The sequence below is a fragment of the Fundulus heteroclitus genome, chromosome 14 (genome assembly GCF_011125445.2).
Source record: "Fundulus heteroclitus isolate FHET01 chromosome 14, MU-UCD_Fhet_4.1, whole genome shotgun sequence".
Lineage (NCBI taxonomy): Eukaryota > Metazoa > Chordata > Actinopteri > Cyprinodontiformes > Fundulidae > Fundulus > Fundulus heteroclitus.
In genome coordinates, this window is record NC_046374.1 from 34,649,733 (window position 1) to 34,720,883 (window position 71,151).

Consider the following 71,151-nt stretch of genomic DNA (forward strand, 5'->3'; position numbering starts at 1 on the left):
CAAAATGTTATCTGTGTTCGGCTGAAATATTGGGTCTTCTGGTACATTACACTAAGGGTTGATCACCACTAAATATCAGAACCTAGAATTGTCCCTGTTTAACACATATGCAAAAGCAGAGAAGAATGAGGGTTAGACACTTTCTCGTAATGAGTCAGTCTGAAAATATGTTTTCTCATGCCATGAAACAAAGTGATTCCAGTTAATCCACATATTTTTAGGTTGGGTGTGACTTACATCTATTTAGAGTGAGAGTTGTCTGATTCAGTCATTGCCATTGTTCCTGAGAGGTAAGATGGCACAGAGAGGAGCTCAGTTAGACAGCGAATCCATCTCCTGTTCCATCTGTTTGGATCTCCTGAAGGATCCGGTGACTATTCCCTGTGGACACAGCTACTGTATGGACTGCATCAAAGAGTACTGGGATAGAGAGGATCAGAGGAGAAGCCACGGCTGCCCTCAGTGCAGGAAAGAGTTCATACCGAGGCCTGTCCTGGAGAAAAACATCACATTAACTGATTTAGTGGAGGATCTGAAGAAGACTGGACTCCAAGCTGATACATCTGATCACTTCTACGCTGGACCTGAAGACGTGGCCTGTGATGTCTGCACTGGGAGGAAGATGAAAGCTGCCATGTCCTGTCTGGTCTGTTTAGTGACTTACTGTGAGAAACATCTTCAGCCTCACTATCAATCCCCTGCTTTTAAAAATCACAAGCTGGTGAACCCGTCCAAAAAGCTCCACCAGAACATCTGCTCTCGTCATGATGAGGTGATGAAGATCTTCTGTCGTACTGATCAGCAGTGTATCTGTTATCTCTGCACTATGGATGAACATAAAGGCCATGAAACAGTCCCAGCTGCAGCAGAAAGGACTGAGAAGCAGAAGGAGGTCCAGGTGAGTCGACAACAAATCCAGCAGAGAATCCAGGACCAAGAGAAAGATGTGAAGCTGCTTCAACAGGAGGTGGAGGCCATCAATATCTCTGCTGATAAAGCAGTGGAGGACAGTGAGAAGATCTTCACTGAGATGATCCGTCTGATCCAGAAAAGAAGCTCTGATGTGAAGCAGCAGATCAGATCCCAGCAGGAAACTGAAGTGAGTCGAGTCAAAGAGCTTCAGGAGAAGCTGGAGCAGGAGATCACTGAGCTGAAGAGGAAAGATGCTGAGCTGAAGCAGCTCTCAGACACAGAGGATCACAGCCAGTTTCTCCTCAACTACCCCTCACTGTCAGCACTCAGTGAGTCTACACACTCATCCAGCATCAATATTCGTCCTCTGAGATACTTTGAGGATGTGACAGCAGCTGTGTCAGAGCTCAGAGAGAAACTAGAGGACATCCTGAGAGAGACATGGACAAACATCTCTCTGAAAGTCACCGAAGTGGATGTTTTACTGCCACAACCAGAACCTGAGACCAGAGCTGGATTTCTAAAATATTCGCAAGAAATATCTCTGGATCCAAACTCAGCAAACAAGAAGCTGTTATTATCCGAGGGGAACAAGAAAGCAACATTAATGAAACAACAACAGTCTTACCCTGATCATCCAGACAGATTCACTGACTGGCTTCAGGTCCTGAGCAGAGAGAGTCTGACTGAACGTTGTTACTGGGAGGTGGAGTGGAAAGAGAGAGGAATCGATGTAGCAGTTTCATACAAGAATATCAGCAGAGCAGAAGGATTAGATGAATGCTTATTTGGAGCCAATGACAAATCTTGGTCATTATATTGTGACACAGACAATTATAAATTTTGCCACAACAACATACAAACTCCAGTATCAGGTCCAGTTTCCTCCAGAGTAGGAGTGTACCTGGACCACAGAGCAGGTATTCTGTCTTTCTACAGCGTCTCTGAAACCATGACTCTCCTCCACAGAGTCCAGACCACATTCACTCAGCCTCTACATGCCGGGGTCGGGCTTCATTATGTTTATCTAGGATCCTCTGCTGAGTTTGTTAAACTGAAATAGTCAGAACTGATCCGACGTCCGGTTGGTTAAAATCTTTATTATAGTTTCAGTTTCTTTAGTCTCCACTGTTGTTGCTGAGAACTCATTGCTGTCATTTCTTACCTGCTCAGAGATCAGCTGTCTTTATGGAGCTACTTTATCCCCTTGTTTTGTTGATGTTGGAGTTTGTTTGGGTGCTGCTCCCACCTGTTTCTGTTCAGCTATGAAGTCTTTAACTGCTCAGGAGGATTTTTAATTCACCTAAAATAATTCCATTTACATTTACAACTTTGTCAGACCAGATGTTACTGTTTTTCAAGTCAATGTACAGATGAGCTGATGGAAACTATATTTATCATGATCATGATCAATCAGGACATCAGTCTGTGTTTTATTGGAAAAATATTTTTTTCCAAATTCTGTATCAATCTAGTTGTAGTAATGAATCAAGTAAATGAATAAATTGCTGTGTTTTTCAGGTAACTGAAACTCTCTCTCTCTTTCTGTCATGTATTACTGTTTTTGTGTTTAATGTTTTTATTATATGTTTACCAAAACATATAGACCAGTGGTTACCATTTTATTTTACTGTATACATGTGATGATGTTCTCTCTCTTATGTGTACAGAAGGCCTGCAGAAAGTAGAAAAACATGTTGTGATAATGATACGAACTGCACTCAGCCATCTGGTCTGCATACGCATGACAGAACTGTGGGAAACTGCTTTGTATTATCTCAAAGGTCACATTGCTGTAAGCCGCCCTAACTCCTTAGAGTAACAATGTTTTTTTGTGGCTAGGAACCTCCCAAATCTTAATAAACACAAGGAAGCGGCAGGTGTGTTTCAGAACGAGTAGGAGATATGCAACTGTGCACATACCTGTCGTTCTCCTTGCAAGAAAATAACATCTGTTGTCTTTCCTTTTTGTGTTGCTTAATCAATGTTTTAGGTCTTTAAACCTGACAGTAACTTTACATCAGAAATGAAAAAAAAAGAAATCACATGTGGGGTTCCCCAAGGGTCCATCCTGGGTACCCTCCTATTCAATTGCTCCCTCTAGCTCAGATCATAAAAAAAAAACCAACATCATTTACCATAACTATGCAGATGACACACAGCTCTACATCACTGTTGTCCAATCAAGCCATGAGGAATAAAGTCAGACTGAGTTGGAAACAACATGAAACGTGACACTGTTACAGGCACCCAGGGTCATCCTCTCACAACATGCGGGCTGACTGTATAAGGACTAGTTCCCCATGCTTTTCTTTCTCTTTGTCTGTGGATCCTCAAGGAGAGAGGAACCCACTCTGGAGAGACAGACAAACATGCAGGGTCAGCCAAGCTGAGTACATCCCTGCCCTTTTCCAACATCAGAACTGGACAGATGATTACCATGAAACGGGCTTTTTATGATCTTTCTAAGCTGTGCAAGAGAAAAGTTGACCTGTGAAACCTTGAGTTTCTAGTTGTTGTTTTCGATGACAAACTGAACTGGTATAGGAAGCCCATGTAAATTATAGAAAAGGGAAAGTTAGCAAAGTAAAAGATTTGTTTGACTGTAGCTCTTTACGCATGTTACATTGCTCAATGGTTCTTCCCTCCTTCTGTTATTGCACCGATGTCTGGGGTGATACATACAGCAGTACCACTGAGACATTAGAATAATCAACAAAAAAGGTTACAGAAAACATACCAATAATTTATATATTGAATCTAGACAATGCAAATTTAAGGATCTTGTTGATTTAAAAATTACGATCATTATGTGGAAAGCTAAACAAAGAATCTTACAAGATGATGTTTAAAATGTATTTAGTGTTTTTAAACCAGGATCTGGGCACAGAACAAAAGAAAGTTTTCCGTACTATGTTTGCACGAACAACATTGAAACTAAAGAGTCCATCAATGTTTGGAGTTAAATTGTGGAATGTTTGGAATAATGAAGCAAGTGCTGTACCAATGTTTATCAATTTAAAAAGCTGTTTAAGAACAACATTTGAAGTGAATACATACAATTAGAAAACTAATTATGGTCATTTTTAAATATGACAGCTGTATTACTATTTTAGACAAGCATAAGACATTTGGTGAATGGGTGTGGAGAAGGGTTAGAAATTAAAGAGTTTGTTTTTGTTTATTTGCCAAGGAAGATAACGCAATATTTGTCTTCAGCTCCTGTTTGTTAATGTATAAATCAATGTAAGTAAATATGTAATCGTAAAAGAAGGTAACAAATGCAAGACCAAATAACTAAGAATTAGATAATTGTCTCCATCCATCTTCCCGGTCCCTGCTGAAGAGACGCTCCCCCAGAGCATGATGCTGCCACCACCATGTTGAACAGTGGAGGCGATGTGCTCAGGGTGACCTGCAGTATTAGTTCTCCACAGTTTTTCATTTTGGTCTCGTCTTCCACGGTAGCTGTGTTCCCAGTATGGCTGTTTTCTTTTAACAACGGCTTCCTTCTTGCCTCTCTTCCATAAACACCACATTTGTGCACGACTAATAGTTGTCCTGAGGACAGATTCCCCCACCTGAGCTTTGGATCTCTGCAGTTCCTCCAGAGTCACCATGGGCCTCTTGGCTGCATCTCTAATCAGTGCTCTCCTTGTTCAGCCTGTAAGTTCAGGTGGATGGCCTCGTCTTGGTAGGTTTACAGTTGTGCCGTACTCTTTCCATTTCCAGATGTGGAAAAGTTAAAGGGGTATGAATACTTGTGTAAGCCTCTGTATGCATCGAAACCTTAAGCAGAGGAGTAAATCTATTGCTGTCTAAAATTGAACATAAAACACCAAAGGCCCCAAACTGGCTGCTTCATAATGCAAAAGAAATGGAAAAGACATCTAACATGAATGAACACCTCACAGCACTTTACAGGACAACAATTTTTTTTCATTATCAGTTCTAAATGATAAAATCAAACTGATGTCATTAAATAAGATCCAATTAAGCCCAGATTAGTTAATATATCAGCTGAGGTCCTAAACAGGGAACTCTGAAGACGTACAAAGACATCATGGAGACATTATTGATGTCTCAGCTTGGTTGAGTAAAAGTTTCTTTGTCTTCTTTTGACCTTAGAAAATAAGACAAGCATCCTTTATGGGGTCTACGTGTGAGGTAAAGGGGTGGAAAGACACTTTAGCTTTACAGAAAACTGTATAAGACGTCCTTTCCTTTTTACATTTAACTGAGGAGTTAATTCCTCCTGCTTATGTACACATGAAGTTCGGGAAGGAGTTATTCAGTAACTGCTTAAATTACATCCAGCCAGGTTTTCTCTTAACCTGACTCTCGCCAGCTGTATGACGCTCCGCCTAGCTCCACTCACATCCATCTGGGACCTCTCCCATAGAGAGTGATTTCTCCAACCCATTTTATTGTCCAGCCAATCAGGATGCAGGGCTGGAGTTTCATAGATGTGACATAGTGGAGAAGCGACTGTGAGACTGTTTTGATTCAGACAACAATGGCGGCTCTCATCGAGGAAGCAAGCGTTAACATTGATGCTGCTATTTCTTCTGTGTTGTCCAATCTACCGAATCAACCGGATGCTACTTTATTGTAAAAATCTGATAATCTGGGTAAACTGAATTTATTTGTGTTGTTTTTTTAGTCAGGCTTAATGTTCAGAACAAACAAGATGATCAATGAAAATCGTGAACTTTAAAATGTACATTTTCTTTATGATCTGTGGGGAAAGATGGAGGACTTTTGCAGTGCTCGTAAATTGGAACAACCCTTCTCTCGTCATTTACAACGTTTCATGTCAGAAGAACAGTTTGGCATCAAGAGTTCAGTCTTTTATTGCAGAAACATGTTTGCAATTGGAACACAGTCAACTACGTGGTCCTCACTCACACACAAATACAATCTGCAGACATTGCCCGCCAAACACGCACACATTTCGCATGAGAAAAATAAACTATCTTTGGACTTAAATACAAGTAGAAAGAGTGGGCGCGTCTAGCCGTAGCTGCCGTCTGGAGGTCTGTAGAGTTTGGGGAATGTGAGGAGCTGGACGCTGCTGAAGGCGAACTTCCTGCTGCCGACGTTCTTCTGGACGTTCTCCGTCCTGCAGCCGTCCCTGTACACACGCAGCAGCACACACAGCCACAGATCAGCAACCAGGCGACAACGGCCGGCAGAAAAACACAAGTCCTGCTCCGTAATGGATAAAAAAGGGCGTACTTTACTAAATCTGTAGTCCTACGAGGCCATTAGAGGCGACCTGAACAGATGTTTTTACGCTGAGCTACAGCAGAGTTAACTAAACACATCCGTTTCAAACTCATCCAACAGTTTACTGCAGCACCAACACTAAATAAGAACAAAATATTCCCAAAATAAACAAGAGCAACACCTTTAAAATATTAATATTTATAGTTTTCATTCATCACCTGGCAGATAAGTTGAACGCTAAAGTGTATAAAGGAGCTTTAAAACAATACACAAGTAGTATTGCTATTGAAATTAGTGAATTATATAAGATAAGAAGCTCCTTTATTGTCCAACAATGGGGAAATTATAATTATAACAGTATATGTTTACATTTATATACTGTTGGGATTTCTCTCCCTGTGACATTTCCTTTTGTTTTAGATCTGGGTCACACAGGCGGGACAAATGTCTTATTTAAGGTGATCCAGAGGGCTGCATTTGATCTTTTATCGACTTAAATTAAACTCACAGCATTCAGTTTGGTCAGTAGGTGGCAGCAAAACTCAACAAATAAACCCGGGAAAGAAAACTGTTACTAAGAGTGGATAAATGAACGGTTCTACTAATTCTTACAGAAATGATCTGGGAATCAGAAACTGGTGTTTGAGAAGAGAAATAAATTTGATCTTCACAGGAACCAACACTTTTTTCCATAAAAAGGTCTTTTTATTGCCAGTAGGGCTGAGTGATAAATTGATTTTATCAATTCATTTGAATTTGCAACTCCTAAAGATTTAATTTTGGAAAAACAAGCTTTTTCACTGTATTTATTTTGGCCAATATCTTCTCCTGAGCTTACATGAAACTTTGGACAACATCAGTCCTGAAAGGGGAAACTGTTTTTGTAATAGCATGCAATGTTGAACATATGGTTAGGAAGATATATTGTTAAAATATTCCCAAGAGGAAACCTTTTTACCCTAAAACAAGAAGCTTTAATTTAGTCTTATAGTCATTTTTTAAGTTAGTGTGAAGATACACAAGTGAAGTGCAGCTTGACTAGCAGCAAACATTTTGTGTTATATTTTCATTATTTACTACGGCGGGGCCTGCCATCTTGTTTTATAAGCATGTTTTAAAGCTCATAAGAAGTTGCACTTTGAATTCAGGTCAACTCCCAGGTGAGATTATTGAAATAAAAGTACATTTAAAAAAACAACAACTTCAGCTATTTAGTTTTATGAAACAAAATGGGAAAAAAAATCGATTTACCAGATTTGGTTAAAAAAATTGGAGCTCACTATTGGTGAAAAGCAGCAACTTGTGCAACTATAATGAACCCAATGTTACTGTTAACATGCAGAAACCTTGAAAAAGTTCTGTAGCTGCAGCAGGAAAACTGTAAACTGCATCTGTGTCAATAGAAGATATTTAGCTTGGAGAAACACCGGGGACAACTTTCAGCAGGGCTAGATGATGGATGGATGAACGTTCGCCTAAATCTGAGCTACACTGAAGATCCTCTCCCTCCGTCAGCAGCAGCACACGGTGGTGAATGTATGCATTTAAAACATGATTAATCTGAAGTGCAACATGTAGATAGATGCCCTTCACTTCCAGTTTCAGGAGGAAAATCCACATGAATCCAAACACAGCGGCTGCAGACTGAGTCTGAGTGGATGAACCGGCAACCTGAGGTCAATCTGAGAGAAAAACGGGACCACAGACAGAAAAACGCTGCGGTGACCAAAGCTGAAGCTTTAAAGTGGATTAAAGGCAAGTAGGTGAAGCTGAAAATATATATTCCAAGTGGTTTGTATCTAAAATAATCTCAGATTAAATAAAAAAATAATCCCCAAAACTATTGTGCAAAAATACGTAAAACAATCTCACTTTCTGAGAAACAAAAAATGTTTCTACAGTAAAACTGGTTGGTAATACGTTCAGATACATAAATAAATAATCTCTAAGCTTCTTCGGGCACATTTACGTTCTCCCAATGCCGCTCTGGACAGACCTGGGAGAACGTTTATCATGGACTCATCCCGCTGAGGCCGTTTACTGGTACTTAGGCAGCAGAACCACCGGGCTGAATATGAGCCAGAGCACCAGGAGGTGAGAAGTCACCAGCAGGAAGGCTAACGGGTAAAAGTGTCTTCTGGAGGCCAAACACAGCTGAAGCCAGGAGCCCTGGAGAGCCGAGGGGCATTCTGTCGGCTCAAAGCCCGACATAGAGAGCCCCGAGTGGCCGTAACAGCCCAGCATCTGTCCCCAGGACAGACGAGACCTGCAGGAGGAGCGTTCGTGTGCAGGGGTGGACAACAGAAGAGAAGGTGGAGGAGGAAACAAAACACAGAAAAGGGAAGAAAATTAAAAAGAAAAGAAGAAATACTGAAAGACTGAACAGAAAATAAAGGTCAAAGACGCAGTGAGAGAGAAGAAGAAGAGGAGGAGGAGGAGGAGTTTAATGAGCCTCACCTCCTCATGCTGTCCAGTGCGGAGCTGAAGTGCTGCTGGCTGAGAGCGTGCTGCTCTCTGAGGATCGTACACTGCTCCAGCGTCACAGACATCGCCGTGCGATCCTTCGCGCTCTTACAGCTCGTCAGGCGAACGCCGTTGACCTTACGGCACACCTGCACACAAGGAAACACCCTCACAGCGTGTGGAGAAGACCGTCGACAGGCAAACTCTGTCTCCAGCGTCATCATGCCCCCCCATCCCCACAAACACACACTCCCCGGCTGTTAAATCGACAAATCCTTTTCTTTTTGGGTAAATTCAGACATTATACACCCCTCAGCAGCTCTGAGGATGAACAGAACCTTCATTCTGTGATCCTCATGGTTCATTTCTGGAACTGCAGCTTCTCTGCTTCCTGGGCGCTGCATGGATGGACCTGGTTCCAACAGAAGCAGCAGTGATACTTTCTCCTGTGTGGATTAATCATCAGGCAGCGAAGCAGGAGCGGCCTCACAGGCTTCATGCCAAAGCTGCGTCATTAATAAGCCGACAAAACCAGGCGATGGTCCAAGTAGCCTAATTTACTGCAATGCTTTTGGAGTGGCAGGTGCTGTGGACACGGAGGCCTCCAACGTCAACAAGCAAGTGACACGAAAATCCATGATTTAAAGTAATAGCGCCGTGTTCAGTCTTTCCACACAGAGATAAGAAGGATTGGATGTGCTATGCTAACTGTGAAATAGGGCTTCCACCAGTGGATGAACGCACACATCTCCAAGTTGTGCATGATGGCAGATATGAAGACACTGTTAGCACAACGGGCTGCAGGTTAAAGGTGCATAGACACTTTATTTTACTTTTTTTATACGTCAGTAGCTCACTCTGGTTACATACAAAGTTTTTATGAAAGATTATCATGTCCTGCTGCAGTATTAGTTGTTATTTTGGTGTTTTATGAGTTGTTTTTGCTCATTGTGTTACTAAATAAAGGTTAATCACAATTTTAACGGAAGTATACACATACATGCAGCTAACGGCTATTAGCATCTCACCAGGGAAACAAAGAATGGTCCAAGATCCAGTGGGGGGAAAAAACGCAAAAAAAATATGATTCAAGAGAAAAAAGCCTGGAATGTCGTTGGGAATGAAGTCTGAACGTTAGTGTTCACCAGCCCCCAGGTGGAGGTTTTACTGCAGTCCGTTTACACTTGGTGGCGTTCTGCATTTAGTACAGGAATCCAAATTAAAAAAAATAAAACCTGCTTTTGGAGTGGCAGTGCTGTGGACACGGAGGCCTCCAACTGTCTACGCTGCAACAGGGACGTCAACAAGCAAGTGACATGTAAATCCATGATTTACAATAATAGCGCCGTGTTCAGTCTTTCCACACAGAGATAAAAAGGATTGGATGTGCTATGCTAACTGTATAACAGGGCTTCCACCAGTGGATGAACGCACACATCTCCAAGTTGTGCATGATGGCAGATATGAAGACACTGTTAGCACAACGGGCTGCAGGTTAAAGGTGCATAGCCATGTTATTTTACTTTTCTATACGTCAGTAGGTCACTCTGGTTACATACAAAGTTTTTATGAAAGATTATCATGTCCTGCTGCAGTATTAGTTGTTATTTTGGTGTTTTATGAGTTGTTTTGTTCATTGTGTTACTAAATAAAGCCTTTCGTAGTTAATCACAATTTCAACGGAAGTATACACATACATGCAGCTAACGGCTATTAGCATCTCACCAGGGAAACGAAGAATGGTCCAAGATCCAGTGGGAAAAAAAACGCAAAAAAAATATGATTCAAGAGGGAAAAGCCTGGAATGTCGTTGGGAATGAAGTCTGAACGTTAGTGTTCACCAGCCCCCAGGTGGAGTTTTTATGGCAGTCCGTTTACACTTGGTGGCGTTCTGCGTTTAGTACAGGAATCCAAATAAAAAAAATAAAACCTGCTTTAAAAGGTAAAATTAGCTGAAAATAAATCAGTTTCCATTAAATGCCTTGGAAATCATCTGTTTAATTTTACAATTTTAATTTTGTGTCCTAAATTTTACATAAGGTGTGCTCCAGGGCTCAGTATTTGTGCTAACACTTTTTACAATATAGATTCACAATTTTCCCCAAAATGTAACATGATTCATATTTTCATCTTAATGTTGAAGTATTTATAGCTATGCAAACACAGTTGACATTACCCAGTCATTTTTTTTCCTCTGCAAACTGGTACTAAACACTAAAAAAAAAAACAAAAGCTTTGTTGCTTTCAAACAAAGAAAAATTATTCCCTGCAGCTCTCCCTGCCATTTAATAACACGATATAATAATTGATGAAAATCCTTCCTTAAAGTCCTATGCAGAAAATCTTCTAAAAAAAACTGAACAAAGGTTGAATCCTGGAGTCTTAATGAGATTTACCTGCATAAAAACGAAGACAAAAACTATAGTGAATGTTAGCGAAAAGTTATTAAAGGTGGATAGAAGAATATATTTTGGACTGAAAGATTTTCCTTTCTACTTTTAAGGCCGTAATCATTTGTTTCTCTGTTTCTTTCACTCAGTCGTCCCTCGTTAATGAGCCCAATCTAACCGTTTTCTGCTGTTTTAATGGAAGCTCAGTTAAAATGATCAGCTGTGATTAAACAGCAGATACCAGCAGGACTTACGAAAGCTGCTATCCACAGCACCTCCACGTTTTTCCTCTTCTTGGCCTCCACGCTGCGATCAAGAGACGACAGCAGGTCTAATAGTGACTGGATACCAGCTGAGGGAGAGAAGAGAGCTGCTTCAGTTCACGGTCTGTTAGAAAGGCTCGTTTAAAGCAAAATGTCACCAGAGAGACACTTTATGTCAAAGTGAGACGTCTTGTTTATACACAAGCTTTGTTGTTTTAATGTTATTTCCCTCCTACTGAACCTTGCTCTGCTATTTAGTGGCCAAGTAAATAAAAAACCGTAGACAAATAGACTTTATTACCTACTGTAGGTATTGGTTTCATTGGCTTCATGCAGAAAAAAATGTTTGGAAACGTGTTTCCACTGCATGAATTTGTTAATCTGGAACCATGTTATTTTTGTATAACTTTTATTTTAGGCTTTAAGATTCCATAGTTTGCACATTACCTTATATTTGTGTCTGTCTGGTTATCTATTGAAATATTGACTCAGATGTTATGATCAGCTACTACCTGAGTAGCCACTTTACCAAATACTAATATATAATTAATGTGTCAGTAAGCATGCTTGCTAAATGCAATATTTCCTTTCTTTACTGTCTCCATTAAGCCATTTGCTGCTTTGTGAACTTGGATTCCAGGCATCTGGGCACCAAGTTCAGTAAAGCACAATTCAGCAGCGTTTTATTGTTTATTATTTCAGGTAGCGTTACTTGGATGTATGGAAATTAGATAATTAAAGAAGCAGGATAACTCAGTGAATTTAGGACTTTTTAGGAAAAACCCTATGTAATAATTATATTATTCTGAAAACAGAGACCTCCATTGGCCCTTACAGTTTGTCGGACGTCTCCAAACGTCTCAGTCTTACCCGTGTTAGGAAGTTTGTCCCTCAGCTTGTTACAATAAGCTCTGAGACGTTCACAGCTCTGCTGATTTATTCTTTCCTGCAGCGAACTGTCTCCAAACCTGCAAACCACAGAAAGCAAGGCCTTAGTCACCAGTAATACTGTGATGTACTAGAGTACACATTCAATTCAATTAAATTTTATTTATATAGCGCCAAATCATGAAACATGTCATCTCAAGGCACTTTACAAAATCAAGTTCAATCATATTATAAAGATTGGTCAAAAATGTCATATATAAGGAAACCAGTTGATTGCATCAAAGTCCCGATAAACAGCATTCACTCCTGAAGAAGCCTATTATTCTATACATTATTCTTCCACGCAGTTGCTCTTCAGATTTTTCTTCCAAGAAGCCAGACTAGCTACAGAACTCATCAGATGAGCAGGAAAATGAGAAAAGCAGGAAAAAAGAAATTTTGATAGAAAGGAGACACGAGGAAATTGGAGCTTGGTGGGTCATGACATTTTTTTTTCCAACATTGGGATATTATTTAAAGGCATACTATGCAACATTTTTCAGTTAATTAATGTGTTCCATACCGTTTTGAATGATTAAATGAGTCATTTCAGGTCGAACAAAGGTTTTCTCGGCCCCCCTGGTGGTCTGTAGGGGAAATACCGCACTTGCTACACGCCCCCAGTGAAAGGCATGCTCGTTGGTAGCGCAGTGGCGATATTTGTGCATTTATCATGGCGGAACCAGCGAGAAAACAGCGAAAGCCCATGTTGGAGCAGAAAAGAGAGAGGAAAAGGGCTCTGGACAGAGAGAGGAGTCGTACACGGGTGAACATAGAAAGCTGCAAGGCTGACGCGGACCTCGCGTTTCTGCTGATGTGATTGTAAGTAACATTGGAATGGTTTCTCTCTCTCTCTCTCTGTGTGCATGTTCATACCTTCACTGTGTTAGTCATTGTTTGTACTGCCGTTTTTTCCACTTTTCGTTGCGTTCGCCTGTCTGCTAAGCTCAAAACAACCGCGCCTGGCTTGACGGAGAAACCAGAACAGCTGAGCATCTTTATGACAGTGCACTTTTACTTTCGCCCTCTGGGGGGAGCCTTGCTGGAAAATCAACCCCGGTTGCATAGTATACCTTTAACATTTTTTAAAGCAGTAAATACACCGGTGCTAAGAGAGGAAGGCAGAGTGCTCAGCGACAGTCGGTGCATCCCACCAATCAGCAGCGCCACCAATCAGGTGACTACTTAACACTTTTGGAAGTGAACTTTGACACAGGATGTTGTTTTCCTGTTTATTCCTTCCAAAATAGGAGCGTATACGTGCATGAAAGTCTTTCCTTTTTTAAAAGAGAGGCGCAGCAGAAAGCATCTGAGAACCACCGATCTAGTGTAAATCTCTTGACACGCGCGCATGCTGCTTTGCTGCGCCTGGTGTGTCTCCTCCTTAAGATATGAAGCTATTGACTTAGATGTGCGTTCAGAGCTGCTGGGTTTGTACCTGTCAGCCAGACTCTGATGCTGGTTGATCCCGACGTTGAAGAGAACAGGCTCGACTCGGATCAATCGACCCGCCTGGAGCTCCTGAGGCAACGACCTGAAGGTTTCAGAGGGCAGCGGCACCTGGACGACAAACCCGCCCCTGGATGGAGGAGAGAATAGCACCATGCTTAAGCTGCTCTGTGTGTCTGTCTACGGGTTTGTCCATCGTTGTGAGGACCAAATCTTGACAGTAGACCAACGCTGTGGGGACATTTTCCAAGATCCACACAATGCAAATTGGGCTAATGCCTAGGGTTAGGGCTAAGGTGGTAATTCAGTTTAGGTTAAGGTTAGGTCTGTATCTGTGACCATAAGGTTTAGGTGGGTTTAGTATCACATTGACATCCTCCTAATTCAGTCATTTGACCAAAAAAGTTTAGTGTGGGGAGTTAAAGACAAGTCATGGGCCGACGCATGAGCTCAACTCCCTGTTGTCTGCCCAGGTTTCAGACAAATATAATATTCCTATTGTCTCTATTGGACTGCTTTAAATTATTTATCGTTTAATTAGTGCTGAACTTGTTATAAGATTTAAGAATAAGAGAACTGAGTTAATTGAACACAAGAAAGGCTCCTTTACTGCCCATCTTTAAAGTTTTACTTAAAATTATTCTTTGGCTTTTACCACCTTAGTTTTTATTTAACATTTGTTTTATTTAAGTATAGTCTTATTTATAATTTGTATTTTTTATCTTATTTATTACATTTTTTTTTTATTTTGTATTTCCGTGGATAGGGTTTTAGCTCTATACAGGGTTGGGCTCAGGGCATAGAAAGCAATAGAAAATGAATGGAAGTCAATGGAAGGTCCCCACAGTGATGTACATACCAACGTGTGTGTGTGTGTGTGTGTTCTCACCATGTTCCCCTGAGCGTGGGCAGCAGGTCGTCTGGTTGCTCTGACTTGGCCTCGGTGATGGCGAACGCCACGCTGCTCAGGTCGGCCACACCCACCTCCATGTCCTCCAGCATCCCCACCTCCTCACCTGACGCACACGCAGACACGCTGTGAATTATTCAGACCAGAATAAAGAGGAACACGCTCTGAATGCTCGATTGGCGCCGTCGTCCTGATGGAAAAGTGGCGCCGTCCCGACAGGAACCGTACCGTAGGTGCTGAGCAGGCTTTCAAACTGAGCCAGGATTCCTACAGAGAGAAGCTGCTGCAGGAACTCTGGATCCTCCAGACCCCCGAAAAGCTTCAGCATGAAGCCACAAACCACGGCTGACAGCTGGGAGACGCACAGAGAGACAGACTGTAACAATTAAACTGGACATTAAAGGACCAGTCTCACTTTGTTAAAGCAGCAACATGTAACGCTCAGCCACTAGGGGGCACTAGACCTGAAACTTTCCAGTTCAGTGCCTCTGAAGTTTTCTTTAGATATTTATTCATATTAAACAAGGCCCGTCACAGAATATATATTTTATTTAATGAATTTGTAATAGTCAGCATCAAAAAAAATAAAATTGTGTTTTATATATCTTCTAGTTTTTTTTTTTACCATTTTTCCTTTATGTGCAAATAAAAATAAAACAACGTTAATAAGTTCAAATACAGCAAAACTGAGCCAACAGAAGATACAAACATAATAATAAAAATAAAAATCACCAATTAAATGGAAATAATAATTAAAAAGAGAAAAAAGAAACATATATAGATTCTTATAAATAAGAAAAAACAAAATAACACATTGAATTGAATAACATTTACATGGATGAACTATCAAGGCGCCTGAATTGTTGTAAAACAGGCTGTGTAGTTGGTGACCGCATAATCAATCACATAATGTATGCGGATGATTTGGTAGTCTTATGCCCATATAGTGCTGGCCTTCAACAATTACTAAGGGTCTGTTCCCAATATGGATGTGATTTTGATGTCAAATACAATGCTAAGAAAAGCAATATCATGATTGTTAGAAGTAGATCAGATAAGCATCTGATAACCCCTGACTTCTCTTTATCTGGCATTGTCCTCAATATACACAATGAAATTAAATATCTGGGACATTACATAACTGATGACCTATTTGATGATCGTGACATTCGTAGGCAGTATTGCATGATATATGCTCAGGCTAATATTTTGAACAGAAAGTTTGGTATGTGTTCATCCTCTGTGAAGGTAGCTCTTTTTAAAGCTTTTTACACTTCATTTTACACAGCCCATCTATGGCGAAGATATAAAAAAAGTAGCCTGCACAAACTTTATGTGGCATACAATGATGGCCTGAGGCTCCTACTTAAAGTGCCTAGATGGAGCAGTGCTAGCCACATGTTTGTACATACCGCTGTTCCCACATGTGCAGCTGCACTCAGGAATCTCATGTATAAATGTATGTGTAGATTATCTGTGTCATACAATAATATAATAGTAATTTTAGTGAACCCTGTTTTTAGTACAGTGAGATTTTTCTCAAGATTGTGGAAACATTGGCGTCATCATTTATTTGTGGCTCAGTGACTGTCATTTTATTCCTTGTTTGTCTTTTTCTTTTTTTTATCATTTGTTTTTTACTATGGACCTCTTTTGTGTCTGAAATAAAGATTGATTGATTGATTGATTGAATTAACATGAAAGAAAAACAACTTTAAACAAAAAATAAATAAATTACGACAAAAAAACTAAAACTTTTTCCTCTCTAAGAAATAAAATAAAAAATAAAAAAACAGAAAAAAGCAAAACTCACCCCCTGGCTGAAGACAGCGTGGCGCCGCTGGACTATCTGTGCGGGACCCTGAGCAACAGTCGCAGCCACTGCCCCCTGCAGGACGACGAAGGTCATGGCAGCGCGAGCCTTCGTCACTGCCTCCCGCACGCAGTCTCTCAGAGTGACCACCAGGGGGAGCAGCTGCTCCTGCCAGGAGGATAAAGAGGAGGAGGAGCAGGAGGAAGGAGAGGCTGGAGGAAAGGAAGAGAAGAAATCAGCGTCATTTATCGTCGTTCGTCAGCTGCTTAGATCCATTTATTTTAGTTTCCTTTATTTGACAGCTTGTTTACTTGGCATGTTATGTTTTTTTTTTAACAAAACTTATAGTTAGAGTGGCTTATGTTACTCTGAGCTACCTCTATAGTTATGCTGCTATAGGCTTAGGCTACTGGAGGACATCAGGGCCTATTTCTCTCACTCTACTGATTTATCCTACTGCTCTCCAATTTGCATTGTTTATTGTTATTTCAGCTTTTAACTTCATTTTTCTCTTCATAGAAGGTACACCTGGTCTGGCGTTCTGTTAGCTGTGACATCATCCAGAGAAGACAGATCATCCACTATTACCATCTAACATAGAAAGTACTCCTGGGTCAATGTGAGCTTCTGTGCTTTCTGTGTCTCTGCTCTGTCTTCTCTGAACCCCAGTGGGTGGAGGCAGATGAGCGTTCACACTGAGCCTGGTTCTGGTTCTGCTGGAGGTTCTCCTCCCTGTTAAAGGGGAGTTTTCCTTTCTACTGTCGCTTCATGCATGCTCAGTATGAGGGATTGCTGCAAAGCCGTCAACAATGCAGACGACTGTCCACTGTGGCTCTACGCTCTTTCAGGAGGAGTGAATGCTGCTTGGAGAGACTTGATGCAACCTGCTGGGTTTCCTTAGAGAGGAAACTTTCTCACCAACCTGGAGGATCTGATGGAGTTTGACTTTAGAAAGTGCCTTCAGATGACATGTTTCAAGAATTGGTGCTATATAAAGAAGATTGAATTGAATTGAATTACTATTTTTTTACTTTGTGACACAATTTGTGATTAAAATAACTAGGAAAAAACCTCAATTACAATAAATTCTGTCACCTGTAATTAAAAAATCTGCTAAATGTGAACCTCTTTAGAGAACCTTGTGTTTCAGCAACATGTCCCTCTGTCCCACCTGCGTTCTGGGACCTGGCGTCCCCCGGTGACGACTGCTCCTGCAGGAGGCGCTCTCGGCCCTGCAGACGCTCCACCATGGCGAGGATGCAGTCCAGACACTTTCCCACGTTCTCCCACGTCCGGTCCTACCCAAACACACACCGTTACGCCACCGCCGGCACGACAGACGCCGACGCCAGAACTGCAGGCCACACCCGCTCCAACTTGCCCACTCCTCGCCGCCGTACTCGCCGCCGTCCTGCAGCCGAAGCGACGGCGCCCACTCCTGGTCGGCTGGGGCGACCTCGCAGTGCAACCCGTTGCTGTGCACGTGGTCGCTGTGGTTGTTGGAGGCGGACTGGTCGTGGATGTCCAGCAGGGCGCGTTTAACCAGTTCGTCTTTTAGGGCGTGAATGAACAGCGAGGTCTGAGGAGAGAAGGACGTAAGGGATGATTTATCTGCATCTAAAAATAAAAAAAAAAGCAAGCCTTCCTGTTAGCCGTGCGCTCTCCTGTTCTCACCTGCTCCTTGAGGCTGTCCAGCGCCTCCCACAGGCGGCCGAAGTTTACCTCCGCGCAGACGAACAGCAGCTCCTCAGCGAGCCCGAAGATGAGAGGCTGCAGCCGGGCGACGCTGGCCAGCAGCTCCCTGGCTCTGCAGATCTCGTCTCGGGAATACGACACGGAGCTGCAGAGGGATGAGGCGTTATAAAGAAGCGTCATGGGAAGCTCTTCTTCTGCTGCTTCCACCCCAGGAGCTGATAATTTCTAGAGGGAGGAACCCCTGAAGCCAAAAACCTCCTGAGCTGAACTGGACTAGGCTCATTGAGAGCAGCTCTTTGTCTCAAAGACACAATTTGCTCCCGTTTCTTTAGTTAAATTTAAACAAAAACCTCCAAAATTTCTCTTATAAACAAAAATAATTTAGAAATTCATTCAGGTTGGTGAACCTAGTGAATCTAAAATGAGAGAGAAAAATAGATAAATAAGAGAGACAGAAGCTGCTCATGGAAACCTGTATTCTGAGATATTAATGGAAAGTTAAGTGGAAGGAAAGCCTTTGCAGTCCCTCAGCCCACATGTGATGTGGTATCCCTCCGCCCCAGCATGTGCTGGAACGCTTTTATATTTTAATATTTATACAATAATGACCACCTGCCCTATTTACTAGGGGGCAAATATAACTCAAGTCACTTCAGCGTGATCTCTCCTCCGCTGCAGCGCCGGTAAAGCCGTGCTGCGGCGGAGCGCACACACACACACACACACACGTGTGTATATATATATATATATATATATATATATATATATATATATATATATATATATATATATATATATATATATATATATATATATATATATATATTCCGTGGAGTCAGATGATGATGACTCCACGGAGCTCCCATCACTGTCACTAAGTACTTCATCACTCTCTGCTTCGTACAGAGCACCAGTCGTTACCATGTTGGAAAATAGTGCCTCGTGACAAAAAACAGAGCGTTGGGACTTGCTCAACAGCGGGTCCGCTGAGTGACGTCACAAAATGGGAGGTGACAGCACTATTCTTGACCAAGATGGATTCCTCTACATAAACATGATTAAATTAAAATTATTCTTAATTAAAAAAATTTATAATTTATTGCACAGTATGTAGTAGTTTTATATTTAAAGTACTCTCAGCAGTTTGATTTCTGATTTTGACCGGACTTCTCCTTTGAAAACATAAATAATTTCTAATGCATAATATAAAAAATACTATCAGCATGAGGAATTTAAAGGAGTCCTTGGGAAAATGTTACCAATGCTATGGGGAAACGTTTCAGAACCGCTGCTATAAAGTACATTAAACTAAGGGGTCCTTAGCTTGAAAAAGGGGTGTGAATACTTTTGCGTCTGAGCGGCAGAAGTCAGGGCTCACCTCTTTCTGTGGTGAGCGTGTTTGCTGATCAGCTTCTTGAGTCCGCCGTGTCTGAACGCCTGGTGGTGGTCGGCCGGGGCACCGAACGTGACGACCTCGTACCAAACACCTGGACACGGGGGACAGACGTCAGGATGAGGACAGACGTCAGGATGAGGACAGACGAGGCGGTCATAAGAGGAGGAAGGAGGAGAGTCTCCTGGCAGTACCTGCGCTGTCGGGGCCGGTCACCTCCATCCTCTGGGAGTGCAGGTTGGTGGGGACGAACTGGAGGTGTCTGTCAGACTTGCTGCTGCTTGCCTTGAAGCAGGACGAAGCTGCTGGACAGAGGAGGAGGAGGAGGATGAGAAGGGTGGGGCTGGTGAGAAGGAAAACACGGAGACCGAGACCCCCGAGCAGCTGGTTTACTCACTGGAGAGCTTGTCGAGTTCGGCCTGCGTGTGCCGATAGGCGCTGGTCAGCTGGCTGCAGTGGGCGATGACGTCGTGGCGCAGGCCGTCCCAGTGCGGCGAAAGGTCGCTGAGCTCCTTCACCTCCAGGACTCTGGAGGAACAGAAACAAACTCTGGTACTTTTTCTCAACCAGCTGGAACGTCACCACGGGCGTAACTGACGGGGGGCGACCGGTGGGACTAGCCCCCCCCCCTCTTCCCTTTGCATCCGTGCCCTTAGTCCTCCACCCTCTCTTCCAGCTGCTACAAGCGTTTAATCCGTCATTTACGGCCGTTTCTCTGAGCCGTCTTTAACACTAATGCCGCGAATCACAAGCAGAAAACGTTGATCAGCTTTTTTCCAAACGAAGCGTATAAGTTGACTAATGCTGTCAATGACCCGTTAACACGGTTAAATCGGCAGTATATCATGTTGAGCTAGTTAACGACTAAGCTAAAATTCAGCACTAGTGGAAAGTAGAGTTGGACGATAATTCAATAACAATATATATCTATCGAATAACAGTTTTTCTTCCTTTTACATTCTATCCATGTAGGTTAATATTACATCATTACATCCTCCCAACCAATCACAACTCAGACACAGGAACCAAGCTCCACCCCCTTCAAAGAGTTCAGAGAGCACATGTTCTTTTTTTCTCTTTTAAAAACTTGCAGTTTTGGTAAAAAGTTGAATAAATGGTTGAGTTTGAATTCAGTGTTTGTGTCTGCATCTAAAAATAGGTTGCTAAGCAACAGCATAAAATGACCAGGGCTGCTCTTAAAATAAGTGTTTTGAATTTGTTGATAATTATCGATATTGATCAATGTGATTTCTATTTCATCTATATGTTTTGTTTCTATACCGTCCAGCGCTGGTGGAAAGGTAACGAGCGTCTACCAGAGGTGACTGTAATAACTCAGACATTTAGTCTACAGGTGTTATAAGAGACTCTGCTACGATCAGTTTATTTAAAACCAATTGTAAAAGATGGCTGTAAGAGAACCAGGTCTCACTAATGTCAGATTATCCTCATCATGTTGCAATGTTGTTAATGTCTTTTATTCCAGTGTTTTGTTATTAATTGATTGATTGCTGTCTTCTGTCTGATTGTTTGGTTTCTTTCTGGCTTTTTTCTTATGACTTGCCAGGGACTACAGATGTAAAGTAGCCTTTGGACTAATTCTGGCTCATAGATATGCACTGTCCCCTTTAAATAAAAAGAAAAAAAGAAATAAGAATACTGTTGCTAGCTGGGCTATGCGCCTCACTAGTCAGTTCATGGTGAGAATGAACACGTTTCTCTTTCATGTCCTTGCAGGACTTGTGCTCATTGTGGCTTTCTGCATACTTGAACTAAATCCTCACTGCCGCCAATACAAAGAGCAGAAAAGAAGCAGCGGATGATTCTGGGTGTTTACGGGGACGATGGGGGAAGGAGTTCCTGCACTGCAAAAACAAACTAAAAATATGTAAAACGTTCTTGAAATTAGTCTATTTGTCCTTGATTTGAGCAGGTAAATAAGATTATCTGCCAATGGAAAGAGTAATTTTACCCCTAAAATAAGATAATTAGATATAATGCACTTGAAATAAGTTGATGGAGATGAGTTATTTCTGTTTTAAGTGCAAAAATCTTATTCCATTGGCAGATTATCTTATTTACCTACTCAAATAAAGTACAAATACACTAATTTCAAGAAATTTTTAACTTATTTTTAGTTTAGTTTAGTCGGTTTTTGCAGTGTGGAACTAGCTGGGTAAAAGAGGTCTATCTGCAAAGAGGAACCAATCACATATCAGCCATTTCACAGATACTTAGAAATATTTCTGGTCTTTTACACTTCAAAAAGGAAACTAAAAGCAAGTCAAATGTCCTTGAAATGTGTGCATTTGTCTTTGAATTGAGCAAGTAAATAAAACTATCTGCCAATGGAACGAGTACTTTTACCCCTAAAATAAGATAATTAGAAAACTGCACTTGAAATAAAGTGATGGAGATGATGATAAGTGCAAAACTCTTATTCCATTGACACATCATTTAAACTTGCTGCTCAAATCGAGGACACATACCCTAATTTCAGGAACACTTCACTTACTTTTAGTTCCCTTTGTGCAGTAACAGGTATTCCAGGGAAAACGTGTCAGAGACCACGCTGCAAAAAGGGAACTAAAAGTAAGTAAAATCTTCTTGAAATTAGGGTATGTGTCCTCGATTTGAGCAGCACGTTTAGATTATTTGCCAGTGGAATGAGCTTTTTGCCCTTTAAATAGGAACCAATCATCTTCATCATTTTATTTCAAGTGTTCAAGTTCAGTTTATCTAAGTATCTTATTTTAGGGGTAAAATGCGGAGGCTGTTCGATCGCATCAGGGATCAGAGGGAGCGAGGCAGCGGCACACGGGCGTGTTCAGACGAGGCAAACATTCCTGGTTCTGATTTAAGCTCATATGAATGAGTGCCGGATGAACGAGGTCAAAGGTTAAACATCCCTGTAAAAGGTTAAACATCTGGTGAAGATTACAGGTACCACGAGCTGTTTGTGTTAGGGCTGGACGATAATTCAATAGCCATATAAATCGTTAATAAAAAGTTCAATAGATTAAAAGTTTTCCATCCTTTTACATTCTATCCATGTAGGTTAATATTACAGTCATTAATCCTTCCAGCCAATCACAACGCAGACCCAGGAACCAAGCTCCGCCCCCTTCAAAGAGTTCAGAGAGCATTGGTTCCTTTTCGTTTTTTAAAAACTTGCAATTTTGGTAAAAAGTTGGTTGAATAAAAAGTTGAGTTTGAATTCAGTGTTTGTCTTTATCTAGAAATAGGTTGCTAAGCAACAGCATAAAAGTGACTAGAACTGCACTTAAAATCAATATTTTTAATTTGTTGATAATTATCGATATCAATCAATATGATTTCTTAGGTCTGGATGATGATTCAATAACGATGTATATCGATCGCTAGATTTATATCGATGATAGAAAAAAGGTCAATAAAAAGTTTAATAGAATAACAGTTTTCCTTTTTGCATTCTAGCCTATCATGTAGATAAATACTAATCTCTACGTCCTCCCAACCAATCACAACACAGACCCAGGAACCAAGCTCCGCCCCTTTAAAGAGTTAAAGGGTTGAGTTTGAATTCAGTGTTTGTGTCTGTATCTAAAACAAAGTTGCTAATCAACAGTATAAAATGTCCAGGGCTGCACTTACAATCTATGTTGTGAATTTATTGATAATTATCGATATTGATCGATACGATTCCTACTTTATCGACATGTTAGTTTTCTCTACCCAGCCATAGCTAGCGTCACGCCCACCTGTCTTCGTGCTCCTGGACCAACGCGCTCAGCAGCTGCCTGGGCAGCGAGAAGGACAGCGGCGTCTCCGACATCTGCTCCCTGACCAGCAGCCACCTGCGGTCCTCCGTCTGGAAGCGGTACACCTTACACACCTGGGAGCACAGCGCTGCACACACACACACACACACAGGAACACAGGTGTGGGTCAGAGGGGGGAGGAGCCACACGGAAAGCTGAGCGCAGACCCTCAGAGTCTCACCGGCTCTCATCAGCGGACTGTTGTCTCTGTCCTGGACGGAGCCGTGCAGCGTGTCGCACAGCACGGAGCGCTGGAACGAGAGGAGACGGGCTGAGCTGCAGAGGAGCGGACAGAAATCCCCCCCCCCCCCCACGCGTCCTCAGACACCAGTGGGACTATTTAAGCTGCAGCTACACTGACTCACTGAGCTAAAGCTTAAAAACAGCAGAGAGGAAACCACAAACTGACACTGAGCCAAACACTGAAGCCAGGAAAACAACATTCTTCCTCCACCTTGTCTGCGGGACGCTCGTCCTCCTCCTCCTCCTCGTCCTCCTCCACCTGCAGGCGGGACACCGTCACCTCGCCCACCTCGCCGGCGCCGCCGTCCATCGTCCTGAGGCAGACGGAGAGAAAAGGAGAGAGACGGAGAGAGGGTGAAGCTGGAGGAGGTGTGGAGGCGCCGCTGTCAGCGTGAAACGTTGTTGTCAAAGAAAGACTTCCACTTCCTGCCAGCGACCCTCCGCCTGCTGCTCACAGCCACTTTTCACGCAAATAGGTCAAGACGACTAAACACAAACAAAGGTGAAGGCAGCAGACACTGCAAAAAGGGAAATAAAAGTAAGTAAGAATTTCTTGAGATTAGTATATTTTCCCTTGATTTGAGGAGCTAAATAAGACCATTTGCCAATGGCATGAGTTTTCTTCCTCCTAAAATAAGATGATTAGATATCCTGCACTTGAAATAAGATGATGGAGATGAATTGTTCCTGTTTTAAGTGCAAAAATCTTATTCCATTGGCAAATAGTCTTTTTTAGCTCCTCAAATCAAGGAAAAATACACTGATTTCAAGAACATTTCACTTACTTTTATTTCCCTTTTTGCAGTGGATAATATGCAGACACGAGTCAGTAAACCATCTAAAGAGCAAATTAAACTGAAATTAACCCCAAACAAAACGACAGTGGGATGAAGACAGCTACATTTCTCTGGTAGGAAGAAAAAGAAAAAAAACCTGAAGAAGAAAACAAAGGAAATAGAACAGATGAGATGAAACTAAACCTGCAAACGTTGTGAAAACATCGGCTTATGGTAAACATGCAGAAACTAAACTAAAACCAAGATAACAGGCGAGATCAGACACGTGAAGCCTGAGCGGTTCTGGTTCTGACATCATGCCTCCTTCAGACCAACAAGATGGCCGCCTGTGGAGGCGCCCGCCGTCTGGACCGAGCGCTGAGCCGACAGCTGGACCGTGGATCAGGGAGGACGAATGTGGACGAAAACGGCCCGATCATAACGGCAAGAAACTCTAACCAGTCGTTGGACGGGAGCTCAGCGTGTGGACGGAGACGGACCGCAGACGTGTCCATCACGTCCCCGGCCTGTTGACGTCCATCCACAGGACCACAGGACCCATTGTTCTCAGTGGCTGTGCCGCCATGTTGGGACGCTTCCATAAGGACCTACTGCATCCTCCTAAGGGCAGGACGCTATGTCCCAGCTGTCCTCGCATCACACACTGCAAAAACGGAACTAAAAATAAGTAAAGTGTCCTTAAAATTAGTAAAATATGCTTAAAACTAGTGTATTTGTCCTTGGTTTGAGCAGATAAAATAAGATTATCGGCCAATAAAATAAGATTTTTGCACTTAAAATAGAAACAACTTATCTCCATCATCTTATTTCAAGTGCAGGATGTCTAATTATCTTATTTTAGGGGTCAAAATACTCATCCCATTGGCAGATAACCTTATTTACCTGCTCAAATCAAGGACAAAAACACTAATTTTAAGAACATTTTACTTATTTTTAGATCCGTTTTTGCAGTGCAGTAATACTGCAGAGGACGGGATATGTCTACTGCAGTCATAGTCCAGGCTCTAAAGTGTCCCACACTGCAAAAACTGAACTAAAAATAACTAAAATATTCTTGAAATGAGTGCATTTATCCTTTATTTGAGCAGGTAAATCAGATGATCTGCCACTGGAAGAAGATTTTTGCACTTAAATTAGGAAACAATTCATCTCCACCATCTTTATTTCAAGTGCAGTTTATCTAATTATCTTATTTTCGGGGTCAAAATACTCATTCTATTGGCAGAGCATCTTTTTTACCTGCTCAAATAAAGGACATATACACTAGTTTCAAGAAATGTTTACTTATTTTTAGTTCTGTTTTTTCAGTGCACCTGTTGCATGGAGCCTCGCTCACAGCCGACACAGATCCCAGTCATTGGATGAGAGGTTAGAGACGCACCAATCAGGCCTTTATTGGCTTTTCCAAACTATAAAAGATAAAGATCTGCTGCAGGATGATGACTAAATTACACGACGGTCCTCATATCTGCATGAAAGCTCCTGAGTTTTACTAAAAAAAAGGACATCAGACTGATCCAGCTGGTTTGCTGATGTGCATACAGACGTTTATCATCTCCATGCATTTAATCTGCAGGAGACAAAGCAACAGATCTTCGGGTTCTTGTCCTAATCGGAGCCGATAAAGAGAGACCGGCCACTGATTGGCCGACATCTAAAGGTCACTGCTGGAAGACGACAGAGAAGAACGTGGCGAGTCAGCAAAATGTGGATTTATAGCCACAGACATCAGCTTCAGGACATTTAACAGCCACATCTCCATTGGCTGAACCGTCTCCGCCGGTCTGCATGTGGACCGGATCAACAGAGCCCCTCTGCCACTGCAAAAAGGCAACTAAAAGTAAGTAAAGATTTCTTGAAATCAGTGTATTTTTCCTTGATTTGAGGAGCTAAATAAGACTATTTGTCAATGGAATGAGTATTATTACCCCTAAAATAAGATAATTAGACATCCTGCACTTGAAATAAGATGATGGCGATGAATTGGTCCTGTTTTGCGTGCAAAAATCTTATTCCGTTGGCAAATAGTCTTATTTACCTGCTCAAATCAAGGAGAAATACTCCTATTTCAAGAAAATTGCTCTTACTTTTTGCAATGTGGACGCTGCTTCGGGACGTTCCACAGGCTGGACAACCCAACTGTGTCTTTAGGTGACAGTCAGACGTTCTGTCCGGGATCTAAAGGCCCCGCCCCCCCGTCAGAGCCACAGCGACGCTACGTGAGACCGTAACGGTACGCGTCTGGATCATGCCACACTGCAAAAACTGAACTAAAAATAAATAAAATCATCTTGAAATTAGTGCATTTGTCCTTGATTTGAGCACATAAATGAGATGATCTGCCAATGGAATGAGTATTATGACCCCTAAAATAAGATAATTAGATATACTGCACTCTAAATGAGATGATGGAGATGAGTTGTTCCTATTTTAAGTGTAAAAATATCATTCCATTGGCAAATCATCTTATTTATGTGCTCAAATTAAGGACAAATGCGGTCATTTCGAGAAGATTTTACTTATTTTTAGTTTTGTTTTTGCAGAGCAACGCGGTAGATGAAGAGAAAGAACCAACCGGCCCGCCTGCTGTTTCTCTCTCTAAGCCCGGCTCATGTGTCGGTGCTCAGAGCTGAAGACTCCAGGACGGATCCTCCCGCTGTCCGCCTGCAGATGTCCACCTCCGTCCCTCACTCCCCGTCCCTCACTCCCCGTCCGTCATCCCGTCCCTCGTCTCTCTGCTGCCGTCTCGCTGGAGGTGTTGTGATGCCAGAACAGGAAGAGGCTGTTTTTTTTTTTCTTCTCCTCTCCTCTCTGGGAGGCGGGGACGCACGCTGCCCCATCTCACTTCCTCTTCTGGTTAACGGTATCCGAGCGACGGCCAATCAGGAGACGGGACTCTGGACCCCGTCTAAAGCTCTCCGTAAAACGAGCCTGGCTGACTTACAAAAGGGTTCTTTCACAACGAGGTGAGCGCGGAGGTTTCTAACGCTGGCTCCCAGAACACTGCAAAAACGGATCTAAAAATAAGTAAAATGTTCTTAAAGTTAGTATATTTGTCCTTGATTTGAGTAGGTAAATAAGACTATCTGCCAATGGAATGAGTATCTTTACCCCTAAAATAAGATAATTAGACATCCTACACTTGAAATAAGATGATGGAGATGAATTGTTCCTATTTTAAGGGCAAAAATCTTATTCCATTGGCAAATAATCTTATTTACCTGCTCAAATCAAGGACAAATACACTGATTTTAAGAACATTTTAATAATTTTTAGTTCCGTTTTTGCAGTGAACCGACTTCAGAGGAACAGGAGAAGCTCAGAGCAGCTTCTGAACTCGTTGAACCTGTAGCCGTGAAAACACGAAGGTTTACCTGAGCTTCTGGGAGCTGCTGGGCTCCTTGGACCTGAGGAGATCTGCGATGGAGAAGGACGTGAAGCCCAGGCAGCTTCTCTGCAAGAGAGACAGAGAGAGAAAAACAACGTTTTCTAACACAAAACAAGCATGGCTAACATCCCAAACATCTGTAAACCTCAAACCTCTTCAGCTCAGAGCCTTAATATGGCTGCTGCACTGCAAAAACAAATCTAAAAATAAGTAAAATGTTCTTAAAGTTAGTGCATTTATCCTTGATTTGAGCAATGGAATGAGTATTTTGACCCCTAAAATAAGATAATTAGACATCCAGCACTTGAAATAAGATGATCGAGATGAATTGTTCCTATTTTAAGTGCAAAATTCTTATTCAATTGGCAAATCATCTTATTTACCTGCTCAATTCAAGGACAAATACACAAATTTTAAGAACATTTTACTTATTTCTAGTTCCGTTTTTGCAGTGTGTGTGTCTACCTTTCAGTTCAGAGGCAGGAAAACGACACATAGAAGGTTGATCACCCAGGCTGGTGGATCTGATGGCAGCAATGACCCAATATGAGCATAAATGAATGTTCTGGCTGCACAGACAGAGACTCACTCGCCTAATCCTGATTAATCCATCTAATACCGACATCATCACAGATATAGCAATGAGACGGCCGTCCCAGATTATTAAATTCATCCATCAATGCAAAGCTAAAAAGCAGAAGTGAGGGAACCGTCACTGCCGACGTGACGCTTCGTGTCCTGCAGAACCGCAGCCCATCAGACACGAGCTGCACCGGCGTCCCTTCCTGTCCTCGGGTTTAAACTTATGTAACGCGACAAGATAAGCCGGCGCACGGAGCTGCTGCTCGGCACTGAGCCGCGCCGCGACCCCACGGCCTCCATGTTTGATGAGAGAGGCGCCGGGCGAAGTGGGAGCGTGGATGTGCTGCGGGGATGATCAGCAGCTCAGAGGATTAGCTTAGGAGGGTGAAAAAGGCGCTTAAACGTCACGGCGCTGAGGTGAGGCTTTTTTTTTTTTTTTAAAGATCAGTGATGAAAGATGTTGGTTTGGTTTTTACAGCCCTGATGCTTTTGGGTTCTAGACGAACTGACGACGTGTTAGATTTTATCAAGTCCAGCGTGGCTTGGACCCGGTTTGTGGCGTTTGTGGGTGGGTTCTCTGGGTGTTTGGTTTGGGAACGCCGTTGCTTTTGTGCTTTAGTGCAGGTGCCTGTTCTGTTGGTCCTTTCAAGAGAGTGAAGAGGTCGGTCTTGCTAATGAGTGATGTTAGGATGGGTTGGACTGGAACGTGATCACTGCTCCAGAAAGAGCCGACCCAAAAAAACACATTCTTGATTAACTTTACGAGTCTGATATATGACATTAGCATGGATCACAACCCGAAGCATCCACTGCAAAAAGGGACTAAAAATAAAATCTCCTTAAAACGAGTGTATTTGTCCTTGATTTTAGCAGGTAAAAAAGATGAACAAGTATTTTGACCCCTAAAATAAGATAAATAAGAAAAAAAAATGATCGAGAAGAGTTTGCAAAAGAGGTGCAAAAATACTCATTCCATCGGCAGATCATATTATTTACCTGCTCAGATCAAGGACAAATACACTCATTTTAAGCATATTTTACTTATTTTAATTACCTGTTTGCAGCTTAAGATTCCAGAAACAGGCAGCTGTGATGAGCGTCCTTCATACACTGCAAAAAGGGACTAAAAATAACTATAATCTTCTTAAAATGAGTGTATTTGTCCTTGATTTTAGCAGGTAAAAATAGATTATCTGCCAATAGAACGAGTGTGTTTACCCCTAAAATACCATATTTAGATCTCCTGCACTTAAAATAAGATGAGTTGTTCCTATTTTAACAGCAAAATACTCATTCCGTTGGTAGATAATCTTATTTACCTGCTAAAATCAAGAAAAAATACGCTCCTTTATAGAATATTTTACTTATTTACTTACTTTTAGCTATCTTTTTGCAGTGTAAGACTCCAGAAACAGGCAGCTGTGATGAGCTTCCTTCATACACTGCAAAAAGGAACTAAATGTAAGCAACATTTTCTTGAAATAAGTGTATTTGCCCCTTGATTTGAGATTTTTGCACCAAAATAGGAACAACCCATCTCCATCATCTCATTTAAAGTGCAGTATAACTAATTATCTTATTTTAGGAGTAAAATACTCATTATATGGGCAGATTGTCCTATTTTATCCTCAAATCAAGGACAAAAACCCTCCCTTCCCTTTTTGCAGTGTAATGAGGCAGGACTCATCCAGGGGGAGCATCAAAAGTCACCTCAGACCGTTTGTGCAGCTTATAAAGACGCTTCCTGCAGGTTTTCCTGGTTCTCCACACTGCAAAAACAAAACTAAAAATAAGTAAAGATTTCTTGAAATTAGTGCGTTTCTCCTTGATTTGAGCAGGTAATTGGAGGTGGAGATGATTTGTTCCTATTTTAAGTGCATAAATCTTATTCCATTGGCAGATCATCTTATTTACCTGCTCAAATCAAGGATAGATACGCTCATTTCAGGATAGTTTTAGTTATTTTTAGTTCCGTTTTTGCAGTGCAGAACCCCTTAGACCCTAAATACATCCCTGCTGGGAACATGTCTGTTGTACTCTTTAATGGCTCTAATTCTTCCCTTTGTACTCTGTACACTGCAAAAAGGGAGCTAAAAGTAAGTGAAATTTTCTTGATTAGAGCAGGTAAATAAGACTATTTGCCAATGGAATAAGATTTATGCACTTAAAATAGGAACAATTCATCTCCATTGTCTTATTTTAAGTGCAGGATAACTAATTATGTTATTTTAGAGATGAATTGTTCCTATTTTAAGTGCAAAAATCTTATTCTATTGGCAAATAGTCTTATTTACCTTCTCAAATCAAGGTAAAACACACTAATTTCAAGAAATTTTTACTTATTTTTAGTTCCCCCATTGCAGTGTATAAGCTACTGGAACCAGAATTTCCCTGAAGGAGCAATCCCAAGTGATAAATAAAGTTGAGTCTAAGTCCAAATGTTTCACAGTGTTTGCCTATCTAGAAAAATGCAGCAAGGTAATTTTCCTCTTCACTAAAAAAAAACAAAAGACCTTCTGAGTCAGAGAGTCTTGCAAACGCCTCAAACTTCCCTGCAGCGCTGGCACCGAGTGTGAAAGAGATCCGTACGCACGCGCCGTTGCCTCATTTCCTCGCCCGCCGCTCAGCGTTTGTGCAACAAAAGAACGACGTGCAGAGACACGCCGAGCCGATCTTTCTCAATGAGCCCCCGGCCAAACAAGAGGCTTTACGGATTACGCGCTAATCCTCGTCAAACCTGGAAACACGACGCGCTGAGCGCCGCAGCTGGGCGCCACAACCAGCCGCCGGGTTCAGTCCGGCTCGCTCAGTCCTGCCAGGGGAATCCGGAGGAGAAAATCGTGACCAAACGTACTCAGATACAGCTGGAAACACGAGGAAAGCTCCGCTAGTTCGCTGGTGAAGACTCTCAGTCATCAAGGTTATGATCCTTCCAAAAGAAAAGTTAAAAACCAAAACAACTGGACTTTTTTCCCGCAGTTTGAAGTGGAGTTCCAATCTTGAACTAAACTAAAATTAAGTAAGCCATTTTGCAGTGGCTGTGCTTTCCTCTGTAATGTTTTTTCTGTTATGTTCTGTTCATGTTCAGCACTATGGTCTGGTTAGTGCAACGTGCTACAAATAAACCCGCCTTGCCTTGCACCACTACATCTGATGCTCTGCACTGGGAGACCGTGTACTGCAAAAAAGGAACTAAAAGTAAGTAACATTTTCTAGAAATTAGTCTATTTTTCATTGATTTGAGCAGGTAAATAAGACCATTTGCCAATGGGATTAGTAGTTCTACCCCTAAAATAAGATATTTAGATATTCTGCACTTGAAATAAGATGATGGAGATGAATTGTTCCTACTTTAAGTGCAAAACTCTTATTCCATTGGCAAATAATCTTATTTACCTGCTCAAATCAAGGAAAAAATGCACTAATTTCAAGAATAATTTACTTAATTTTAGTTCCGTTGTTGCAGTGTGTGGCTCGGACGCAGACGCTCAGCCGTATAAACCCAGACCTGAACTTTTAAAATCCATTTTATAATAAAATGCACTACAAACATAAACATTCTTCTGCACTGCTGCACTTTATATTGTAATGTTATTTTATTTCAACTGCAATCTCATTAAATTGTCGTAAGCTGTAGGCAACTAAATGTCGTTTTGTCTCCACTCTGTACAGACAATAAAGTTATTCTAAGTGTCTCTGACCCTGAGCTCTCCTGCAGAGACAGCGTCTGCAGAAAGCTGCCGACCTCTGTGCACCACGGGCGCCCGCTGCCCCCCCACCCCCCCCCCGCTTCCTCGGCCCAACACTCGCTACGCCACAAACGTCACGGCTGGCATCCTGTCACAGAACCATGCTGGAGTTCACCGAGAGCGACCCATCCTTTGAGAAGCGTTTGCAGGACCAGTCTGCACGCCTTGCTGCTTTGCTTAGATCACCTGATTTCTAAAATATGAAGCATATCTGCTGGAAGCGTGAGGGTTGCACTGCAAAAATTAAACTAAAAATAAGTCACACTTTCTTCAAATTAGTGTATTTGTCCTTGATTTGAGCAGGTAAATAAGATGATTTGCCATTGGAATGAGGTTTTTGCACTTAAAATGGGAACAATTCATCTCCATCATCTTATTTAGAGGGCAGAATAACTAATTATCTTATTTTAGGGGTAAAAATACTCATTACATTGGCAGATGATCTTATTTACCTGCTCAACTCAAGGACAAATGCACTTATTTCAAGAAGATTTTACTTCTTTTTAGTTCTGTTTTTACAGTGTGGACAGATTCCTGAAGCGACACAAGAAGCTCCTACTTATCTCTAAAATGTATAACGAACTTCTGTCTTTCGACTGCTTGCCAATTATTAAAGTTAGGGATGCCTGGGACAAGGAACTGTACCTAAACTTGGAGGATGACTGATGGGACGCAGCTCTTAAGACACTTATCCAGTTTAAAGTACTATTTAGACTCCATTTTTCTAAAACACTACTGTCATAAATTTATCCCAATATCGCAGACAAAAGTATCAAATATCATGCCTCACCCTGCAATTTATCCCATATGTTCTTTTTTTTGTCCGTTACTGTCTTCTTTCTGGTTAAATTACTTTGATACCACGTCAAAAATACTCTCTGTGTTCATAAAAGTCCCCCCCCCCCCCCCCCCACATTGCCATATTTGGGCTCCCAGAGGACCATAACCGGTTTACCCCTAACCAACTAGATATTTTGGCATTTACCCAATGGCTCAATGATACCAATGTCTTTTCTGAAGCTAGAAAAGATCCGATATTCAGTGAAACGTAATTCTGGTAAATTTTATGACAAATGGCTTCCCTTTACTACATTCTTCCACTCTCTTCAGTACTTTCCTTCTGATTGACCCCTCCCTCCCCCATTTGTTTTTTTCTTTGTTTTATTAATTTAATTTTGGATTTTTTTTTTTTTTTTAGATTTAATTTGATTTATTCATTTATTTTTTCTTTTCTGAGGGGCTTTATTTGTATTTAATTATAGCATATATTAAGATCTATTGTTATTCAGTTATTATTACGATGTTTATTATTTCGTTTGATTTTATTTTAGTTGCGTGGTGTACTGTTCGTACCACTTAACTTACAAAAACACCCTGGAAGTTTGACTATATCCCTTGTTCTCAAGTCTTCGAGATGCACAATACCTTTATGGTGCCAATATGTACATATTGTTGCTCGCTATGATACCCTATGTGAAAAGGATGTACATATGGATACACATCTCTATTGTTGTAATGTGCATTACTTCCTAATAAAAATATGAAAAAAAAAAGAAGAAGCTCCAACTGGGGAAGTGTCCAGATGGATGCTTAGTGACAGGTAACCTTCAGAAACAGTTTCCTAAACACTACACTGCAAAAACGGATCTAAAAATAAGTAAAATGTTCTTTAAAGTTAGTGTATTTATCCATGATTTAAGCAGGTAAATAAGAAGATCTGCCAATGGAATGAGTATTTTTACCCCTAAAATAAGATAATTAGACATCCTGCACTTGAAATAAGATGGAGATGAATTGTTCCTATTTTAAGTGCAAAAATCTTATTCCACTGGCAAATAGTCTTATTTACCTGCTCAGATCAAGGACAAATACACTAATTTTAAGAACATTTTACTTATTTTTGTTCCGTTTTTGCAGTGTACAGACGTGTTTCACAGCAGAAAGAGCAAACAGAGAGGTGAAGGAGAGCAGAAGTGTGAGACGTCACTCACACATGGTTTAGAGAAACAACACCTCTGCAGCCCTCCTCACACCGTCAGACGGGCTTTTATGAGCAAATCAACAGAGTGAAGAGCATCTAACCCAGGCAGGGCTGCACCTCCACTCATCATGGCCATAAATGCCATTTAACGTGGATTTATTTAAGTATTTAAATAATCTCTACATACAGCGCTTATATATATTCAGAGACCCCTGCTTGCATTTGGTTAGACCCTCCTTAGCAAGTCGCTCCTCTTAAACTGGCTGGATTCAATCCTCCGTGTCAGCAGAGTTTACATGTTCAACGGGACTGAGGCTGAGACCATCACACTGCAAAAAGGAACTAAAAGTAAGTTACATTTTCTCCAAAGTTGTGTATCTGTGCCTGATTTGAGTAGAAACTTTAAATGATCTGCCAATAGACGAAGATTTCTGCACTTTAAATAGGAACAACTCATATCCATCGTCTTATTTCAGGTGCAGTAAATCTATTTGTCTTATTTTAGGGGTAAAAACGCTCATTATATTGGCAGATAATCTTATTTAATGCTAAACTCAATGACAAATCTCTAATTTCAAGACAACTTTGCTTACGTTTTGTTCTCTTTTGCTAACTTTACCCGTTCCAGAACCAGACTCGATCCGTCTGTGATCGTTCTCCTGCAGGAGAAGAAGTTTCATCAACACAGCCTCCATATTTATTATTCCAGCCATTGTGGTGCAATGGACCGGTACCAACCCCGCAGCATGATGCTGCCACCGCCCCCTGCTGCACATCTCCATCATGACTGAATGTTCACTGCAAAAACTGAACTAGAAATAAGTCAACTTTTCTTAAAATAAGTGTATTTGTCCTTGATTTGAGCAGCTAAATAAAATAATCTGCAAATGGAATAAGACTTTTGCACTTAAAATAAGATGATGGAGATGAATTGTTCCTATTTTAAGCGCATTATATCTAATTATCTTATTTTAGGGGTAAAAATACTCATTTCATTGGTATATAATCTTATTTACCTGCTCAAATCCAGGACAAATACACTAATTTTAAGAAAATTCAACTTATTTTTATATCCGTTTTTGCAGTGTATGGCTTTTGAAGCGCCGTAATTTTTTTTTTTTTTCTGTTTGTCACCTGGGTGTGATGCCCTACCTGTCCAGCAGAGGAGCTGTCGTCTCTCGGCGGACGGAGGCATTCGGTGCAGGCCATCATCGCCCTCTGCATCCTCGGGTCTCTCTTCACCGCAGAGCGTTTTACGACTGAAGCTCAACAAACTGACTTTTTTCTGTTCTCACGGGTAAAACGCTCGAAAAACGAGAGCCGGGCTGCAGGAAATGAAATAAAACGCAGAACCTCCAGCAGCGAGTTGGAAGAATAATCTGATTCTCTCCTTAATTTAAACATAATTATGATAATTCTGCTTGTAGAAAACTATTATTCTGCTGCTGCTGTTTGTTTAACGGCTTAACTTAGAAAAATGTTTTTGTTGTTTTTAATCGGATTTATGATCAGACGCTCTAATCCTTAACTTTAGGACATCTAAACACCGAGAGGGAAATAAAACCGAGCTTTAAACAGCTTTAAAGGATTAAGAAAGGATAAATTCCTGTTTGCACGTTCCTACCTGCATCTTAGAGCGCCATCGACTTTAAAGCCCACTGAGCGTTTTACCGTTAAAGTCAAACTAACTAACGCCGGACATTTGGAGATAGAAGATGCGTCCTTCAGATCGCAAGCGGCGGAAACAAAGAAACGGCAGAAATAAAAGTTTCCACACATCTGAGGAGAAAAGTGTCTGCAGAGCAGCTAAAAACAGGAATGACTCGACCCGGTTCCCCAGTCTGCAAAAGCAGCTGAGTCTTTCTCCTCCTCGCTCTGTCACTTTTTCCTCCTCCTCCTCCTCCTGCCGCTGCGTCACAGTCAGAAGGATTTATAAAAAAATAAATAATGAAAAAACACGCCCTCCCTGTGCACCATGGGAAATTTTGGAGATTAAAAAGCGCCTGGCTGGCAGAAACTGAGCTGAAAAAAAATGGAACTGAATTCAGTTTGTCCTCCGTTTACCCATCCATCCATCATGTGTGCAGGAGATTAACCCGCAGAGAAATCAAGTCAGTCAGTGCAGTTTTACACATCCTCATCCCTAATCTTCTTATCTGCACAGCTCTTCATGCACACACACACACAGCTGTAGTAAAACACTCACTGTGCAGCGCGGCCTTAAATCTTCCTCCCTGTAAAGCCTCACTTCCATCCTGCTGTGCTGCTGCAGCTCGGCGTCGACGCTGCAACGCACCGAGGCTCGAAACGCGCCGTCCTCTGACCTCTGAAAGCACAAAGCAGCCAGACTGACGTGTTTTACAACCAGGATCCAGGTTCTAAGCCTGAAACATGGAGGGACGCGTCTCCCTGCAGGCCTGGAGGGACAGGAGGTGGGGGGGGCCTCTGGAGACGCTGTGAAGGAGTTTACCTTCACTGTCTGGGTGCAGCAGTGCTTCCTGACGTCGTAGGCGTCGACTGTGGAAACGTGAATTTTGACTTTGGCTGCGGTGGCAACTACAACTCGGCACTCTGGGAGAGAAATTAATAAAACGCAGAAGGATTAGTGGCTCTTTGGCCTCAAGTGAGCAAAGTTAATTAATCTGCAGCAAAACATACCGAGAGTGAGGAGCAGCTGAGGCGCAGCTAGGGCTCCACCTGGTGGTCACAAGACAACACGACAGCGTCAGACCGTTTTGTTTGTGTTCAGCCTCTTTGACTCTAATGCTCCTACATAAAGTCTCCTAACGACTGAAGAGAGTCCTCCAGAGAGCGATTTAGTCTCAGGATGCGCCTCAGAGCTTTACCGCACCATCTTTATTTATGAGGCGCTTAAAAACCAGCCAGCAGCTGAAACAGAGAGCTGTACATCGCTACAAGCTAAAACGCATCCATTAATAAAATAATAAGATAAAAAATAATGCATGAAAACGCTTAAAAGAAACAGTAAAACCAATTAAAATGCAAACTGAGGCTCATTAGTGGTAAAAGCCAAAGAATAATTTTAAGCCGAGTTTTAAAGGTAGACAGTGAAGGAGCCTCTCTGATGTGCAGGGGCCGTTATTCCATAATTAAGAACCAACAACCTGAAAGGCCCCGCCCCTCTGAGCGGCCTTTCATATTTGAGTAGCTAAATAAGACTATTTGCCAATGAAAACATATTTTTGCATTTAAAATGAGAACAATTCATCTCCATCATCTTATTTCAAGTGCAGGACGTCTAATTATCTGATTTTAGGGGTGAAAATACTCAATATATTGGCAAATGGTCTTATTTACCTGCTCAAATTAAGGAAAAATATGCTAATTTCAAGAACACTGTTTTTGCAATGAGGCTACCCTGCCAAAACAGAACTAAAAATAAGTTAAGTTATTGTCTTGAAATTAGTGTATTTGTACTTTATTTGAGCAGGTAAATAAGATAATCTGCCACTGGAATAAGTTTTTTGCACTTAAAATAGCAACAATTCATCTCCATCGACTTATTTTAAGTGCAGTAAATCTAATTATCTTATTTTAGGGGTAAAATGACTTATTCCATGGGCAGATCATCTATATTTAGCCGCTCAAATAAAGTACAAATACACTCATTTCAAGACAATTTTAACTTATTTTCAGTTCTGTTTTTGCAGTGTAAACCTCCGGCCAGAATAGACGGGCTCAGAGCAAAACGTGTTGGGATGGACCTAAACGAGTCCTTTCCAACACTTCACAGACCTTTTGGGATCAGGTCAGACCTAAATCTAACCGGGAACCAAGGCCAGGCCGTGAAGCTGACCTCCACAGACCCGCCGCGTCCAACCAGACGGATCTGGAGCCATTACGCAAAGAGAAAATCAGTAAAAAAAAATGAAGCCTCTAGAGGCAGAAAGCTGGTCGAGATGTGCTCTAGCCCTACGGACACTTACACGCAGCTTCCAGATTGTTGTTCCACTCGCCGCGTTCTGCAGCGGCGTGTGCCGGCTGACCGTGGCTTTCCATGAGCGTCCGCAGGTTGGCGAAGCCTCTCCTCAGAGAATCCATGCCGCCGTCTCCCGCAGCGCCGAGGCGTGACGAACAACCCGCACTGCTGCTGGACAGGGGGGGGGAAGAGCGTGAGTTTGTGCGTTAACCCGCCACCAGTCGGATTTATTTTAATAATCACGGCGGGACATGAAGAGGCCCGAGTCAGACACAAATTTCCAGACGATCCAGAATTCAGCTCCAATAAAAACGTCAAACTGCTGCAGCTGTGCTTCGATAATTCCTGAGCCCCTCTTAACGTTCAAATAGAAAACCACATACTTATCGTTTCTCATTTGACAGTGTGTACAAAATTAAATATATCAGAAGTGAAAAACAACAACAAAAAAATCCAGCATTTTGTTGTTTGTAGCATAAAATAATTCTCTAAGATAGCAGACGACGCTACATTCCCCATTCAGTCACGTGACCCGCTGTCTTAGCCACAAGGGGGCGCTGTAGGATGCCGTGACGTCACCTTAGTCAAACACGATATCAGGAAATAATCATTTTAAGTAGTGAGTCAATATTTAGTCACCTTTGTGATGGAGTTTTTAACCTTAAACGAGGACGAATACGAAGCTAGCCAATGGGAGGTTAGAAACAAAGCCATGTGCTTCTGAGTGGTAGCGATAGGGCTGGGCAATATGGATTAAAAAATCAATCTCTGATTTTATCATACCAAATCCGATTAATCAATTTTTTTTTCCTCCTTTTTGTTTCATAAGAAGAAATTAAAGAAATTATTTTAATGCTTTTTATGTCAAGCATTTCGTCAGGGAGTTGACCTGAATTCAAAGTGCAACTAAAAACAAGCTGTGAAACATGCTTGTAAAACAAGATGGCAGCCATCATCATTATAAACAATGAAAATATAACAAAACATTTGCTGCTAGTGGTATTACACATTGAGCTAAGAACAGGCTTCACTGCACTTGTGAACATCAAACTAAGTTTTAAAAAAAGTAAATTAAGTACCTCGTATTATGGTAAATAAAGTTTCCACTTAACAATATTTTGACAATACATTTGCCTAAACATATATTCAGCATCACATGCTGTTCTCTTCATGGAAACCCAATGAGTGTATTGGCAAAATAAAATCCAGATTTTCCAAAAACGAAATCTTAAAGAATTGTAAATTTGAATTAATCGATTAAATCGATTCATCCCCCAGCCCTAGTTAGCGATGATGATGATGATGCTAGCAGGCAGCATGGCAGGGAGAGGGATTCAACAGGGGTAGCGTTACCCGGCCTTTCCCGATCAAAATTTGACGCAAACTCGGGTCCATCGGATAATTAAACTTTCCTTTCCCCGATCCAAAGCCATCTTACGATTGGCAGCCGTACAATAGACCATTGTAACGACTTTTTAACGATCCTTTCAGAATGCTTAATGCGTGAATTAGTGGCTCTCGGCACGCGATCGAGGATGTTTGGCTACACTGACGTCACGGCTGTGTTTTCTGACTGCTCTCGATGGAGGCACCCAGCATACTGTAAAATTTCTTATTATTTGGAGCATTTTTAATTGCGATTTCGACCAGCCACATAGAGAAAAACAACAATAATCAACCATCACACACGATAAAACTGCTCTTCTATTTGAACTCTAATGTTAAAGGCTTTACTTCTACATTACATTATAGAGACGATGCGTTACTAGGGTTTGCTAAAATGTTTTAATGACAGAAACGAAAAAAGAAAAAGGAAAAAAAAAGGTTGAAGCGGAACCAGAGCAGCAGAATTGTTTTTTTTAAATGTGCCTAAAACCATCTTTAGAGCTAAAAGCAGAAGTTTTAGCCCCGGTTTAGTTTGCGTTGGTGGTTAAGCAGTAAATAAATTCACTTCCTCTTTGACGACATGCTGGAAACCTGCAGCCGAAATGATGCTCAGTGTTATTCTGTGAAGATACAAAAAAAAAAAAAAAACACAAAAGGATGCGGCGCGGTTCCTCTAACGGGTCTGGGTCCTTTCCTGGCTACACCATGTGTGACGGCAGGAAGTAGGTTTCCACCCGGCAACCCATGACCAGACGGGGCCCCGCTCAGAGCGCCGGGCACCAAAACCAAAACCACAACACAGGTTCTTGGTTTTATTGGTGCTGCCATCATATACTGGGGCAGAAGAACAATAAAATAGATAAATAGCTGAAATGGTAACAGAGTCGACTTAAACTGTGACCTGTTCACATAGACGGTGATGTGCTGATAAACTGGTTTCCTTTTCTAGTCCCAGGATCTGTAGGAAGCCGGCTTCAGAACGCCTTTCATGAAGAAAGTTAATTATATTGGAGTTCAGGGGTCTGCAACTTTGGCTACAAATGATATTTTTATTATGGTATTTAAATGTAATTATGATAATAAATTCATAAGATAATATATAATACGTTTCTTCTCAGAATAATTTTAATTTGCATGACAGAATGATGCCAAAGGTTCCAGTAATATTTCATTTTAAATCAATATTTTTTCATTATGTTGGAAACTATGATTTTTTTTTACATCATTATCCACAAATATCAACATTCCTGTCCATCTTCTCTTTTTAAACCTCAAAATAGACATAAAAGGTTGTTTCTTTAACGATGACAACATATTTCCTACAGTAGATCTTTATCACAAATTAGAACTTATCTTTTTTATAAAGGCCAAGGCAACGTTTGTGGTCTGAACGACTTTAATTCTAGTGGACTGGAGGCAAAATGGCTCTTTAGACTGTAAAGGTTGCAGACCCCTGGTCTGGGTGGACCCCAGGCCCCCGTAACCCTGCATGGACGCTCTCTGCTCAGTGATCTCGGTAAACGTGGCACCGCTGCTTCAGTGCATGCTGGGTAAACGGTAAAAACCGTCTGCACGTGTACAGCGCTTCATTAAGTCCTCAGGAACCCATTCACAGCCGTTTGGTGGTGAGCTTAGGGTGACCAGATGTCCCCATCCGAGCGGGACCGTCCAGCTGATGTCCAGATGTCCCACAAAATAAAACAATGTTCCGCGTTTGACCGGCTCAGGTTTGGAAAAGTCCAAAAAACGCATTGGACGTGCGTTTTTTACTGGAACGGCGCTGTGTGAACGGCACAGCAGGACACTTGTGAAATAAAGGGACAGGGATAGAGACGCATGCAGAACATTAAGGAAACTACGCAGCAGAAAGAAGATTACCTGGGAGCCTTTTTGGGAAGTAATTTTAAATTTTTCCTGGAGGAGAGCACGACTGATTTTTACTCCAACCTAAAAACACCAGACAAGATTAACTAAAACAATATTTAACTTTACGCAAGTTTTTCTAATAAGCTTTAAAAAGTGTTAATCAATGTATCTGTAACACTTTATCGGCTGGTCGTGATGTTCTTTATACATCTCTTTGCAGGTGAAGAAGCAGACTGGTGTTTTGTTATTCTCTCATTATTATCTAATTTTATTAATAAAACTACTTGCAGGTATAAATCAAGGGAAGCACCACGACTCCACTATTGAAAGTAAAATCTGTTGGGCTGTTTTTGGCATTAAGGCGACAATTCTTATTGCCACACTGCCAGACAGGACACTATAAAAAAATCATTAAAAGCCAGTAAAGTTTTTTTCTGACAAACCTTTTAAAAGTTTAACAACCATCCATCGATTTTCTACCCAGTTTTCCGTGCAGGTGTTACGTTGAGCTGATTCTTATGATGGAGAAACGCGGCTGCACGTAACACAGGGTGATGGGGGCGGGGGGGGGGGTCTCCAGCGAGAGCCGGGGACGCGGCGTCCATCCTGGACAGGTCGGCTGAGATTTAGCAGTTTTATTAAACTCCAACAAGGTGAAATAATACCTTTTATAAACTGCTGAGTTGTGATAACTGATGCTGTGCAGGGAGGCAAGTTTATGTATAGATCTGTTTCCCATAATGAGTCGATTCATGGGGAACTAAAGCGTTGTAGACACAGAGGGCCTTGCAGTGGAAGCAGCAGCAGCAGCAGGTCAGACAGTAAAAGACAGTAACAGGCAAAACAGAGACTGGTTATTGTAATTAAATTAAAACGTATGACGTCATCATAAGCCCCGTTTACATTTAGCCTGTTAAACCGATCCATGACGAGGTCGGACCGAGCTTGGATCAGTTAACCGTGCCGAGATTGGTTCATACGAGCGTTTACACATCACGCTAGCACGGTTCCTCGCCTCCTAGTGGTGATCTGTGGTACTACTGCTCTCTAGGATGGAGGGAGGGAACCAAGCAAATAAAAATGGCGGCGCCCGTAACATTCAGGAAGTTATGTTTGGTTATAATTCGTTGTTTGCGGAAAGTCAGGCGAAGACGGAAACTTTTGGAGAATTTACTTGACAGAGTCGGCTTTTGGGACGTGGATGAGACAAACGAACGTCTAATCAGGATATACAGACGCAGGAAACAACGACAGACACTGAGGTTGATCACGCTGCTAAGCAGAATCATCTCTGGAAACCGTGTGGCACGGTAAGGAAGCTAGTATTATTATGAATGTCTGAAATTTTATGATTACGGAGGCTTATCAGCTGTTGCTCTCATCAGTTGTTCACGTTTTATTATATATTTCTATTTCTCTGTTTTATTTAAATCCCCCTCATTTTTGTTGTGCTTACAGAACTGTTTAGTCAGCTGACTGTAAGGAGATGACGCGGTCTGCCCATGCACTTTTTGTTATCAGAGAACTGAGCCACTGATGAACCGTGCAGAGCCCACCTATCGAACTGGTCTAGATTTAGCGCAGTTCGGTTGTGTCTGGCTCGGTTCAGTTCAGTTTGCGATCCATTTACTCTCGATAGTTTTAACCGTGCTTGGACTGGTCTCGGCACGGTTAAAAAAAAGTGTAGTGTAAACGGGGCTTATAGTGTTGGTCACGTGACCCACGCTGCGTTCCTTACTCACGTTTTAGTCTTCTGCCATCTTGTGGTCGCCTGCTGACATTACATCTCTCCTGCCCTCCGGCCTGCAAGGACAGTTCAGACATTAGGAAGCAGCTCATTCTGCTGCTGGCCAGCCTTTCTGAGGCCCTCCTGCTCCTTGTGAGCGAGCCGACCGAGGCGCTCAGCACCAGCAGACGTGCCACAACCTGCAACAGAGGAGCAACAGCGGGCTTTGCTCTACGTCTAACAACCCCAGCGGTGATCTGTGCTTTCACTCATGAACCAGGAAGCCGGGACGTTGCAGGAAGCTGGGCTGGCTCCAGTCAGACGATGGAAACAGAGAGATAATTTTATTCCTGCTGATTTGACTGAAAAGCAGAAGTAGCACACCGCCTGGTCCGTTCTCTACGTGAAAAGGCAACATTATGACCGTGAAGGGGAACCAGAACCGGCTTTGTTATCCAGAACAGAGATGAGAACGGCTTTTGTTATCATCTGCTGAGGGAAATCGCAGCAGTGTGCAATGAGTTGGGTCCTTACTATGGGTCACATACTGTAGAAGGTTGTTGGTGGGTTTGCTCGTCTCTGACCCCCAGTGGGTCGAGGCAGATGAGCGTTCACACTGAGTCTGGTTCTGGTTGTGCTGGAGGTTCTCTTCCCTGTTAAAGGGGAGTTTTCCTCTCCACTGTCGCCTCATGCATGCTCAGTATGAGGGATTGCTGCAAAGCCATCAACAATGCAGACGACTGTCCACTGTGGCTCTACGCTCTTTCAAGAGGAGTGAATGCTGCTTGGAGAGACTTGATGCAACCTGCTGGGTTTCCTTAGAGAGGAAACTTTCTGACCAACCTGGAGGATCTGATGGAGTCTGACTTTGGAAAGAGCCTTGAGATGAACTGTGTTGTGAATTGAAGCTATATAAATAAAATTGAACTGAACTGAATTAAAGATTATTGTAGTTCTATGGATAACTTACAGGAGGCTGTAGACAGAACAGATGGCCTGGACGGCATAACAATAACCTGACTGTAAAGACACATCAGTAAAGTGTAGAAATTGTGACATGGAGGATAAATTAGATGTGTAAATATATATAATGAGAGATTTCACATAGAAATCAGGATCAGGATCTGTATAAGCAGCGGCTTCTTCCTGCCCTTTTCCAGCTGAATATGAAGGTTTTGTTTTCTGTATCTGATAATTATTCTTATTTTTGTTTTTTCTCTCTGACATCATTTCTTTTTGGTTGTTTTCCTCTCATGTCCCAAATAAAAGTTTTAAATTTCAAAGTTTTCAGTCTATAAACATCTTCATGGCCTGACTGGGATGTTTTTATACGCAGCAGATTGAAACCAATATAAAAACTACTAAACAAGAGGCTGAGCAGTCAGAGACATAGAAAATGATGGTTTAAAACAATAAATCCCAATACATTGGACCAGAACAGCAAATTATATAACAGATAAGAGTTAAATAGATGAGAAGAGCTCTGAGTAGATCAGATCAAGTGAATTAGAAGAGATCAGGATATGATGATGAGAGTAGTAGTTTCCTCTGTGACCGACCTGCAGCCTTTCCTCCCTCTGAGGGTTCCAGACGTTTGCTCTGCAGACAGGACCATCAGGGGATGAAGGTTCTCCCTCCGCTCCATCCTCCTCCTCACAGCTCCACCATAGTCTTCGTCGTTTCCTGAAGGAACAAGGCGGTGGGCTCGCTGCTGGCAGAGAAATGAGACCACGGTCACCAGAGAATCCTCACATTTACCAATCAGCTTTCAGGCGTGGCCACGAGGTTCTGCAGAGGCTAAAATGTTCCGTCGCGTTCATACGAAGAACCTTCTACAGTTCTCTGGCATGCTGACTACCAGACGTCTACTGGTCTCATCTTTACTTCCATGTCTTTATCGTCTGTGTTTTATTGTGAAAAGCACAGTGAAAGGTGCTTTATGAACAAAATCCACCTCCTAGTCTACTGAAGGAAAAACTGACTACATTTTATTCCTTGGTTTAAAATGCTTAACACCTCAGCGGTAAATTTAAAAATATTATCTATTTTGAAAATGTGTATTCATAATTTGAGAGGATCAGAGATTTATTTAATTATTTTAAACCTATTTAAAGTCTGAACTAGTCTGGTGGACGGTTGTATTTCTGTTTGTGGAATAAATCTGTCTAAACACTCATATGATGGTGGAGTGGTGGCCTGGTGGTTAGAGCATTGCCCTTGGGAGGTTCTGGGTTCAACTCCCACAGACTGCCACTCTGGGTCCCTGAGCAAGACCCTTAACCCCAGATTGCTCCCCAGGCGCCGCACAGTGGCAGCCCACTGCTCCCCAAGGGTGATGGGTTAAAAGCAGAAGTGAATTTTTCCATTGTGAAATCAATAAAGTTCAATTATTATATTCAGTTTTATTAAAAGAAAATATTGATTTTATATTCTCGGGTCAGCTGACCATCATTATCAATCCGTAAACTGGTGTATTGGCACATTTTCCATCTATAAAGCCATCTTTGCACTGTTACTATTACTACACTGCAAAAACGGAACTAAAAATAAGTTAAATTTTCTTGAAATGAGTGCGTCTGTCCTTGATTTGAGCAGGTAAATAAGACGATCTGCCAATGAAGTGAGTATTTTGACCCCTAAAATAAGATAATTAGATATTCTTCCCTCTAAATAAGATGATGGAGATGAGTTATTCTTATTTTAAGTGCAAAAATCTTATTCCATTGGCAAATCATCTTATTTACGTGCTCAAATCAAGGACAAATAGACTAATTTCAAGAAAATTTGACTTATTTTCAGTTCCGTTTTTGCAGTGTATGTTATATTTCTATATTACTATCACCTCATTTATCCTAACTCAGTCAGTCCGGCCTCAGACTTTCCTCTCAGGACTTTATTTCCTCCAGCGCTCCGTTGGTACCATCAGAACCTGGAAAATTTTCATTTTTCTTACTCTTCCTTTCTACCTTGGACCTCAGCAGGACCTAAAAGTGATCCATGTTGATTCCTCTGGGATCATTTAAATCTATTCTAAGCAAGATAGAGACACAGAGCTCTGGTTCTAATGTTTTATCAGTTTATTCAATCTGAATCAGGTGGTTTAATTATTTCTGCTCTTGCTGTGTTTGTGGCTTATTTGTTTACTTTTAGCAAAACGTCTCTCCTGCAAATGGATCTGAATGAGAAAACCTGTATAAATAAAGGTTAAATCAGACTTAAACAGTAAATTGACATAATATAATGAAATGCAGAGACTTGGTATGATAAGAAATTCCTTTAATGTCCCACCATGGGCACATTCTGGCACCGACTTAGTTTACAGTAATGGAAAAAAACAAGCTAATATAATCTGAAGTCAGTGGAGGGCTGTATTATTATTATTATTATTTTGTTTTTTCTAGGGATGCACCGATATGAAGATTTGGGCCGATATCAATTTCCGATATTAATTGCTGTTATGTCCAATAACCGATATTTATCGATGTGTGTGCAGACACACATTTACGTTTCTGTGACGGTTAACTTTTGTAAAAGTTTGTACCGACTGAAAACTATTCTAACTGAATTTTTTAGTGTGGGTTATAGTCTAGACTTACATACTGTTTTTGTTTTTAAATCTCTGCTTCATTAAAAAAAAACACAATCCTGGCTGTGATGCATTACTGTCACTTTAACATAGGGCTGGAGATAATTCATTAACAATATACATCGATCGATCGATAGAGGTATATCCATGATAGAAAAAAAGGGTCAATAATAAGCTCAATAGAATAACAGTTTTTCTTCCTCCTTCATTCTAGCCGTGTAGGTTAATGCTACAGTCATTACATCCTCCCAACCAATCACAACGCAGACCCAGTAAGCTCCGCCCCCTACAAATAGTTCAGAGAGCACGCGTTCTTTTTTCTTTTTTTAAAATTTGCATTTTTGGTAAAAAGTTGGTTGAATAAAGGGTTGAGCTTGAATTCAGTGTTCTGCACCTAAAAATAGGTTGCTAAGCAACAGCATCAAATGGCCAGGGCTGCACTTAAAATATACGTTTTGAATTTGTTGATAATTATAGATATCGATCAATATTATTTTTATTTTATCGATATGCTTTTGCTTTCTATATCACCCGTGGCGCCAGTGTCTTGAAACACTGGCCCCAAGGGCAACAAGCTGGAAATAAACACCCAGGTTGTTAATATTGGCTTAGTTTAACTTATCGGACCGAAATGTTAAAAAAGTGACTAGCATCGGACGATACCGAAGTCAATGCCGATACATCGTGCATCCCTATTTTTTCCCCTTATTGCTTGCTTTTTCCAAAGAGGCATGTGGATTGTTGGTCATCCCATGATTAGTTTATCATGTTGCAGTAAATTGGTTTTTTTTGTTTTGTTTTTTTTGGAAAGATCATATTGTTTTTTTTTTTGTTTTTGTTCAAAACGGAATGTGTTACGTTTATTTTTACCTGTTCCCAAATCAAACCCCATTTAATAAAATTGGAATCAAATACCTGCCCACGCCTACTGATAACACAAGAAGGCGACGACTTTTACAGCTTTACCTGGGCTGGTCATGTGACTGAACCGACCTGAGGTCAGCAGTACAGGCAAAAACACTCAGGTAAAACACAATATGTGTGTGTGTGTGTGTGTGTGTGTGTGTGTGTGTGTGTGTGTGTGTGTGTGTTTGTGTCTGTTGTTATTTAGCTAATACAGCTGCTTACACTAAATTTAAACGCTTCAGCAAATAGCAATGCAAGTTGTCAGAGATTAAGCTGCAATGGTGTGAGTGGACAGAGCTGTGCAGAAGTATGGTACTTTTTCTTTCTTTTTTTTTTGTTTTACAACCTTTTGATTCAAATTGGCTTAAAGGGGAAGTGAAACCAATTCTGCAGATATTAATATAGCTGCAGAGTCATTTAGAGAAACATCGTAGAAAAAGTTGGAGTAAGTCTCTCTGTTTGCAGGAAAGGAAAAAGTGATGGTTACTTTCTCTTTCAATTAACACTGACTTACCTTAAAGCCATTTAACCAGGTGGAAAACATTAACACGGTGCACAGCACAGAGCTCATATCTACATTTAGAGCCAAGGTTTCACCTAACTGGTTAAGCTTTTACCCAAAATGTCATGCATTTACTCTCTTGCAACTGTTACACCCCTTTAAAAGTTAATAGTCACCGTTAATTTGCTGCCAGGACCAGGAAAACTGGTCCAAAACCAGCCTAAACCTGATATAAATCATGTCTCGTAGGTTTAAATCTCCACAGAGTTACTGCCTGACAGCTATAAATGCTTATTTTTATTACTCACCGGTTTTAAAAGTTGTTTTTTCAGACCATAACCCACTTATCCGGTAGTTGTCTGGTTGGACTTTGAGACAGGGGGGGTGAAAGGTGGAGCATCGCGAGAGTTGCAGTTTCCTGGTTGCGCATTCTAGCACCGGGCCACAAGATGGCGCTCGATTACAACGCTGTTAAAACCTGTGAAAGTTGATAAATAATCGATCATATTTGCATTTGAACCCACTATTTACAGTATGAAACGAACTGGTTATAACATACTTCAATGTTTATACATTTTTGTACGTGTTTAGCAGAGTTTTAGACCTTTGTTTTGTTTTAAACAACAAATTGTAGTTTTTTCCCCCTTAAAACCCTTAAAAATGTTTTTAAAGCCAGCAGGATGATGTACACGACATCTCTCGGTTTTCTTCCCTGTACGTAACAAATTAGTTTAATTTCCATGTTCATTGCACCTATTATTGTGCAAAATAAAGTGCAGGAATTTAAATGTGAGCAATGAAATGAGAAAAATCAAGAAAACTTCAACAGATCTATACATATTTTAATTTGTCTCAACTTTGTTTGCTGCCTTTTCTTGGTAAGATATAATTCGACAATTAAACGGAATTAAATAAACCTAAAGAAGCTCAACAATTTAAAAAAAGCAAAGAAAAATGTAAATATGGTGGATTGTTTTTCTATTCAGCACCTTGTAGGACCACAGTTCACTACAATTGCAGCTGCAGGTGTTTGTCTCTGCCAGCCTTATAGAAATGGAAATGTTTGTCCATTCTTCATTTGCTAAATAGATCCTGTTCAGTCAGATAAAACGAGTTTCCCACATGAGCATCAGTTTTCAAGTCTTGCCACAGATTCTCAGTTAGGTTTAGGTCTGGGCTTTGACTAGGACATTCTAGCATGAATATGCTTTGATCTGAACTATTGTGAGCTATATATATATATATATATATATATATATATATATATATATATATATATATATATATATATATATATATAGAGAGAGAGAGAGAGAGAGAGAGAGAGAGAGAGAGAGAGAGAGAGAGCTCCCTCTTTGATCTGAGTTAGCTGAATAAAACTGGATACATGACTTTTTGGGAAAAGACAACTTGTAATTTTTGATACATTTATACTGTAAGACATGTGTTCTAATTTGTGAAGAACGACTATTTTATTTCTGTTTTTAGGTTGTAACGTGAAGAAAACTAACTTTTTGCAAAACGAGAACAGATAGACTATCTATTATAGGGTGTGAATATTTGTGGGAAACGATGTAAAAACAGAAAAAGAGGCCATAGTTTCCAAACAATTTACAAGAAAAATAGATTAAAAAAACATATTACTGGCTCTTTAAGTTTCATCCTGTTGTGGAAACTCAATGCGATTATTTGATTAAAAGAACTGGAAAACTGGTTAAACCTGCATTTGTTGTTAGATTAGATTAGGTTCAACTTTACTGTCATTACACATGTGACTAGGCCATTCCAGATCAACAAAGTACAGTTTAATGTAAGTGTATGCAGGATAAATAGCTGCCATACAAGTTGTTTTTATGGCAAATGGACAATATTTACAGATGACACCCTTTGTAAAAGTGAGACCAAATGTAATAAATACAAGTGATTGAGTGAGGTACTATGAAAGTCTTACACAGATTAATTTGTGTGTTAAATGTAAGTAAGAAACTGTAACATAACTTATATTTAAAAAAAAAAGTAAAATAAGCAGATGATAAATTGGAATTGGCATTGAACAGTGCGGTGGCTAACTAATCCTACTGCGTGATAAAATTATATCTATGCTCAAAGTAAATGTCGGTTTTCTGTCATTGTCAGCCATTCCTCTTGTAATTATACTCACATTTTCTGGTTATGTTCTGATACTGTTGCTTTTTTTATTTTGTTTTTTCTTGTAAACATGTTTTGTAAACATGATTATTTTTTTCTCTTATTCATACTCTGCTCCCTTTAATATGTTAAATTACTATAATTTGTTTGCAGAATATTAAAGGGGAGTTTTTCTTTCCACTGTCGCCTCATGCATGCTCAGTATGAGGGATTGCTGCAAAGCCATCAACAATGCAGACGACTGTCCACTGTGGCTCTACGCTCTTTCAGGAGGAGTGAATGCTGCTTGGAGAGACTTGATGCAACCTGCTGGGTTTCCTTAGAGAGGAAACTTTCAGACCAACCTGGAGGATTTGATTGAATTTGACTTTGGAAAGTGCCTTGAGATGACATGTTTCATAGATTGGCGCTATATGAATACAATTGAATTTAATTGAATATGCCTTATCATAATATTTTTGAATCTCTAATAAAATAAAATAAAAATAAACAAGAAAAAGTCTAGATAAAACACTGAACTTGTGTGTGTCACGTCATCCGCGGACCGGACACCTTCCGATGCGGAACGCATCACCTTTCACCTGAGAATATCACCGCCCCTGCGGTGAGCCCCGGGCAGGAAACCAAACACCCTCTGTGACAAACGTTTCATCCAGAAACACTTCCGGATGTGTTCGGCTTTTCTTCTGTTTTTTCGCTACTTTTAGGCGTTAACGCAAATTTAGTGAATCGGTCCGTCTGAAGCCTTTAAAGATGAGGAGTTGACGTGAATAAAACCCGACAGACGGCGAGTTGAAGAGGAAAAAAAGTTGGAAAAACGGTAGGAGTCGGTTTAAAACAGGCTTAAAAAAGGTAAAAATCAACAAGTTTTGTTTGGTTGCGGTTTGTTTTAATGTCCCAACGGTCGGCTTACTGCTGGTAAAACTCGTTTTTTTGTGATTTTTCTCTTTAAATTATGAATTAAAGTTTATGTGGAAGTAAAGTTGACTCCTTAAAATGAACACTCCCTTTTTTAGGAAGACAGACAAGAACTGTTTTACCTCATTAACATTTATTTATGGGTCAAGTTTGCAGCCTTGCTCTACAGGAACCACTTGGCTGCTTCTTAAATGCACATTTCTGTCTGTCAGGTGACCTCATGTGATGTTTGGTGGTTTTATTCCACAGTTGTGCTGTTTTTAAAAGTGTAAAAATAGGTGGAAAAAAAAGCAGCCATAATCTGAAAACACCCAGAAGTTCTGGTTCTGTGCGGCAACTTGTTGCTCCTGCATGTGCACATCGTCCAGATTCTGGTTTTATATCGTCCTGTCTGTGTTGACAGATAAACATTGGGTGAATAAAACACCAAAAACTAGATGATTTCTGCAGAAAATGAGGCTGAACGTTCACTGCTTTTATTCAGGTCACGGAGGCAGTGAACGCAGCACCGTGCCGCGTTCACTGCCTCCGTGCGGAAGTCCAGAACATCTTCCTCCCTGGTAAAACAGAAGTAGGTGAAAAAAAATAAAAATACTTGTCGGGTATTTATGCTGCAGCCACACATGACTGCTAAACAACAATGGCTGCACTTGCTCTGGATCGCTAAGGCCAAAGGTCAGAGTCTCCTGTCTTATCTTCCCTCAGAGATGAAGTCTGTGCACTTTGTCCTCAGCAGCACATATAAAGTGTTCAGTTTGACCATGAAGGCAGATGTAAGCGCGTCAGAGCTGCAGGTTTGTCTGCTGCCTCTGACTCACAGGGTTTATCCTCAGAGTTTTGAGCCTCGGTTTCTGCTCTCAGACGCTCTGACGAGGGTTTTCAGGCCACAGGGTGTGTTTAAAGTCCAAAAACCCCTCATTTATGGATAAAGATGTGGATGTTGTGTTCCTTTAGACCACTGCAAGAGAGATATATGACATGTTTAGACGGGTAGGATCACACTGAGGAATGAGAAAAGTGCAGTATGGGTGGTACCGGTAAATCATTTATGCCCAAATGGCTCATCATAGGTCAGATGTAAGGCTGGGTGTCATCTGGGATCAGACGATTCTTCATACATAGCTCAGCTTGATTTGATTTGACTCCAATATCGATATTTATTACTTTCAAATTAATGCTCAAAGTGATTCAATCAACCAAACCAGCCAAATATATTTGTTAAATTTATTGATAATAAGAATAAAGTGCATTTGGTTCAACGCATTTAACGGATCACAGAAAACAAAAATGTTCCCAAACGTCTAATTTTAGGGACGAATGCGCTTCTAAAATCCTGTCGGCCATTGGCAAATTTGTCCCGCTTGCTTTTCCTCGCTGTCAACAGTAATGGTGTTCTGTAACACCGCCCCCTAGGGGTTTGGAGGTATATCGATCAATTAAATCGTTTTAAAGAACATCAATATTAATCTTTGTTTTGATTTTTACGCACAGGCCTAGTCAAAGGTAGGTGACTCGTATAAACTAAAACCTAAAAACGCGTCATAACTGCTAAAATATATTTGTTAAATTTATTGATAATAAGAATAAAGTGCATTTGGTTCAACGCATTTAACGGATCACAGAAACCAAAAATGTTCCCAAACGTCTGATTTTAGGAACAAATGCGCTTCTAATATTCTGTCGGCCATTCCGCAAATTTGTCTCACTTGCTTTTCCTCGCTGTCAACAGTAATGGTGCGCTGTAACACCGCCCCCTAGGGGATGGGAGGTATATCCATCGATTAAATCGTTTTAAAGAACATCAATATTAATCTTTGTATTGATTTGTATGTACAGGCCTAGTCAGAGGTGGGTGACTCGTATAAACTAAAACCTAAAAATGCGTCATAGCTGCTAACTTTTGTTGTTTTTTTACAAAGAGAATAAAGGTAAACTTCTAAAAGCAAAACCTGGTCTTTAAATAATTCACATATATTGTATGTAGTGAATACGGGGGTTACAGATGTTAAATTAAAGCTGTGTAAGGTTAGTCCAGAAAGGGGTAAAATGGTCCAGATTGCCCTCATAGGCCCAGTTTCAGCGTTATGTCGCTTTGTCGAATAAATGTCTTATTTAGACAGTTTATCGTGAAGGTTCTGTATTGGGAGTGGTGGCCTCAAAGCTCAGAGGTTCAAAGCTCAGCCTGTCACTTTGGGCCCTTGAGCAGGACCCTCTACTACAGATTGCTTCCCCATGTGCCGCTCAGTGTTGGGCAGAGACAAATTTCCTTTCTGTGGGACTATAAGGAGAAATATTTATGTACTTATTTGTTTATTTATTTATTCAAATGTATGGAAGGCTCTAGAAAGCTGCAGGAGAAACGGCACCCTGCACACAAACTGGTCAGACTGGTCAGGTCGCCGCTACAAAGCGCTACTCGCTACAAAGTAGCCGCTGACACAAACGGTGACCCGGACGTCTGGTGGTTTTGCCACAGAAGTGTGAAAAGGCGTGTTTTTTATTTATTTGTTTTTGACCTCCCCAAAAAAAGCTGGGCTAAGGGGCCGTTAAGTCGTGACGTATCCACCACTGCTTCCGGATCCAAGCCGGCCGAATACACTGTTTACTCAATATGCCGCTGTGCTATGTACCGCGCCGTCTTAATAGATCGGAGACAAAAAAAAAAAAAAAACTCAATCTGTCATTTTATCGTTTCCAGTACAATGAGAAGGAGAAGAGGAGATAGCTGCAGTTGATGAGCTAAGTTATTCTCCAGGAAATTATTAAAATGGTGCCATTTTTGCTGACTCACCTCGTTAGCATTAAGCTAACGTGTCACATATGCTAACTACAGTACGCACGACGTTAACGTTTGACATTTTAAAGCATAAATACAAGTTTGAAACTTAACCATAAGAATAAAACACAGCGTCATGTACAGCTGATGTGGAAATAGAAGTTCACCCGCGACGTCAGACTTAACAACCGTATGGTGACGAAAATACAAACCGTTTGAACCAATTCACCTGCAATGCCCCTGTTCAACCCTAAGAGGGCAGCACTGAGACGGTTTTAAGACGACTTTTATAGAAGAACTAAACAAGTTCACGTAAAAGCGTTACGATATTGTTAAAGTAGCATCGCTGGGTCCAGTTTATGCAGTTAATCTAAAAAATACAAAGTTTGTTTAATGGCGAGTGACACGTTAAAGATTTTGTACGTTGTGCTTAAAGTGTTTTTACTGAGAGTAAAGTCAAATTCTTTGTTGTATGAAGCAGCTCGGTGATTAAAGCCGGCTCTGATTCTCACGTCGCCAAAATAAAATACGCTACAAAGCTGCTGCGTCGCTACAGACACGACGTTGTTGCTATTAAACCGATTGAGCCGTTCTAACACATTTTCATTCTAAGTAATTTAGATCGATATAAAAGTTTAGGTGAACTCACTCTTAACACAGTAACACATCTTGATACCAACTCTAACAAACCACACCCTTCTGTTTTTAATCTAACATCTTGATTTTGGGTCCAGAATCATACATATTTAACCCCTAATCCAGCCAAGAAGTTCTCCTTTTATTTTGGTTGAGTCATTCAGGAGAAGAGACCGGGCGTGATCCACCTCCATAATCAACAGATTTGTCTCTGTTCTTCTTTCCAGACGGAGAGAAAATGATGGAGGCAACGGAGGAGATAGGAGACGTCAGGGCAGCGTCAAACCCCACCGAGGAGGAGGAGGAAAGCCCTCCAAAGGTGAGGAGTCATGGACGTACCAGCTTAAAGAGGAAACCAGGTGTTGGACTGAAAGATGGAGAAGATTCTCAGAGGTCCATCAGTAGAGACGGGAGGAGTTTGAAGTAACCTCTACTGAGATGCATTGTTCTGATTACTTTCAGTTCATTGTAAGCTGGTGTATAGAGCTTTGCCGAACGTTAAAATTTTTCACATTTTCATAAGTTTCAACGTGTGTTTCATTGGGATTTTACGTGATTGACCAACACAGAGTAGCGCGTAGTTGTGAGCTGAACGCAAACCACAGAATAAGTGTTTTGAATATCTATAAATTCATATCTGGGCAGTGTGTCGGGGTGAAGCTCCTAGTCGGTACTTTGTAGAACCTCCTATCGTACGGATGCCGGTCTACTGGGGTTTGGCTCTAGCAGCTGCTCACCTGTTGGCCGGTTTGTCTTTACCAAACAGCTCCAGCGTCTGCAAACGTCCGTTTTCAAGCCTTGGAAAAGATTCTCAATCAATTTAGGTCTGGACTTTGGTCTCTCTACCACATGAGAATATTTGACCTAAACCCTCTGGTTGTATGTTTAGAGTCGTTGTCCTGCTGGAAGGCAAGCCTCCACTATAATAAAATAGAAATCATATTGCTTGATATCGATAATTATCAACAAATTCAAAACATATATTTTAAGTGCAGCCCTGGACATTTTATGCTGTTGCTTAGCGACTTATTTTTAGATACAGACACAAACACTGAATTCAAACTCAACCCTTTATTCAACTTTATTACCAAAAACTACAAGTTAAAAAAAATGAAAAAGAACACCTGAACTCTTTGAACGGGGCGGAGCTTGGTGTCAGAATGTTCCTGGGTCTGTGTTTGTGATTGGTTAGGAGGATGTAATGACTGTAGTATTAACCTACTTGATAGTCTAGAATGCAAAAGGAAAGAAAACTTATTCTATTGAACGCTTTATTGACCCTTTTTCTATCGATGGATATATATCGTTATTGAATTATCGTCCAGCACTAGCCTCCACCTTGATCTCCAGTCTCCTGCAGCCTCCAACCTCATCGTGTGTTTAGTCTCTCCCATCAACTCTGACAAGCTAGCCGGAAGCTTTGTGACGCCAGATGAGGAACATGTGGGTTTATTAGAGTCGATGTCATGTTAACCTCACCACAAATTCATTTCCTCCTGATTACCGTTTATGTCCCATTCCCTGTGAGGGAGCGAACGCAGCGTCTGTTTTACCCGCTCCGCCTCTCTCTGCAGGAAACAAACGGCCACCACACAGACGAGGACGGTCCTGACCCTTCAGCCGAGGCAGCAGCAGAGCCCCCGGTGGAGACGGACCGAGGCAAAGGTAAAAGTGAAGGACGGATGTTTTTAGCCACTGATGCAGTCGATATAAGCGGGAGCATTGAGGAGAACGTGGTGCTCCTGTGTAAAAGCTGTTGGTGTTTGTCCCCCCCCCCAGAGGTCACAGCCACACCCCAGAGATCCGACGGCGGACCCGTGATCATCCAAGCCAGCAGCAAGAACCCGGCCAGCGAGAAGCTGGAGAGGGTCCGCAAGTGGAGCGTCAGCAAATATAAGGTGGGCGGAGCCTGAAGCAGCAGCTTCCTGCATGGACCCCAGATCTGATCAGTGGCGACGTTTTAATTCAATTCAGTTAAATTTTATTTATATAGCGCCACTTCATGATACATGTCATCTCAAGGATCTCCAGGTTGGTCAAAAAGTTTCCTCTCTAAGGAAACCCAGCAGGTTGCATCAAGTCTCTCCAAGCAGCATTCAGTCCTCCTGAAAGAGCGTAGAGCCACAGTGGACAGTCGTCTGCATTGTTGATGGCTTTGCAGCAATGCCTCATACTGAGCATGCATGAAGCGACAGTGGAGAGGAAAACTCCCCTTTAACAGGGAGGAGAACCTCCAGCAGAACCAGAACCAGGCTCAGTGTGAACGCTCATCTGCCTCCACCCACTGGGGGTTAGAGAAGACAGAGCAGAGACACAGAAAGCACAGAAGCTCACATTGACCCAGGAGTACTTTCTACGTCAGATAGTAACAGAGGGTGATCTGTTGTCCCTGGATGATGTCACAGCTAACAGAGCACCAGACCAGGTGTACCTTCTATGAAGAAAAAAAAGATAGAGAACAAAAAGTTAAAAGCTGAAATGACAACAAGCAATGCAAACTGGAGAACAGTAGAACTCAGTAGAGTGAGAAAAATAGACCCTGATGTCCTCCAGTAGCCTAAGCCTATAGCAGCATAACTATAGAGATAGCTCAGGGTAACATGAGCCACTCTAACTATAAGCTTTGTCAAAAAGGAAAGTTTTAAGATTAGTCTTAAAAGTAGACGGGGTGTCTGCCTCACGGACCAAAACTGGGAGTTGGTTCCACAGGAGAGGAGCCTGATAGCTAAAGGATCTGCCTCCCATTCTACTTTTAGAGACTCTAGGAACCAGCAGCAGACCTGCAGTCTGAGAGCGAAGTGCTCTGTTAGGAACATACGGGGTAATCAGAGCTCTGATATATGATGGAGCTTGATTATTAAGGGCTTTATACGTTAGAAGAAGAATTTTAAATTCTATTCTTGATTTAACAGGAAGCCAATGAAGGGAAGCTAAAATTGGAGAAATATGATCCCTCTTGTTGATTTTCATCAGAACTCTTGCCGCAGCATTTTGAATCAGCTGAAGACTTCGAACTGCATTTTGTGGACTTCCTGATAGTAAAGAATTACAATAGTCCAGCCTTGAAGTAACAAATGCATGGACTAGTTTTTCAGCATCACCCCTGGACAGAATGTTTCTAATTTTGGCGATATTCCGGAGGTGAAAAAAGGAAACTCTGGAAACCTGTTTAATATGGGATTTAAATGACATGTCTTGGTCGAAAACAACACCAAGATTTTTAACTTTATTACCAGAGGCCAAGTTAATGCCATCCAGATTAAGGGATTGATTAAGAACTTTATTTTTTGAAGACTCTGGCCCAAAGATTACAACTTCTGTCTTGTCAGAATTTAAATGCAGGAAATTTAAAGTCATCCAGCTTTTGATGTCATCAAGACATGACTGCAGTCGAAGTAACTGATTGGATTCATCAGGATTTATGGATAAATATAGCTGAGTGTCATCAGCATAACAGTGGAAATTAATCCCATGCTGTCTGATAATTTTGCCAATCGGAAGCATATATATAGTAAATAGAATTGGTCCAAGGACTGAACCCTGTGCTACTCCACAAGTGACCCTAGAGTTTGAGGAAGATTTATTATTAACATGAACAAATTGGAATCTGTCCGACAGATAATATTCAAACTAGCCTAATGCTTTCCCCTTAATCCCTACAGTATGCTCAAGTCTTTGTAGGAGAATATTGTGATCAACTGTATCAAACGCAGCACTGAGATCTAACAGGACAAGTATAGACACAAGTCCATTATCTGAGGCCATGAGAATATCATTAGTGACCTTCACCAGAGCTGTTTCAGTGCTATGATGAGCTCTGAAGCCTGACTGAAACTCCTCAAGTAGGTCATTACTTTGTAAATGTTCACAAAGTTGATTAGCAACTACTTTCTCAAGAATTTTAGATAAGAAAAGAAGATTAGTTTCTCTGTCTCTCCCTCTGCAGTGCACCCGGCAGGCTCTGGCCGAGCGGCTCGGCCGAGGCTCCCGCACGGTGGACCTGGACCTGGAGCCGCGCCTGGAGCTGCTCAGAGACGACCGGCAGCGCTACGACCACATGACCAAGCTGGCTCAGACGCTGGCCGGGCAGTTCGCCCAGTTCTCCGTCACCCAGAAGACTCTGGGGGACGCCTTCACCGAGCTCAGCTTCAAGTCCAGGGACCTCCACGTGAGTCCTGAGCGTAACCCGTCCCTGTCCCGTGCATCCAGCAGACGACCGGTTTCCATGTTTAAAAGCCGGACTTTAACTTTTCCCACACGTCTGAACTCACAGTAGGTCGTAAATTCCCCGCAGGTGGAGTTTGGCATGAACGCCGAGGCTCAGAAGTTTCTGTCGAAGAGCACCGAGGACCTGACGTCGGCCATCAGCAGCTTCACCTGCGACATGAACACGCTGGTGAACAAGACCATCGAGGACACCATGATCAACGCCAAGCAGTACGAGGCCGCCAGGTGGGGGCAGCCCTTCTCTACCAGCCTCCAGGGGCATGCTGGGAAATGTAGGACGTAACGGGGGGGCGGGTTCAGAGATGGAGTATGAGCAACGTTTCCACGTCTTTTATTGATCTTTCAAAATAAAAGCATCACAGCAGAAACAAACGTTGATGTCAGACACAGATTAGCTGAAATGTTTCCCAGGATTTAAAAGTCATTTTGATTTATGTCGTTTATTCATTTATTTATTTTATATGTAGCAACTTATGCGAAATGTAAAAAAATAAAAAAATAAATAGAAGAAGAAAGATTGATGTAAAAATGAACATATTGAAGAGTTGGAGAAAAAATCCTGAGAATAACTAGAAAAACATGACCACATGTCTCCAGTCCTCCTGTCTCTCCCAGGAGTCCTCAGGGCGCCACAGGCTGTGGAGTCCCTCAGGAAAACACTGCTGCATTATAGATGAGCTGCATTATTAATATTAAAGGGCGTTCCAGTTCTTTAGATGTAGGGTAAAATAACCCGTTAATGACTAAATGTATATCAATTACAAGCATTTTGATGTCAAATACCATATTTTTCGGACAATAAGGTGCACTAAATATTCTCCCTGAGTGTGTAACATCACTCTGCCTCTTCATGTCCACAGCTCTCTGTCCGTAGCTGGACTACGCTGCTCTGTTTCTAACATAAGGCCAAAATAAACATAACATTTATATTTAATTAACTTACTAGGTTTATTGTTGTCAGGCTGCCTTACATGAATGCACTTCTAGTTTACACATTACAGTCAGGCAGTCTTGTGTGGAAAAATGCTCCATCTTGGCCTCGTCTGATCAAGTCGTGCCTTTAAAGTCCTCCTTGTTTGCCACGGTTGAACAGAAAATAATTTTTTATGTTGTCTAATAGTTATGGAGACTCAGTTGTCCATCAGTGAGCTTTAGAGGTTGTTTTTCGTGGTGCATTGTGGGAAAGTAAAAACGGTTCCTCGTCCAGCCTTGTCTGCCACAGAGCCCGTTGTTTTTTTAAACTTTTACTCATTTCTCTGACTTAAAGGAAGATTGGTGGTTTTTGTAGCCATGTTCTCCGGTCTTTCCCATTTTTACAAGGGGTCAGATTTGGCTGTTTTCAATATAAATGTATTTATTTTGAGGCTTTATAATCATGTCTACATGGAGTGAGGATACCTGTAGAGGGCGCTGTAAGATGGACAAATCTAGAAACGGGTCTAAGAATATAAAATGAAGCGCCTCAGCAGGCTTCCCCCCTGGTTTCTGCTGAGGAGCTGTTTCACAAACGTAATCTTTGCACACACCCTACACTGCAAAAAGGGAACTAAAAATAAGTAAACATTTCTTGAAATATGTGTATTTTTCCTTGATTTGAGCAGGTAGATAAGACTATTTGCCAATAGAATGTTTTTTTTTTCACTTAAAACAGGAACAATTCATCTCTAAAATAACATAATTAGACATCCTGCAATTGAAATAAGACGATGGAGATGAATTGTTACTATTTTAAGTGCAAAAATCGTATTCCATTGGCAAATAGTCTTATTTACCTGCTCAAATCAAGGAAAATTACAATGATTTCAAGAAAACTTCACTTACTTTTAGTTCTGTTTTTGCAGTGCACCCTTGGTTTCACTGACCACGTTGATCCCCTGACCTGCAGGATCGAGTACGACGCCTACAGGGTGGACCTGGAGGAGCTGAACATGGGGCCACGGGACGCCACCACCCTGCCTAAGCTGGAGCAGGCCCAGAAGACCTTCCAGGGCCAGAGGGAGCGGTACGAGAAGGTCCGGGACGACCTGGCCGTCAAAGTCAAGCTGCTGGAGGAGAACAGGGTGAGTTCTGGGTTGACTTCAGACGAAAGACGAAGACTTTGGTCGTTTGCTGTCACAGACTCCGGTTACACTTTATTTGAAGGGGTGTACATAACACTGACATTACACTGTCATAAACATGACATAACGCCTGTTATGAACATAAATGACTCTTTATAAATGTTTATGACTGTTGTCATTAATTGTCATTCGGTAAATTATGACTCTATTAAAGCAAAGTTGACATTGTTTAAAATGTCTTTGTTATGACAACTTGACATTAACAGAGACAAGTTTAAATTTAGGACTTGATTTGGGATTACGTTAATTTTAAGGGTTTAGTTTGGGATTAGGTTAAATTAAGGATTTGGGATTTAGTTAAATTAAGGGTTTGGTTTGGATTAGGTTAAATTAAGGGCTTGGTTTGGATTAGGTTAAATTAAGGGCTTGATTTGGGATTAGGTTAAATTAAGGGCTTGGTTTGGGATTAGGTTAAATTAAGGGCTTGGTTTGGGATTAGGTTAAATTAAGGGCTTGGTTTGGGATTAGGTTAAATTAAGGGCTTGATTTGGGATTAGGTTAAATTAAGGATTTGGGATTTAGTTAAATTAAGGGCTTGGTTTGGATTAGGTTAAATTAAGGGCTTGATTTGGGATTAGGTTAAATTAAGGGCTTGGTTTGGGATTAGGTTAAATTAAGGGCTTGGTTTGGGATTAGGTTAAATTAAGGACTTGATTTGGGATGAGGTTAAATTAAGGGCTTGATTTGGGATTAGGTTAAATTAAGGGCTTGATTTGGGATTATATAAAATGTAGGGCTTGATTTGGGATTAGGTTAAATTAAGGGCTTGATTTGGGATTATATAAAATTTAGGGCTTGATTTGGGATTAGGTTAATTTAAAGGCTTAGTTTGGGATTAGGTTAAATTAAGGATTTGGGATTTGGTTAAATTAAGGATTTGGGATTTGGTTAAATTAAGGGCTTGTCATAACAAAGACATTTTAAACAACGTCCACTTTGCTTTAATAGTGTCATAATTTACCGAATGACAATTAATGACAACAGTCCTAAACATTCATAATGACTCATTGATGTTCATACCAGGTGTTATGTCATGTTTATGACAGTGTAATGTCAGTATTATGTAGACCCCTTCAAATAAAGTGTAACCCGGACTCCAGCTTAGAACGTACATAAGATTAAAGGGATAACAGACCCTTCGCCTCCCCCTCTGTCTGCAGGTGAAGGTCCTCCACAACCAGCTGTGGCTGCTGCACAACGCCGTCGCCGCTCACTGCTTGTCGTGCCACGGTTTCCTGGAGAAGAACATGCAGCAGGCCCTCGAACACCTCAACGTCTCCAGTGTGGCGCCCCCCTCCTGGCTGGAGGAGAGTTGACGCTCGGCCGGACCGGCTTGATTGACTTTAAAAAGTGTCTTTGAAAAGCTTGTTCGTCTCTTTGTCTTCTAAAACCCGCGAGGTAGAAGAAAAGTAATTTATTTTGGGTGATAAATGGGACATTTGGGTTCAGAAATGTCGTTGTTCTACAATTACATTTATTGTTTAATAATTTTTGAGTTGTCCGTTGTTTTTTTTAATTATATGAAATGATTTAACAAACATATCGAGGGCAAATGTAAAAGTTTGCCCTCTTTGTTTCCTCGGCTCTGTCTCAAATCCAACTAATCCTTCGTGAGGCTCTAAGCTTCTCTTTGAACTCGGGGAAATCTGCTGCAGTCAGAGAGACGCCTCGACGCCGCCGCTGGAAAACAACCTCAGCGTGGATCAGGGATCCGACGATTAAAACTTGCACCTGGGTTTGTTCCTCGTTTATTAGAAAACTAAAAAACTCAGGCAGCTTTGAAGGAAAATGGGGTTTAAAAGCTGAACCAAAGATGCAGAGTTTTAAATAATTAATTAGACTTTATATCTGAGGCTCGGTTTAAATTATCTAAGATTCACAGGCCTTATGTATCCTAACTTCTAGCAACCGATTCAGCTTTAAAACGTTTTATTTTTTGCCCAGTAATGGTTTAGTTTATTCCAGCTGTCGTTTGGATCAAGCCGTGTCTGAGCTGGACTTCTTTGAAGGTTTATTCTGATCCTGCTGGACACAGATTTAGTTTCAGGAGGCTGATCTCAGAGGACCAGAGACTGTTGATGACGACGTTGTCTTTGTTGTTAAAGTTCGGCTGTTTATTTTTGTTAAGTTTTTTCAGGCGACCTCAGGTGTTTGTTTACCTGCACGCCTCATATTTAATGTGATGAAACCCACACGTGACTGAAAGCTCAGCAAGTCTTTAAGCTCCTTTTTTCTGCCGCAGACCAAAAAGAAACGTTGCTGCATGTCGTCAATGTTGCCTCGTTTGCTGCCGTTCCTCCAGGGAACATTGTCAGAAAACATTTGTGTGTATTTATTTTCTGTAACATTTGGCTTTGAAAGCACTCGACTCATTCCAGGTTAAAAACTGGTGCGACTTCATTTTTTATTTTTTGCCAAAGTCATGTTTGTTGCAACATTTCGTCTGCAGCCAAACTGCTTTATGTTTATTCAGTGGCTCTCTTCAAGCAACTTTAATTATATAAGGATGGAGGTTTAAAAGGTTTGCAATTTTATTTTAGCCTTACTTATCTAGCTCAATCAGAAACAAATACAACTACAAGCTACAAGCCAAGAAGGGGAACAAAATATCACCGTATGTCGATGACCTTGCGTTCTTTGTAGGAGGTTTGTCTCTTACAACAGGTTGAGCAGTTTTTAAAGATACTACGATACTATATAACACCAAGCAGCTAACTAAAGTGGGAGTAAAATGTAGCGTTAATAGTTTATCTGGCCTTAGCAGCGGTTAAGGATGCCTTCACTGGATGAAGACACTCCTGTATTTAATCTCTCAGCCTGGCCTCAGCGTTTCACACATCGGCACGCTCCAGATCGTACAGCTCTCTACACTTTCTTCATTGCAATCTTTAAACCAAAATAAAACACCAGTTTATTTCCAGGCATTTGTTGTTGTTTTTTTTGTCAGTAGATTTCTTCATTTAGGGAACAAGTGAGGGGATTTGTTTTATTAGACGAGTCCGGTGTCGCTATCTGAGCACTTCTTCGACATCGAAAACCTTTAAAACAGTCACAGAATAAATATAGTCGGTAAATCTGGGACCAGATAAAGACCAACATGTATTCTATGTTAAACAGGAGCTTTAGATGGCTAACTCTTATTATAATCTGAATTGTTGTCATTTAGTTCTAATGGACTCTCGTTGGTTTTTCATTGGTTTTGAACTTTGATCCGCTCCTCGTGTTCTTGTTCTGCGTCGTTTGCTCTCGTCTGAACAGCTATGAATGTATTTCTTATTTTTTACATCTATGCAAAGACTGGATGCCTGTGTGCAATAAAAACCCACGTTTAGTTAGGCGTAAGCTGCCGATATCTGACAAAGAGCTGCCTCTAATAAATGGCACCTTATGGGAGATTTATTTAACTTAACAGGCTTTAGAAGTGAAGTCAGAGAGGGAATCTGACAGATTGGTGCTGTTTGATTATATATATATCAAGCAATTAAATCCTTTTATTTTGTGACTCCCAAACTATTTCTTTATGTTGCTGTCTCACTGATTCTGTTCATGTTCTTTTAATTTTAAATCAAAGTGGGCTTGGTTTCTTTTCTTCTTGTTTTGTGGCCTAAACATCTTGGTGTAAGGTCACTGTGGAGCAAAATGTCTGATTTTTACATTTGGGAAAAGCAAATTGATGTTCATAACTTTGGGAAATGACTTAAAATAAGTTTATTCTTTCTAAATTGGTTGAGTATTGGGTGGAAACCTTTTGTCTTTTTCTTTGCATCTGCTTATTAAAACATAAATGGCAAGTATTTATTGGATTAATAAAGCAAAATGTTCTTTTATTCTCAACCTTTTGTTAAGTTTGTTAGTTATTGCTCAACTTCAGCTGCAGACCCGCCCGGTCGCTGTTTTCACCTGATGGGGGTTTTCATGCGGGTAAAGTTTGGGTTTTCGTTGTTTCTTTCACAACACTTTCCAGTATCAACAGCAGGGTTGGTCGTTTCCTGGGATTTCTCCGATGCGCTCCGGATGTGTCGACGTCTCAGCTGCTGTCGTAACAAATTATGCAATTTACAGTTGATTTGAGGATGAATGAGAAGAAATATACAGTATAAAAAAAATACCACGTTATATTACTGATAGAAATGAGTGAGTTGAGCCTGTTTGAGAGTAAAACTGACTGACTGCACATTTTCTGTCGGATATTGTGGGATTTTTAATCTGAGCTGATTGGTTTTCAGGTACTTTCCACAGCTTGGAGTTTACCTCCCTCCTCATCTCGGCTTTCACTTTGAAGTCTGAAGAGTGCTGTGTGAAAAACAAAAAAAAATACCCTCCAAAAAATGAAACCTTGGCTTAAGGACAGACTTTAGATGGGGCTTCTTTATGTTTTTACTTTCTGGTTGCTGGTTGCAGTTACACATTTGAATAAGTTGTAGAAACCTGTGAAGTTTGATTGAAAATGAAAGGGGACAGATTTGCTTAAGCAGTATTTCTACTCGCTGCGTGCCAACATGACTCTAGAGCTCACTTGATGTACTGTTTTAAAGTAAAAGTAACGCTCCTCAGCTATAGGTGAGTCTCAGAATCATTCAGTTATTTGCCCAGTATCTGCAAAACTGATATAAGGTCATCTTAATTTTGTATAAAGTTATTAAATGTTAATTAATTCACCTGCCACTGTAGCATATGATACAGTCGGTGTGACGCTAATTACCCAGGGCTTTTTAAAAAGCTAATATAGGCATAGATGGTTGTGTGTTAAAATCCCAGCAGATCAGCAATTCCCAACCTACTCGTACTTCGATGTCCATGCCACGTTCTAAGTCACTTAAACCTCCTTCCTTCTTCTTCCTGGTGCGCATCTAAAACTTCCTGCCAGTCATCTTTAGATCCACGAATGCACTGAGTTGCTGCCACATGATTAGCTGATTTTCATTTTGCCTCTACAATCAAACAAGTGAATTGATGTGCCAAGGTGGCCAGGGCAGCTGTGGCTAAAAAATCAGCTCACCACCGCCAGGGTGTGAATATGGTGTAAAGCTCTTTGGGGTTGCTGGACTTGATAAAACGCTTTACAAGTAAAAGCCATTTATCATTATTTAAGGGTCAGGCCATGTTTTCCATCAAAAGCCATCTGACTTTATGTATACATGAAAACAAGTTATAACCAATAGTCAATTGTCTCGCACCGTTTCAAAGCGTGGGATAATAGGGGATTGCTGAGAGTCATCAATGAGTCAGCATTCATCAGCAAAGCAAAACCTATAAATAAATCAGCTGTGCCAAACTGGAGGTTTTATTGACATGTTCAACAAAAACAGAAAAACAAAATGAAATGCGCTTGGATTGTTATTCCAGTTAAAACACGGCGCTGAGTTACATCAGAGTGGATTAGGGTGCCGTGGTCTTCCTTTGTACAGGAGATGAATGCAGTGATTTGTGCGCCAAGGCTTTGGTCTGAGCCTGCGTCGCCCTGATTGCTTCAGAAACAGATAATTATCCACCTGGCAGCGACCAGCAGCCCTGCTGTTTGCCCGTCCGAGTCTGAATGTCTGCTCTGCTGCATCCAGGCTCAGTCCCTTGTTTGGGTCTGAGAACGGGGCTTTCTTCAGAGAGAGCGCCTCATTAGCTACTTGGAGAAAGTCCTGTACAAGGAGTCGGACTGGATCCAAAGCCAAAAAGACTCCCTGAAGCAGCCAAATCTGTGCAAAGTAGACAAAAATCCTGTTATACGACAATATAACACGCTTTTAGACAAACAGGTGGCTAATGCCATGTGGTTCTGGGATGAGATGTTTCAGTAAAACATTGCTCTGTCATTGAGTCAGTGTTGCTGGGGATATAATACCCATAAAGATCTCCTGACAGACGTGAGACTTGAAGATAAGGACTGTCAAAAAACTGCATTTTTATGGCATTGTTGTACGAGTTGTGCGAGTTATCAGCATTTCATCCTCTCACACTGCAAAAACAGAAATAAAAATAAGTAAAATTTTCTTTAAATGAGTGTATTTGTCCTTGATTTGAGCAGGTAAATAAGATGATTTGCCAATGGAATAAGATTTTTCCACTTAAAATAGGAACAATTCATCTCCATGATCTTATTTCAAGTGCAGGGTGTCTAATAATCTTATTTTAGGGGCAAAGATACTCATTCCATTGGCAAATAATCTTATTTACTGGCTCAAATCAAGGACGAATAGACTAACTTTAAGAAAATTTCACTTGTTTTAGATCCGTTTTTGCAGTGCACAGGTAGGTTCAGTAGCCTTGACACCTTCCTGGAGGGGAGTTTGGCTGAGCTATTGCTGCCAGTGGCTTCATGTTCTCTAAGAAAGAACCCGTCTTTGTGTGTCTGACCTTAACTCTCTCCTAGACAACGTGATGGAAGGAGCTACTGCTGTAACTACCTGTGTTAACTACTCTATCCTTCAGGTTTAACAACTAGTTTAGAGCTTATAAATAAGCCACCGGAGAAGTTATCACTTCCATCTTTACCTTCTTTGCTCTTTTGTGTCTGCTCTGTCCTCTCAAACCCCCAATCGGTTGTGGCGGTGGGTCGTTCTGGTTCTGCTGGAAGTTTTCTTCCGGTTTGGGGGGAGTTTTCCTTTCCACTGTCGCTATGCACTGCAAAAAGAGAACTAAAAATAAGCTAAATTTTCTTGAAATGAATGTATTTCTCTTTGATTTGAGCAAGTAAATAAGATTATTTACCAATAGAATGAGTATTTTTACCTCTAAAATATGATAATTAGATATACTGCACTTGAAATAAGAAGATAGAGATGAGTTGTTCCTATTTTAAGTGTAAAAAGTCTTATTCCAGTGGAAAACAATCTTATTTACCTGCTCAAATCAAGGAAAAATACTCTCATTTCAAGAAATACCTTCTTACTTTTTGTTCTATTTTTGCAGTGTGCGCATACTTGTTATGACGGATGGCGACAAAGTCATCGACACAATGCTTAACTCAATTTAGTTGCCGTCACACATGCTCCTCCAGATGGAGGGATTGCTGCAAGTCACTGAATAAATGCAATCAGCCAGACAGTGTTTTACCAATTTGAATTATAAACAGAACTTGACCGCGTTAGTCAATAGCTACAATCAAATTGCCCATACGCACTGCAAAAAGGGAGCTTAAAGTAAGTAACATTTTATTGAAATTTGTGTATTTATTCCTGATTTGAGCAGCTAAATAAGACTATTTGCCAATGGAATAAGATTTTTGCACTTAAAATAAGAACAATTTATCTCCATCATCTTATTTCAAGTGCAGGATATCTAATTATCTTATTTTAGGGGTAAAAATACTCATTCCATTGGCAAATAGTCTTATTTAGCTGCTCAAATCAAGGGAAAATATACTAATTTCAAGAAAATTTTACTTACCTTGAGTTCCCTTTTTGCAATGCGTCTGTGAGTATGACTTGATTAAACTGACTGAATATTCCTGTGTATAAACTGGATGTTTTTTGGATTGAGATGACATTTATTGTTGAATCTGTCCTATATACGTTCTTATATCCATCACTACTTTCATTAAAAAAAGTTGATGTGTCACCTCGGAGAGATCATGGGTCAGTGTGAATACGTAAGAAGGCTAAAAGACATTGTAAATGCTGGAAACGTGTTTAAAATGGGGCTTTTCGCTAAACAGCAACCCCAATAACACATAGAAAGAGCTTCATCTTGGTTCCAGACTAACAAGAGGGCTGACCTTTTGGAGTGCTTGAACCTCAATCTAATAGAAAAGCTGCTGAGGGGCATTAAATATGCTGTTTTTGAGGCTAAATTAAGAAATAAATGTCATCCCACTGTTCATATGTGCCTAATGTGAAGCTTTCAAATAAACAGTATTTCTATAACCAAATATTAATTCAGTGACGCAGGAAAGTTAGGTGTTTTAGTATTCTTTAATTTCTGAATGTGTGAGTTTTAGAGGGAAAATGCATAAAGTATATTAAATAAGTCTCCTTTTCTGTTGAGCGATAACAAAAAGTGATTCTGGTCCGCGTGTTTGTTGCCCAGGACCGGCTGGTTAAGCTTATCTGGACCGAACACCCACGGGTGGGCGTGTCCCACAGAGCCAGAGAGAGCGGGGGTTCCCTCAGCCGGAGGCAGCGCGCATGCGTGATGCCCCGCTCCCTCTCTCGGCTTTTCTCCCGCACGCGCTGGCAGCTCGGAGTCAGAGTGTGGCAGCGCGCGCTGGTTGTGGAAGCAGCCGCGTGAAACGGGACGGGATCAGGAATATTTATCTTTTTGCTGTTTTTGGCTCGTTTTAAAGGTTGAAACAGGGAGGAAAGGCGACGCTTTCATTCCGGTACGTCTATCTGGTGCTTTTTTCTTTTTTTTTTTTTAAACGCTTTTTATGTTATTTAAAAACAATAATGTTTGGTGACATTGACTGCGCAATTTATATTTGATCCATTTACTGGCTTATTTAATAGCAATAATTGTAATTAATGAAGCCCATCTTTTATGTTTTTAAAATACGCCCCACTTTGTGTGTTTGAGTCTGCAGAAGTGTAACTTATTTTAAGTTATTAGCTTTCCCCCCATTTTCCCTTTAGTTTTACCAGCCTTTTTGTTGCAGGTTATTATGATGATAAATAATTATCTTTTACTGACGCAATATTTTTTTTAAACTAGTATCTTTTTAAATTAGTATCTTTCCACACCCATTACTTCTTTGTAACAGGGGCGTTTTTTACAATCTTGATAAACCACTGGGGGCCCAGCCCAGGAACTTATTTCTATACATTCGGCCAGAGCCGGACCTACATGATCCGGTGTCCCTAGGCAGAGTTAATATGGGACCCCCTGTCTAGCAAAATAAAAAAAAGTAAAATAATAATAATAATAACCAGAAAACAATATAAATACTCTTATCATGAAATAAAAACCCTGTAAATAAGTGATTATTTATAATAATAGTAGAAAATATACATAAAGTAATCAACATCAAAATTAAATAACCCACACATTTTGCACACAATAACTCTATATAACATACATTTACACTGCACAATACCTATACACAGAACTAATTAAGATAGCTAAATAAAAAAGATAAATAAATAACTGTTTACATGCAAAACTGTGTACCAAAAAAAAGCATTTACAGATGCCACTACCTCCTACCGCTGTATGAATTTGGTATTATCATATGTAGTAATATTACGTAGGCATTGCTTATATTTTAATCTGTGAGCTTAGCCACTTTGGAGGTAATATCAACCACTAGTTTTAATTAATTTTATTGAAGGTGGAGGCTGTTTTTTCTGGTTTGTGGTGTCCTCTGGAGGGCCATGGCAACCAACATTTGCTTATATTGCCTTATGGGCCGGCCCAGCTCTGCTTTAGGCACAATTGTTACATACTTCAGTGGTGTTTACCTTTTGTCTGGGATTTTTTAACATGAGTTCAAGAAGAATTTGTAAAAATGGATAATGTTATTTTTCTAGACTCTATGTCCTGTTTTAAATTGTCTAAAATCCAGAGCTGTAGTACCAGTGCTTGTATGTGGGGGTTTACCCTCCTAGGGGGGAAGATTCGAGTCTGGGAATAAGTTGGGTTGGCTAATTGATATTTTTAGTGACTAGCTACTATTACTAATCAAAAAGTGAGTAATTAAGTTCACAATTGAATTGCACCGTTTGACCACATCCTAGAAACGTGTTCCTTGAAAAGGGTCATCAGGACAGAAAGAATGAAATGAGGTAAAAAATCCTCAGAAGTGAGTTTATATGCATGGCAGCCATGTTGGATTTTGAGCCCAGGGTTGATAAGCAGCGTCAGACTTTCCCACTTTTACTACTTCCAGTTTTTAAGAAATCGTTCTTTAAAATCTTTACAACTCTGAACTTGAAAATTAAAACGTTGGGGGAAAACTGGAACTTGTGATTCGATTACACCCTTCAGGAACCCAGACTGCAAATGGATCAGAATGTTTTTGTTTCATTTAGTTGTTTTCGTAAAATAATGCGATATGTTTTCAAATGTCTGTGTGGATGGTGGTAGGTGGAAACTTATATACTGAGATAGTGGTTGGCATAAAACGTTTAAGAACCTTTCTTAAGCCTTTATGGGCTCTCCTTTGTTCATCATTAGACTAAGGCAGTAATTAAAGTAATAAAAGTGTAATTTATTATTTCCTCGGGTCTTTGTCAGATTGATTCTGAAAACATGATTTATTATTTAATAATGTGACTGAATGGGAGATTTAAACAAAGAAGACAGCTGCTCTGTTCTGTCGGCTCAGCTGTGAACCTCGTCTAGATCACAGCGTTCTAGAAGCTGAAACACCTGACGATGAAACGCAGAGTTTGGCCCAATTCTTTCATAATAAAAGTCTCTATGTTCATCCTTCCTTCCTTTATTCCTTTCTTTTTTCCTTCCTTCCTTCATTACTTTCTTTTTTCCTTCCTTCCTTCCTTTCC

The 71,151-nt window shown here is 40.9% G+C and overlaps 5 protein-coding genes and 1 long non-coding RNA gene across 8 annotated transcripts in view; 4 read left to right on the forward strand and 2 right to left on the reverse strand.

Moving 5' to 3' along the window:
• The first annotated feature begins 295 nt into the window (after positions 1 to 295).
• LOC105921917 (tripartite motif-containing protein 16) lies at positions 296 to 2,284 on the forward strand. Its single transcript, XM_021313699.2, has one exon. The coding sequence runs from the start codon at positions 296 to 298 to the stop codon at positions 1,973 to 1,975; it is 1,680 nt and encodes a 559-aa protein (XP_021169374.2). The 3' UTR covers positions 1,976 to 2,284.
• A 3,466-nt stretch (positions 2,285 to 5,750) lies between these two features.
• Positions 5,751 to 36,123, reverse strand: LOC118565781 (type II inositol 3,4-bisphosphate 4-phosphatase-like). Its single transcript, XM_036146776.1, has 19 exons — positions 35,137 to 36,123; positions 27,659 to 27,738; positions 23,699 to 23,801; positions 23,426 to 23,495; positions 23,185 to 23,332; positions 19,842 to 19,972; positions 19,639 to 19,746; positions 19,430 to 19,538; positions 18,031 to 18,196; positions 17,738 to 17,935; positions 17,528 to 17,654; positions 16,357 to 16,568; positions 14,772 to 14,895; positions 14,523 to 14,649; positions 13,623 to 13,763; positions 12,128 to 12,225; positions 11,249 to 11,346; positions 8,599 to 8,753; positions 5,751 to 6,046 (listed from the first exon to the last, which is right to left on the reverse strand). Exons 1-19 carry the CDS (start codon positions 35,206 to 35,208, stop codon positions 5,926 to 5,928), a joined length of 2,388 nt encoding a protein of 795 aa, XP_036002669.1. The 5' UTR covers positions 35,209 to 36,123; the 3' UTR covers positions 5,751 to 5,925.
• Positions 36,124 to 37,965: 1,842 nt separating this feature from the next.
• Positions 37,966 to 48,267, reverse strand: LOC118565782. Of its 3 annotated transcripts, none has more exons than XR_004932603.1 (4): positions 48,205 to 48,267; positions 44,462 to 44,610; positions 42,919 to 42,979; positions 37,966 to 38,092 (listed from the first exon to the last, which is right to left on the reverse strand). It is a non-coding gene; the product is annotated as an uncharacterized LOC118565782 (long non-coding RNA). The 3 variants fall into 3 exon arrangements; XR_004932605.1 differs by having other exon boundaries at positions 37,966 to 38,095; XR_004932604.1 differs by having other exon boundaries at positions 44,462 to 44,613.
• Positions 48,268 to 54,605: 6,338 nt separating this feature from the next.
• LOC118565779 (arfaptin-1-like) lies at positions 54,606 to 62,211 on the forward strand. Its single transcript, XM_036146774.1, has 7 exons — positions 54,606 to 54,693; positions 55,949 to 56,039; positions 56,154 to 56,272; positions 58,321 to 58,542; positions 58,669 to 58,826; positions 60,487 to 60,661; positions 61,882 to 62,211. The coding sequence occupies exons 1-7, from the start codon at positions 54,613 to 54,615 to the stop codon at positions 62,035 to 62,037; spliced, it is 1,002 nt and encodes a 333-aa protein (XP_036002667.1). The 5' UTR covers positions 54,606 to 54,612; the 3' UTR covers positions 62,038 to 62,211.
• Positions 62,212 to 68,285: 6,074 nt separating this feature from the next.
• Positions 68,286 to 71,151, forward strand: part of LOC118565811 (tripartite motif-containing protein 16-like) — a 9,887-nt gene continuing 7,021 nt past the window's right edge. The window contains exon 1 of the mRNA XM_036146831.1: positions 68,286 to 68,289. Coding sequence (XP_036002724.1) covers positions 68,286 to 68,289 — 4 coding nt within the window. The remainder of the gene's footprint in view (positions 68,290 to 71,151) is intronic.
• The window catches only part of LOC105919280 (FH2 domain-containing protein 1), a 258,923-nt gene continuing 256,680 nt past the window's right edge, over positions 68,909 to 71,151 (forward strand). The window contains exon 1 of the mRNA XM_036146756.1: positions 68,909 to 69,032. The gene's annotated coding sequence lies outside the window, so the exon portion shown is untranslated. The remainder of the gene's footprint in view (positions 69,033 to 71,151) is intronic.

Excerpts from the sequence above, each read along its gene's own strand:
- LOC118565779 (XM_036146774.1), top strand. The coding sequence starts at position 54,613 with ATGATGGAGGCAACGGAGGAGATAGGAGACGTCAGGGCAGCGTCAAAC. Across the intron at positions 54,694-55,948 it reads AGGAGGAAAGCCCTCCAAAG|GAAACAAACGGCCACCACAC; the intron begins GTGAGGAGTCAT and ends CTCTCTCTGCAG. Across the intron at positions 56,040-56,153 it reads GGAGACGGACCGAGGCAAAG|AGGTCACAGCCACACCCCAG; the intron begins GTAAAAGTGAAG and ends CCCCCCCCCCAG.
- LOC118565781 (XM_036146776.1), bottom strand. The coding sequence starts at position 35,208 with ATGCAGAGGGCGATGATGGCCTGCACCGAATGCCTCCGTCCGCCGAGA. Across the intron at positions 18,197-19,429 it reads CACGCTCACCACAGAAAGAG|CTCCGTGTCGTATTCCCGAG; the intron begins GTGAGCCCTGAC and ends ATCCCTCTGCAG. Across the intron at positions 17,936-18,030 it reads TGGACAGCCTCAAGGAGCAG|ACCTCGCTGTTCATTCACGC; the intron begins GTGAGAACAGGA and ends TTCTCTCCTCAG.
- LOC105921917 (XM_021313699.2), top strand. The coding sequence starts at position 296 with ATGGCACAGAGAGGAGCTCAGTTAGACAGCGAATCCATCTCCTGTTCC.